Below are 72,089 nucleotides of genomic sequence, written 5' to 3' on the forward strand. Positions count from 1 at the left end.
AACATACAGTGTTATATTTAGTTGCAGGTGTACAATGTAGTGATTCAACAATTCTATACATTACTCAGTGCTCATCATGGCGAGTGTGCTCTTCATCCCCTTCACCTAGTTCACCCATCCCCCCACCCACCTCCCTTCTGGTGATCAGCAGTTTGTTCTCTATAGTTAAGAGTCTGTTTCTTGGTTTACCTCTTTTTTTCTTTGCTCATCTGTTTTGTTTCTTAAATTCCAGATATGAGTGAAATCAAATGGTATTTGTCTTTCTCTCACTGACTTATTTCCCTCAGAATGATCCTCTCTAGCTCCATCCATGCTGTTGCAAATGGCAAGATTGCATTCTTTTTTATGGCTTAATAATATCCATTGTATGTATATACCACCTCTTCTTTATCCATTCGTCTATCGATGGACACTTGGGCTGCTTCCATAATTTGGCTATTGTAAATAACGCTGCAATAAATGTAGGGTTGCATGTACCCCTTTGAACTAGTGTTTTTGTATTTTGGGGGTAAATATAAATTTACTGGATTGTAGGGTAATTCTATTTTTAACTTTTCGAGGAACCTCCATACTGTTTTCCAGAGTGGCTGCACCAGTTTGCATTCCCACCATGGGTGCATAAAGGTTCCTTTTTCTCTGCATCCTCGTCAACACTTGTTTCTTGTATTTTTGATTTTAGCCATTCTGACAGGTGTGAGGTGGTATCTCATTGTAGTTTTGATTTGCATTTATCTGATGATGAGTAATGTTGAGCATCTTTTCCTGTGTCTGTTGACCATCTGTATGTCTTTTGTAATTAATAATAAGCAATGGAAAATATGTATAACATTTAAACTTTTCATTTCTTGTTTAGAGTATGAAATTTTTGTAAACAATCTTGTGATTTTCTTCAAAATATCATTTTCTCCAAAATACTATTTTCTTCAAAATATCAATTTAAGAACAAAGTAAAATATTGAAAATTATAGTGATATAGAATATGTATAAAGAAAGAAAAATACAGGACATGATTTTGAAATTTATGCTATTATGTCAGTTTCTCTTTTATAACAGTATGTGTGCTGAATTTTACATTTTCTTTTTTTTTAATTTTATTTATTTATTTGTTTATTTGTTTATTTATTTATTTGACAGAGAGAGAGACAGCCAGTGAGAGAAGGAACACAAGCAGGGGGAGTGGGAGAGGAAGAAGCAGGCTCTCAGCAGAGGAGCCTCATGTGGGGCTCGATCCCAGAACACTGGGATCACGCCCTAAGCCGAAGGCAGACACTTAATGACTGAGCCACCCAGGCGCCCCTGAATTTTACATTTTCATTTTAGATCTTGTATGTTTAAGATGTCAAGTAAACAAATAAGGGTGAAATTCAGTGTCCGCTTTATTCCCATAAAGCACAATTCCCAGAAGTACAAGAATATGTTTTGGAGTATCTGTGCAAGTGATTTTAACAAGTAGCATCAAAAATGAACATGCCTGGGGCGCCTGAGTGGCGCAGTCGTTAAGCGTCTGCCTTTGGCTCAGGGCGCGATCCCGGTGTTCTGGGATCGAGCCCTGCGTCAGACTCCTCCACTGAAAGCCTGCTTCTTCCTCTTCCACTCCCCCTGCTTGCATTCCCTCTCTCCTTGCTGTCTCTCTGTCAATTAAATAAATAAAATCTTAAAATAAAAAAATGAACATGCCTTCAATAAACAGACACTGTGAATGAATCTGAGCCAGACATAGAAAGAAATACACAGCATGATCTCACTTATGTATGAAAGCTAAGTTGGCTCCATGCTCAGTGGGAGTCTGCTTGGGATTCTCTCTCTCCCCCTCATTCTGTTCCTCCCCATGCATGCTTTCTCTCTCTCAAATAAATAAATAAATAAATAAAGCCTTAAAAATTCTAAACATTAAATTCATAGAAGCAGAGAGTAGGACAGTGATTACCAGGGCAAGGTGGGTGGGGAAAATGGGGAGATGTTGGTCAAAGGGTAAAAAGTTGTAGTTATGTAGGATGAATAAATTCTAGAGATCTAAGGTACAGCATGGTGAGTAAACATCACGTTGGTACATCTTAAATATATACAATTTCTTAACCAATAACTATAAAATATGTATTTGGGGAATGGGATGAAGAATGACAGAGGCAGTACACGTGTTATGCAGAATCTTTTAGTCACACGGACGCATGCACATATACACAAATAACTGCTGGCTAGAACATTGAGGAAGTCACACTACTATGAATAAGTGTGTATATACACTATGTAAGAAGAACACATCTTCTATTGAATTTTAATCACCTACGTGCATTTCTGATACAATCAGCCACTCTTCAAAACAAATTTTTATAAGGCAATTTAAACTGTCTTTGGGGATAAACTATCTACACTGCACATCAAAGAAAAATAAAGAACAAATCATTTGCATATATATTTGATTGTTTCCCAGCTAGAGACAGGACATTTACAAAGGGGAACAGAAGTAGAAGCAGAAAGAAGCTCTGATAATCTTGAATCATCTTCATCTCTTTTTAGCATGTGAAGACTTTCTTTGATGAGTCGGTGGTGTGTGCATTTTAATTGTTTATATACTTGACCTATTATATCTACACATTCTTCCTCAGAATCAAATACCTACTTTACCAGAGATGTGGATAAATGTGATGGTAACATCCATACTAACTTGGTTCTGGTGTGACTTTTCTGCATAATTTATTCTGAATTAAATATTCTGATCATGACAGGATATATCTTAGTTTGGGGTTAATTTTCTAAGGTATCTACCTGACTGTTTCAATATGTAGATTTAGGTCTTCTTTTATTTATGCAATCATTGATTACAGTTTTACATATTTTTGTTTCATTACTTTGTTTTTCTTCTTCAGGTCATGCAATTATACTGATGTTGAATTATCTTTGCCTGCCTTCCATTTCACATCTTCTTTCTCTTTCTCTCTCCTTTATTTTGCTATCACAAAAGTATTGTAATGTATAATCTCTTAGTACATGTGAATGAGTTCTTCTATGACAATTGCTAGGGTAATTTTAAATTGAGCTATTACAATTTTAAAATTTAATACCTATTACTAAAAATGACTATTACAATCTATATTACACAAATCACAGAAAAGATTATGTCCCTTTACTCTGGATCACACTTGCTATCAAACTTCTCTTTTTCCCTGTGTTGAGAAGTATAACATGATACCTAATAACTGCATGAATTTGCATTATCTTAATTATCAGATATATTAGATAGTTTATGATATGTTTATTGGCTATCTTTATTTCTCTGTGAATTCTTGTTCATTTGTCCATTTTTCTTTTTTCTTATTGATTTGTGGGAGCTCTTTATATATTGTTGACATTAATCCTTTCTTTTACATATTATGTATATATGACATACTTTTTCACTTTTAAAATTTAATTGTCTTTTGTGTTATATAAGTTTTAAAAATGTGGTGTAGCTGCAATTATTACTTCCTAGTGGCTTTTTGCTTTATCACTAAGTGGTCCTCCTTTCGCTCCCCTAAATCACAAATACCTTTTCCTATACATTCTGCTAATATTTCATAGAATTTTTACATTTAGATATTTATCATATTAGCAATTTATGTTTGTAAATTTGTGAGAAGAAACAAACCTTTTTTAAAAAATTCAAGTTAAGAGCCAAAATTTTTATGGGGAGAATAGTTTTATATCCAAGGAACTCTTTTTCAATGGAAGACTGCTTTATTTATCAGATAATATAATATCAAAAGGAAAATATTTCCCATTTACCTGAAAATATTTTTTTATAGTCGTGAACTTATAAAATATATATAATATTCTGCATTTTATTTGAATACAATTGTAATACAAGTTTATATGTGATTTTGCCTGCTAAATTTATTACCTAGTCTTTGGCAGAATTTACAGGGTGTGAGTATACAGAAAATGAGAAACAAGAGTTCAACTACACTTAGCAGTGACACAATGGACAAGAATGGACATAATGACATATTATGTATGAACAAGGGAACATCTGGGGCCTTCTGCCTAAAGAACAGAAATCTTAGAAGATTAATAGCTATCTTCAAATACTTCAAATAATATCATATATGAAGAGAATAAACCAATGAATAAGAGCTAGAGAGAAATAACATTTAATTTAATGATATATGAAGCTATTTAATATGAAAACTGACAGAGAAGTGAGTATGTGGTCATGTGAGGAAGGTTGCTAAAGGAGGATGAGCAGTTATCTTTCAGGCGATACAGAAAAGGACTGGGATTGGACTGTCAGCTGAAGTTTGGACTCATCTTTTACTTCTAAGATACTATTTAATTTTGTGTCATATCACTTGGAATTTTCATAGCTTCATGAAAATCAAATGATGGGAATATGAACTGAGAATTTTCTAATGAAAATGTAAATTTTATTGGAAATGTAATGAAAAGTATAAAGTGAATAATTGGGAAACAATATGTTTTGTAATTTTTGTTGGTTGCCATAAACATACTTCCTATCACAGATAAGTGAAGGAAAGGAAAGTAGAAATGCAAAATCAAGAGGCTAATGGCAATGAGGAGAGGGGGGAAAAAGACTGATATATCTGGAGCCTACAATATTCTGGGAGCTCACAACTCATAAAACCTCTGTTTGCTGTTGACCTGTATGTTGGGTTTTCAGCACATTCCAAGACTTCTAAGTCACTTATTTCCATGCTGTTTTAATCACTTTGATTTTTGCTTGCAAAGACCCTTAAATTTCTCTCAGCACAAGTCAAATGCTTTAAACAAAGTATTATTAAGCAAAATGTGTCTTAGGCTGTATCATAGCAATTGTTTTTCTAAGTTATATGCAAACAGTATAGAGTTGTATATTTTTTCTAAGAGATTTGGATAAATGGAGGAGCTGGAATTTCCATCTGATAATGGAAGTGGAAGCCCTGAGAAAGTGTATTAATTCACTCGAAATAGTGTATTTCATATAATTTACTTCATGACCCTGGTATATGAATTTGCAGGATACATCATTATTTGGGGAATTAATAAAGTTTATGTGGGGCTGACTATGATCACATAAATTATTTGCATGTCCAACATGGGAAGGTAGGAGCAGAACTAGATAACTAGCATGACAGGGGGTGGAGCAAAGAAGAATAAAACCAAAACCCTCCCATGGTATTCAGGCGCAGCGAGGACCAGGGGATAGAGGGGCCTACGGAGGCACCTCGACAAATGCATATGGCTAATATTATCAATGGAATTTTCTCATGAAGAAACAGAAAAACAGGAAGGTCATTCACTTGCCAGGGACAGAAACGGCTCTCTTAATTTCCTTTATTATCTCTTCTCGTGTAATTCAGCCTGCCTGATGTAGGACACGGAAAACAGAAAGAAATATGCAGAAAGAAAACTGTGTTAAGTTCTTCATTAAGCTTCCCTAAAGGTTAAATAGTAACAGCTTGCATTTTGACATTTTGGCAAATGACTATACAGGAGTGCTCAAGAAAACTCCACTTAGCCTTGGTTAAATGGAAAGGTGATAAAACGTCACCACACATGTTTCCTGAATGGCATCTACTTGAAACATTCCTTCCTCTCTCCTTTCCTCCCTCGCTCCCTCCATTTCTCCTCCTTTCCATCCTATGCACCTTCTTTAGTTGTCATAATTTCCTCCCTGCTGATTTACTTCAATATAAAATATACCTAAAATAAACAAAAAATATAAAAATACTAAAATGTAAATTCCGGACTCTGAATCAAACTATGGGTGGGTCCCTTTTCCAGAAGAAAAAGTTGTGTCCCTTCCCCTTCCTTCCTACCCTCTGGTTATTAGGACATTAGGACTGAGTGAAGGGCAATGTGCTGAATGACAAAATAATCTCTAAGCATATCTTTTAACTAAATGCTCAGCATGGTACTCCTAGTACTGAATGCTTTAATTGGCTATTTTCTCCCGCTGGAGCCCAGAATAAAAATGGTAATCCAATTCTGCAGACACTGTTAGCACTGTTTGGCATTTTCCTAATAAAGCCACAATGCTCCTGGCCTTTCATCATAGCCTTCCAGTAGTTTCTCCAAACCATTCTACTCTAATTACTGTAGCCTGGAAGCATCACCTCCCACCCCCTGCAAGTTTTACTGAGCAATCAGCAATTTGCTGAGAGGAATGATGACCATGTCATATTTCTCAGACTTTCATGTAGTTGGGCTTCTTTTAAATCAATTCCGCTTTCTGTTCAGCCTTTGAAGGATGGTAGTGGGGCTGCTATTTTCAATTTTCAGAGAGCAATCGGTAGCAATAGGTAGAAATGCCTCCTATGAAGAATAAATTATCATGTCTGTTAACCTGTGGATCAGAGCGGGATGAGAAACCGGGTGAGGAAGTGTCATGCAAGATGAGATGTTGTCTCCCCGTTTGTAATATGATTTCATGAGCATGGCTTTGCCTTATTTCTGTTTTAGTCTTCATTTAAATGAAAAAGAATTGCCTCAGAAAATGGAAGTATCTGATCACTGAGAGTATTGGCTGCAAGTCAAGCCACTGTTTTCTACATATTAACCGCCCATCTTTTCCCCAACGAAAGGGGGGATAGGAGGGCTGCATTGTCTTGAGATTCCTTTTTGAACTCCAAAGGGCCATGTTCAGGAATCACAGTGAAATAGTTCTCTTCTTTTTGAGGAGAGATTTATTATTAACACTGTCCTCAATAAATAGGAGGCATGGAGAGTATAGAGAAGTTCGAGTCAGATAGGTACGAAGTGATTCATCAGAAGAGAATTCCAAACTGCATACCCAGACGAGGAGGAAGGAAAGCTATTCCCACAGAAAAGGGTGAGATACAGGGGGTGAGTTTACTTCAACACTGACAAAATGCCAGCAATTCATACCTGTGGGGAAATAGAACAAAAGTACCATCACGTGGAATCAATATTGCCCTGCAGAAACCCTGTTTGAAGAGAACATGAGGCTTTAGAATTTTACCACAGCAGGGTGCCTGGGTGGCACAGTTGGTTAAGGATCCCACTCTTGCTTTCAGCTCAGACCCTGATCTCAGGTCATGAGATCAAGCCCCACATTGGGCTCTGGGCTCAGCATGGAGTCTGCTTAAGATTCTCTTCCCCTCTCCCTGTGCATCCCCCCTCAAATAAATAAGTAAATCTTAAAAAAAAAAAAAAAAAGAATCTGATCTTCATTTTGGACACAACATCTTCATTTGTTCTTCAGAGGAATTCTTTGATGATACATTATTTGCATTTCATGCATTGAGTATTGGAAAGATTAAGACTTATCCCCCAAATCACAGAGCCAGAAGGGAAAGCAGTGAAATGTGCTGGGCTCTGAGCCCTTTGCTCTGTGTACTGTAGCACACCATCTCAAATGAAGAAGCACTTACATGTAGAGACAAAAAGATGTTTAAATATTGTTACATAAGTTCCTTAAGCAGAGATATATAATCTTTGTTAAGCTGTCTCATCATTCATTTAAAATATATTTATAGGGAGTGCTATGTGCCTGGGGATATAATAATAAAATGTAGATAAAATATAGCTTTAAAAAAACTCACAGTATAGAAGGAAAAATACAGAGTGAACAGATAATCATTATTGTGATGAACTTTCTGAGGGAATGTTCCTCAATGCTATGGAAGTGCATGGTGCCTCATCTAATTTATAGGTTTCTATAACATGGGAACATGAGGGTGAGATCACAGGGTCTGCTCATTTTCACAACTATATTTTTTTAAATTTTACTGAAAATATTAGCTAAAAAATTAGGTGGAAATTAGGAAGAAGGAGTTTAAACTATCACTCATTGCATTAGAAATTATCTGATACTGAAGCCTACCATAGAACCCATTGAAAAACCACACAAACTGCATTAAAATGCAATCAACAGGGTATAAGATCAATATAATCAATACCATTCAATATATAAAACAGAAACCACTTTGATGATTTATGGTAAAAGAAAAATGCTCTCATTTTTAATAGGAACAGACTGATTTAAAAAAAAAGATGATATGCTTAACAAGAAAAGCACAAGATTCATATGGAGAAATGTTTAACATCTCCCATTAAAAAGAAAAAAAGCAGAAACAAATGCAAATACAGATTATATTCTGATAGAAAGTCTTAAAATATAAAGATGCCAATTTTCTCTGAGTTAATGTATAGTTCTAACATGATTTAAATAAGAGAACAGCACTTTCTTTTCTTTTTTGCAAATAATCAAGGTGCTTCTAAAGCTCAGAGGGAAAAATAACAGAAATAGACAGGAAACTATGAAAATGAAGATCAGAGAGATGGGCTTAGTCATACCATTTATTAAAATGATTACAAAGTCTAAATAAATAAGACTTTATGGTCATGTCTCATGAACAGAGATGAAAACCAAAGGAACAAAATAGAAATGCCACAATTGGACCCAAGTGCATTTAGGAATCTGACCTATGAAGGGCAGCATATATAATCAGTGAAGAAAAAACAGTTAATTCAATAAATGGTCTTAGGACAACTGGACAGTCATCTAGACATAGTCAGATTCATACCTTCCATCCTTCACCAGAATCAATTTCTAAGGGATTAAAGATGCAAATGTATAAAACTAAAACCATAAAATAATGCATTATTCCTAAGCTTGGAGCAAGAACAGCATTTCTCATTTTGACTAAAAATTCAGGAGCCATTAAAATGGATACATTCAAGTAACTTTAAAAAGGACATCTTCATGCCTTTAAATAAACAAAAGAAAAGCAAAATACATTAAAAAATAACATAAGCAGGGGCGCCTGGGTGGCTCAGTCGTTAAGCGCCTGCCTTCGGCTCAGGGCATGATCCCAGAGTCCTGGGATCGAGCCCCACATCAGGCTCCTCTGCTGGGAGCCTGTTTCTTCCTCTCCCACTCCCCCTGCTTGTGTTCCCTCTCTCACTGGCTGTCTCTCTGGCAAATAAATAAATAAAATCTTTTAAAAAAATAACATAAGCAAAAAAAAAATAAACTGGTATATTTTGAATTCATATTACCTATGAACGGGTAATTTTTTGACAGATAATCTTGAAAGCTTTAAGAAAAAGATCAGACTCACAATAGAAAAAGAAGCAAAGAATATGAATAGAGAGTTCAGTTAAAAAAAAAAAAAGGAAATACAAATAGGTCTAAAAATTAATCCAGGTAATAGCAATTCCATCCTTCCACTTGCTCAGGCCAGAAAACTTGGAAGAGTAATTTACGCCTTTATTTCCCTTACACTGCATATCCAAAACTTCAGGAAGTCTTCTTTGCTATATCATCAAAATATACCCAGAAGCTGACAGCCCAGGTCTACCACTACCAGGCTGGGCCAAGCTGCCATCATGTCTATAGGATTCCTGCACTAGTCCTCTAACTGGCCTTTCTGTTTCCATCATTGCTCTGGATGGTCAATTCTAATAGCAATTAGAGGAATCCTTTTAAAATATGTGTCAGTTCAAATTCATGTCTTTCTTTTGCTCAAATTTCTCAACAGCTTTCCATTTCTTCCAGAATGAAAGCCAAAATCCTTTAACTTGTCTACAAAGCCCTGTGCACTGTGGCTTTTCATTATCTCTCTGACAACTTCACCCACTCTTCCCCTCTCCATTTCTGCTCCAGTAACACTGAACTCCTTCGTATTCCTCCACGATGCTACATATTCTCCCTGCTTGAGAACTTAGCTCTGGTTGTTTCTTCTACCTGGAACTCATTTTCCCCAGATATCTGATTAGGCCACCCCCTCTTCTTCTTCAAGTTTTTGCCCAGATGTAATTCTACCAATGAAATCTTATATTAACTCTCATTCCCCCTTCACCTTATTCTACTTATATTTCTTCATCATTATCACCATCCAATATACTATATGTTGTATAATCACATACCTATATGATTTTTTTCTGTTCAGTACACTTTTATATTCCCACTACTTAGAATAAGGCTGGCACTTAGTAAAGACTCAATAAAGAGCTGCTCAACGAATAAATGTAATTCTACTCCTAATCTTACAGAGAAAGGTAAATTAAAATTCCAATCAGATGCCACTTTCTCATAAGAAATTGGCAAAAATCAGAAGTTGGTAAGATGCTCTGGAAACATACTTTCATAAATTACTGGTGGGAGTATAAAATGGTACAAACCATATGGAGGGAAATTTGGTAATATCTCTAAAAATACACTGGTACATGTCCTTTGGCATAGCAAGTCTAATACCAGTTATGCAAAGAGGAAATGACATATGTTCATGTTATTCACTGTCATGTTGCTGTTAAAGAATAGAAAAGACTAAATATTAATTAATAAAGAACTGATTAAACAAATTATGATACATTAATACACTAGAATACTATATGGCTGGAAAAAATTATGAGTAGTTCTCTGTGCGTGAATTTGAAAAGCTTTCCAAAGCGTCTTGCTAAATTTTAAAGAAGGAAAGAGCAGTGGATGCAGTAATCTAGCATTTGTGTAGTAAGAGAAACTAAGCAAATATATATTTACATTTATTTGTATCCAACAACTGTGGAAAGATACAGGAGAGATTAACTAGTGTTTGTAGAATGGAAGTAGTAGGAAAAGTGGAGAACCAAGGTGAACAAAAGATATTTCTCTTTATATTTTGATCTTTTTAAGAAAGTTACTATGTTCAGTTAGCCAACATATAGTACATCATTAGTCTGATGTAGTGTTCAACGATTCATTAGTTGTGTATAACACCCAGTGCTCATCACAACACGTGCCCTCAATACCCATCACCTTTTTGGGGGTTTTGGACCATGTTAAAAGATGATATATTTAAAATACTGAATATATAAATGGTTTTAAAATTACTATAAGATAGTATAGACTATAAACCACAAAGGAGGAATAGATAAAAGGATTAACTCTTCAGTCACATTCTAGAGAGTAATATAAAACCATAGACGGGCTGGCTTATGAACAATGACGGGCTGGGAAGTCTAGGATCACAAGCACCAGTTTTCTTCAGAACTTAAAAATCTGTTAAACTTTTGAGAATAGATTGCAGAAAATCAATATGTAAATGGATGAACTCAGCCATATGGAAAAACACCCACCTAAGTAATTATTTCTTAGAAATAGGCGGTCCTAATCAAGAAATGAGGGTGTAGTTTCTATCAAAAGATGACTACATTAGCATGCTTAAAATTGTGACTAAGACAATGTTATTAATAAATTAAAAGGAAAAGGATAGCCACTGAAGGTAGATGGTTGATTAGAAACAGAAATGCCAGAGTCAGAAAGAGAAGCTGGTAGTTTATTCTTCAGTTTCTCATGGTGGAGGTCCTATGGACAATGCTCATTAGCTTGTGGTCTGCTTAGCATATGTACTGACTGTGGAGATGGATGCAAAAGACTATTAAAATCTGATGTCAAAAATCTATAGAAAGTATCCCACTTCACTGCCTTACTTTAATTAAAAACAACTTTCTAATTATTATCAGATGCAGCTTCTAGAAAGTGAATAAAAGGATAAGGCTCATTTGAACATTCTATTCTTTTTTTTTTTTTTTCCAGTGGAAATCAATACATGCACGTTTTGTTCTCTTGGTATTTTGATGAATATAAATCCATTTCCCTGTCTTAGATTATCTTAGGGATACTAACAAACGCTACAAAGCCCATGAAACTGAAGGCGAGGTGCAACACTGATGTCATATCACAAAAGTGCGGCCAGAAGGCACTGTCTGGATGATCAGCCAGTGACATTACTGATGTCGCCTTCTATTATTATGCCCCTCCTTCTCCAACAATAAAACCAAAGTTAATTTGCTAGAGGAACACAGGATTGGAAGAATGAGGTGACTGAATTAACGTCCAGTATGTCCCAGTTGTTTCTAATGTTATTAGGATGAAAATGTGAAAAGGTTTTTGTTCCCCAGAATAAGTAGCCATCAAGGTATAATCCAAAAAAGGGAACAGATTATCTCTTACACCATTTATATAGAACAATCATGAAATGCACTGTCAATTAATTACCAAGTAGGGCACCTTTCATAAAAAACTGAAAAAAAACTGAATTCCCTCCTTCTCAATTACTGTGCAAATAAAAATTGATAAGAGCCTCCATGTCTCTTTCTGTTAATGATCACTCATGCAAAGGGAGTATTCCATTAGGAAAAAAAACACTTCCCACACAGTATCACTTTTTTTTTTTTTTTCAAAGTATGGGTATAGTGACTAATAGCTTTGTCTTAAGTATGAAATTCTCACTGTTTGTTCTTGGGGAACACAAGCTAAGATATCAGGATTGGGTTCCAGTGCTATGGTGGGTAAGAAAAATGTTAGAGATCATCTAATCAGTCTCCTTTTGCAGAATCCAGGTTGAAGTCCAGTCCATGGACAGAGGTTGCTACCTTATGGAGGTAGAGAACTTATAAGAACATAGTTCTAGAAGTTCCCCATCCCTAATGATTGAAATGATTTTATGGCTTTTATTTTATTTCTATTAAACCATTTTCTTTCAAACATTCGCCTATGAGAATTTTTCTTTTTTGCCTCACATGATGAATTTTTAAGAGACTCAAGTATTTATTGAGTACTAGAGAATGAAGTAGAGTAAGAGCTCCAGGAGACCTCTGTTCCAAGTTCTGTCTGTCCCTTAAAGCTAATTGATCTTCTGGGCCATTGAGCTCTTCTTCCTCCCAAACTGTGACCTACTGACTATTGCATACATTTTGGTTTCTTTCTTTCTATCATTCTTATGCTACTTAATTACTCACTGTTGCAGACAAAAGATGCTACCTTACATATTATGTTGAGAATTAAATGAGGTAATAGTTACAAACATATAAGGAGGTGCTCCTTATTTTCTGTAAGCACTTCACAAATACTACCTCATATAGTACTCAAAATCAGCTTCTACATCTCTGTATTGTAGAGGAAAATATCAGCAATCACTTTTGACAGTTAGCAAGAGGCAAGCTCACATTTAGAGCTCATTTCTATTTTTTTGTTTGTTCGTTTGTTTTTTGGGGTTTTAAAAAAAATTTTTTGTTTAACTCCAAGACATATTTCTCCAAGAAGCAAACAAGATTGTTGACTGGCTCTCCTTTTTCCTATTGATTCTTTTCATATAACCCCTTTCCAGCCTTTCTGAGATGGGTGCTCTGGGGATGAGTTCCAGATTCCTTAGTAGCAGCCTCTGTCCATGGACTGGACTGCAACCTGGATTCTGCAAAAGGAGACTGATTAGATGATCTCTAACATTTTTCTTACCCACCATAGCACTGGAACCCAATCCTAATATCTTAGCTTGGGTTCCCCAAGAACAAACAGTGAGAATGATTACGATGTAGGAAGTTTATCAGGGAGTGTTTGTCTTAGTTTAGGCTGCTATAGTAGGATGCATAGACTGGGCGGCTTAGGAACAATAGACAGGCTGGGAAGTCCCAAGATCACAGTGCCAGCAGATTTGATGTTTGCAGAGAGCCCACTTCTTGGTTCATAGATAGTCATCCTTTCCCTGTGTTCTAACAGAGGGTAAGGACTCCAGATTGTTTTCTGGAGTCTCTTTTATAAGGGCACTAGTCCCATTCACGAAGGCTCTACCCTTGTGAACTAATCTCACCTCCCACAGGCCCCACCTCCTAATACCATCACACTGGGGATTAGGATTTCAACATATGAATTTGGGTGGGGACACAAACATTCAGTCCATAATGGTGTACTTGGTGACAAAAAGGAAATGAAGAAAGCAGGATTTATTTCAGAGGGAACCTCAACTATGATGCAGTAGCAAAAGCCTCAGCCCATTCCACAGTGAACCCTGGCCCTTGACTGGCCTTTCTGAGTTTTCCCAATGTGAGGAAAGAGGCTGGGTCCTTGTATCCCCACATCAGAGGCCATTAGATGTAGGCTACCTGGGAAGAGGTGTAAGTTTGACAAGATATATCCCTTTATCCTGAGGCAAAGCCTGGGGAGGAACTCAGCTGTAAGCCATCAACAGGAATCACATCCTAGTGGATAGGGAGAATGAAAGCCTCTGTTCCAAAGAGAGAATCTTGATGGCACCCAAGAGCATTCACTACATCTGATCTCTCTTCTACACTGGGTTCCTGCCTAGATTTTATCTGTGTCTCTGCCCAGAGTCATAGTCTAGCTGGATCCTTTATTTCTCTAATTGATTCAAGTCCAGCAGGTTGGTGATGTCTTTTTTGGAAGGAAGCCCACGAGGTCCATCCATAAGCTGGTCATATACATCGGGTTTTTCTGAATACTTCACCCAATTATGAATATATTAACAAGAGTTGATTAGCTATTCTGAAATTGACTGGAAGAGCTCATTCATGATACAATTTTAAAATAGTCAATGTTGAGCTCTCTGTCTCATGCCTTCACTGAGCTTTGGCCCAGTCCACATTTCTATAGATTTTGTGGATTTCAGCTTTGGTATGTTACTTGTAAACTGGTCTGTCACTTTCTGGGACTCACACATTCACTTTGCCATGGAGATCGAGAAGTATTAAAATCTCCAGAAGTTGTGATGATGGACATGTATAATTTGACATTTTTATCAATATTTGTTACTACTTACTCTAATATTTTGAAAGATTAAAAACAGCTTTTAAACACAGGCTACAAGAACACAAAGCTCTAAAAAAGTCATCTTGAATGATAGACCATAGGCTCTAAAACGCTGGCAAGATCACTATGCCCACGCAAGGCAGTAGAAGCTGACATAGGGGGTCAGGATTCAACTAGCAAGTATTTCTTTATTGGCCTTCTTTTCTAACTCACACTTAAGTTCTTTTTTGGCCATTTCTTTTCCTTGAAAAATCTCACTTCCGTCTTGTAAATATGAAATTTGGCAGAGTATTTCAAACAGGAACGTTGACATTTGAGAGAAAGGTTTAATTGGTGGGGTGCTATTATCGCTGATGGGAGAGTTGTAGAGGGAGAGGGGTTGGTTAAGAAGGATAAGATGATTCATGAACTGTAAATAGCTGTGAAGAATGTGACCATAAGGCTTAGTAGAAGGGCTGAGGCATTGTTTTTCAACATATTTTTGGCTTTAATAATTAGGTCTTGGGAGGAGAAAATTGCTGGGGAGGAAAGTCAGATGGTAGGGACTTAAGGACAAAGCCAGTGGAAAGAAAATGGCAAGAGCTGGCAGAGATCACTTAAGTGTGAACTCACTCTTCTAAGACTAAAAGAAAAAAAGACAAAGGCAAAGAACAGAGAGAAAAACGTGTTGAAGTAGGGGACAGTGACAATGGAAAACATAAGTGTTATGTGCAATAATATAAAAAAGGGAGAAGGTCAACTCAACTTTTGAGGTTGTGAGATGAATTAAAAATGAATGTGGGAGGGGTGCCTGGGTAGCTCAGTTGGTTGGGCATCCAGCGCTAAGTTTCGGCTCTGGTTGTGATCTTGGGGTTATGAGATTGAGCCCCACATCTGGCTCCATGCTCAGCATGGAGTCTGCTTGAGATTCTCTCCCTCTGCCCATCTCCCTGCTTTCTCTCTCTCTTTCTCTCTCTTTCAAAATGAATAAATACATCTTTTAAAAAATGAATGTGGGAATAAGAAGAGTGAATGGATTTTGTTTTTTCAAAATGGAAATGCAATCTTTTGCTATACAAAAATACCATGACAAAAAATTATATTTTGACTCAGTAAATCTCAATGAATTACAAGAAACCTAAGTCCTGTGGTTCTGAAGTATAAATGTGGTCATCTGAGAATTGAGTCTTTAGTTTGAATCTTAAGCACTGTGCCCCTGCTATCACTTTCTCCTTCCAATCCTTCCCCCAGTATATGTGAATTCCTGTAGCTTTCAGTAACATTTTTCCCTCCATGCTGGTACCTTTTCCAACAATAGGTGACCAGAATCTTATTCATGTTGATCAACAAATCCTACATCTCCTGGAATATAATTTAAAATACAGAGATATACTTATGGGGCTTCCTAATTTGCAGGATAAATGATGGGCAGCATTTGCAGTCCCCATACCTCATTCTCTTCATGTCAGTGTTATCTTTCCAGAACTCCTACAAATCTATGTAACACAGGTAAAAGTCAATCATTAATAACACACACTGAAAATCTGTTAAATATCTGATCTATCTGGATTTTTTTTTCAGAATAATCAGTGAATTATAAATCTACCTCTCCTTTTCCCTCTCAAAAAAGCAAGCCATTTGTTTCATTAACATTTAGAAAACAAATCCATTTTACCATTGTGTTAAAAAGCCAACTTTATTAAGCATTAAATGATCATATATATTTAGGTCTATTTTGGTAACTGATAATTTCTTCCAGTTATCATTTAGTATATTCTCTCTTCAATACCCAATTGTTTTAAGTACTATATTTTAACTTGACAAGACATTCTCTCCCTCATTATCCCTCTTTCCAGAATTTCTTTTTATTCTTCTTCTTTTTTTAAGGCTATTGATCATCTACTTAGAAAGCTATTTATATTTTTTAAAGATTTTATTTATGGGGCATCTGGGTGGCTCAGTTGGTTAAGTGTCTCCCTTCGGCTCAGGTCATGATCTCAGGGTCCTGGGATTGAGCCCCACATCAGGTTTCCTGGTCAGCAGGGAGTCTGCTTCTCCTCCCCAACTTGTGCTCTCTCTCTCTCTCAAATAAATAAAATCTTTAAAAAAATAAAGTAAAATAATAAACATTTAATTTATTTATTTGAGAGAGAGAGAGAACATGAGCAGGGAGGGGCATAGGGAGAAGCAGACTCCCCGCTGAGCAGAGAGCCCAACGTGGGGCTCAATCCCAGGACCCCGGGATCATGTCCTGAGCTGAAGGCAGATGCTCAACCTACTGAGCCATCCAGGCGTCCCTTCCCAGGCTCTTCTAACATATTTATGTTTCTAGGTGAACTTTAAAATTAGTTTGCAAATCAGCAAAAAACCATTTCCTGAAATAATATTTAACTGAGATATCATTAAAGTTATAGGTTTTTTTATGGATAATATGTTTATAATTTTTGCCTTCCTTAAATTAGTTTAAATGACCCCCAGTAAAGTTTTGTAGAGTTTTAATAAGTGTTACACATTTCTTGGGAAGATGTAGATTTCTATTTCTTATAATACTATTAATTACTTTATTATATTTTCTCATTGGCTATTATTATAATATTAAAAATCATGTACTCTGTAGATTCATTCAGTAATTGGCTAAATTATCAAATTATATTTTTTTCCTAATACTTTCTTATTTAATTCATTTGGAGTATTGTTAAAAAATATTCAGACAAAATTTGAAAGTTGTCCCTCCTCTTTTTTTAATAGGTAGATATTATAAATTTTGTCTTGTCTAACTGAATTAGTTCAGTAAGAAGGTGTATATAATCTTCATGTTCCTGAATTTAATAATAATGCTTCTAATGTTTACCACTGAAATCATATTATGTATTTTTCTGATCTCTCATTAAGGATTGTGATTTGATGAAATATTTGGGGGCTATATAGTGCGATATTTATTAAATTTTCCCACTTATAAGTTAATTAAATAATATTAGTACCTTCCTAAATTATAGATTTTCCTTAAATACTTGAAAAAAATACTACTTATAAATGACACAGATTTATTTAAATATCTACCAAAATAAATGTAGAAATTTTACAACCACATATATGCAAAATATTGACCTTCCTTAGCCAATACAAAAATTTGCTGTATTTGTGTTATGCTAATGAAAGTTTTGTTTCCACTGTGGTTGAGTAAACTACTAACAGACTGACTCTCCTATAGACAATAGCTATAAGCTCTGGGAAACACACACACACACACACACACACACACACACACCCCTTCTTGAAGTCTCTGAACAGTAAACAAAAGCAGAGAGATTCTGGATGATAGCCACAATTTAGAAGAAGAGACCAGAAGGTGTGAGTTTTCTATATTTTTAGCTTTTATTCTGAGTCCAGCTGCAGTCAGGATGCTACATACAGCATCTAAAACACTGGTACCCAGGATCTTTCTGACCTGATGGACCAGAAGTCAAGGATGAGGGTAACCACAGCCATTGGAAAGTAAAGAGGGAATCACAGAAATGGAATAAACAGCAAAGGGAGTCCTAAATTCTGTGTATACATTCTACCTAAGTCTCTGACAGCTCTGACCATGCATGTGGGGGGCAGGTAGCAAACAGCCATGCTAAAGGGGGAAAATGAGATTTGAATCACAATCCAAAAGATAAAGACTACAAATTCTAGTCCAATAAAACTACTGCACACTAAAACAAAAATATCAACACTCTGTAATAATATAAAGTAATCCTGAGTTTCCATGATACTACATTCACAGAGTTCAGGACACAAAAATAAAAATACACTTGACATAAATAAAACAGGAGAAGGCAATACATTTTCAAGAAAAAATATACTTAACAGAGGTCAACTCTGAGATGATCCAGATATTGGAATTAACAGAAAAAGACTTTAGACTTATTAGCAATTAAAAACACTCTGAATGTGGTAAAGGGTAACATGCTCATAGTAAATCTCACAAAGAACTAGAAACTATTAAAAAATAATTAAATACAAAATCAAGAACCAAAAAATACAATATCTGAAATTAAAAATTCACTGGATGGGCTTACCAGCAGAATAGAGATGGCAGTCAATAAATTCGATCAATAATATTTTCCAATCTTAAGAACATTTAAAGAAAAAAAAATTAATGTATAGAAACTTAAGGACTGTGGGATATCAAATGCTAAATATATTTGTAAATGGAGAGAGGTAAATGGAGGAGAAAAAGCATTTGAAAAAATAATGACTGAAAAATTTCACAATTACGTGAAACAAGAAAATCCTACCATTTGTGAAAGCATCTATGCATCCTGAGGACATTGTGCTAAGTGAAATAAGTCAGACACACAAAGATAAGAATGAGGTGACTGAGTTAACTCTCAGTATGACCCAGTTTTTTAAATGTTATTTCATTTACTTTAATACTGTATTTATAATATTGAAATTCTGTTGAAATTCCCTGCCTATTTGATCTTCATATCCTTGTTGCCCAGGGAGACCAAAGAAAGGCAACTGATGGTAATCCAGTATCTCTCCAGCATTGAAGAGACTTTGTCTCTAACTCATAACTCTCAACTATTAAAATTGACACCAAATAAATAAACTCTCATGAAAAAAACTGATGAGAAATGAGCACTGTCTAGTTACTCTATCCTCACACCTATTTTAATATTATCTCAACGGATAGATCATATTCTTTGGAATTTCTGCTCCCCTTTCCAAAGGTTGATAATTTGTTGAATCTTACTCAAAAGTAAAATCAAAGTTATTTCTTTATCATTTCCTCTGATATTCTCAGTCAGGATTTTCTACCTAGACATTGAACTGGTTTTCTTCAAATGAAAAGTTGTTTTTAAGACTTCATAATCAACAGCATCTTTTAACATGTTTAAGCACGAGCACGATTCTTTCTCCTTGCATGGTATGTATGCATCATATGAGAACTACTGCTTAAATATTATATGATTTCAAAACATGGTGACTGCCATCGACTGAACAAGTTTAATTAGAACATGATGTTGAAATGGCTGAAATATCAGTAGGCATTTGATTTAGTACCTCCATAAGGAGCAGCAAATGTAATCTGTCAAAATGGGCTCCCGTGTACACCAACAAACTGTACAGGCAGAAGTATCCAGTACTGCAAAAATGATAGAGCCTGACTGTAATAGAGATGTTCTGTTCAAAAGTTTTATGAAAGGGGGCGCCTGGGTGGCTCAGTCGTTAAGCATCTGCCTTTGGCTCAGGGCGTGATCCCGGTGTTCTGGGATCGAGCCCCACGTCAGGCTCCTCGGCTGGGAGCCTGCTTCTTCCTCTTCCACTCCCCCTGCTTGTGTTCCCTCTCTCGCTGGCTGTCTCTCTCTCTCTGTCAAATAAATAAATAAAATCTTAAAAAAAAAAAGTTTTATGAAGGAAGCTGGAGACCCTAGAGTTTATCCCGAAATCAACACTGAACCATTGAACGTGTCATGCAGAACAATAGGTCTTTGTGGAAGAACAAACAAAAGCAAAAGCAAACAAAAAGCAAATGGTTAATTTTTTAAAAACCCTAGTAAGAAAACTATATTTTCCTATCAAAGAAAATGTAACTACCTTATATATATGAAATTTTTACTTCAAATCAAATCTTTTCTATGGAAAGGGGGAAAATAAAACTTCAACAAGGCTATTTGATCACAGAAGTAGTACCATCTTTCATGGTCCCCAGTGATCTCTGGGAAAATGACATTAGTAAGAGCAATGAAAATTACCATAACTGCCATTTGTGCCAAAATAAAACCAGTTGCAAAACTTACTTCCACAGGAGGATCTACTGCTTGGTATTAGGTCACCTTGTATATTTGTCCTTTGAGAACCACAGCTGAAGTGATACTTTTGGAATCTGACTACACTTTACCACGCTCTTTAAACAGAATATAGTTCAATGTGGCAATGAGTTATGCAGTTTTGGGCCCATTCTTGGAAATATTAATATACAATCGGATAGGCAAACCTATCTATAATGCCGTTTTCCCCCTAAATATTTCTTCTTTTGAAGCAAAGATATTCAGGTAATAATTTTAAGAAATTACCAGGTAAGTTACATCATCAGGAGATTTTCCCAAATCTTAAACATTGCCCTCAGAGCTTGGTATCTCTTAACACTATTGTTTTCAAAACATGCTCTGAGATTCCTCAGTGATTTTAATAAAGTCCTTCACTGCTGACATTGAGGAGACTTGAGGACTTTGTGAGTGGGAGGGAAGGCCTCCAACTTTCACCTCCATATTTTTTGAGTAGAAAAGCTGGCAAACTTTACATTGGTCCTCCTCTACTTAAGATTTCTTTTGAAGAAACGGAACTTCTGCCTTAAAAAAGAAAAAAAAAATACTTTTTCTCCTTTATGAAGCTACTGGGTTTTTTTGTTGTTGTTGTTGGTGGTGGTGGTGTTTTTTTTTTTTTTTTGCACTGGAATCATTGACCTAGTGTGCTTTATTTAAATAACTCATTTAATTTCATGTATTCTCTGGGGAGTCAGTAAAAATGGAGTGAAATGTTTCTTTTATTATTGTTCTTTTCCGCAATATTATGAAATTCATCTTCTCCAGACCTGTCACTACTACTTACGCTAACATTCTTTTCAGAAAGAAAGGGCAGACAGGATAAAAGAGGTGTTTGGTCTGAAGAGAAGTTCATTGTGGCTGGCTGTAACTCCAATTTAATAAGACTGCTTTTGCTATTTGAATGAAGGACAGAGCCTTTACATCTAGAGCCCCTGTCCTAGTAATGTAAATGGCAATGTCTCCAAGAGGTAAAGATGATTCTCGAGTGACATTAGGTACAGTGTGTAGGATGTGAGTGGCAAAAACAAAAAAGAAAAAAAAGATGATCAGATTCAGAGAATGGATCCTTGAGGAACAAAATGTGAACTCAAGATCAGAGTCAATGAGAAGATGGAGTTTTATGAGCATTTAGCAAAAGGGGAAGTTGGCAGCTTGGTAAAAGATGGCTCCAATAAATGAGAGGCCTGCCACGTGGGGGTGGGGGAGGCAATATCTGAAGCTTCTTATTAAAGTGTTGCAGTTCCAATACAATTTGGGTTATATGCTTGGCAAGATATCCACGACTCTTAAAATTTAAAGAGAAGAACACTGAATGCCATCCAAAATATCAATTCAAAAAATTTTTTAAAAAAATTTACTTGATCTGTGAAGAAAAATTAGATATTCGGCATCTGTTCTTCTCTCAAGTAATAACTTTGAAGAAAACATAATTCTGTGATAAGCATAATGTGCCAGAGTGAAGCAGAGACTGTCCTTGGAAACTGAGTTTAGGCATCCAGAGAGGATCTTCAGCTTTATAAGGACATAAACCACACAAAATAGACTGTGCTTTCCTTTTCAGAATAGATCCAATCTTATCTGTTGATTTGAGAAGGTTCAGGATTCCCGTATCAGTTGACCCCTGCATGTCTGTACTGGTTTATGTGGACTGCGTGTGTGCATACATGCAAACAAACATACATGCATAAATGCATCATATTCTAAAACAATGACCTGGATCTTTTCAAAGATCAAACTGAAACCTAGATGCATTGCTGGTAATGTACACGTTACTGTATAGTTATTGCTGTGGAGTACACAGATACCTACTAGAACAGTTAGAACCAGTTTTGCATTCTTCCATTTCGAAGATTATCCTAGGTCAGCCTTCATATAATAATCTCTCCTAGAAAATCTGTCTCTTCTTCCACATACCTTCTCTACCCTACCTATTAGAATTTCCTGAATTTTCAGGATTTTCTGGAAACACATTCACACAAATACATACATTTCCCTGGAGGTCCTATAGTGAAAGCCATGGTGCTCGGCACAGGTTTGGCACATTGTCAAGGTTTTGACTGACAGCTGGCACTCCAAGCTAGCTGTGCTTCCCAGGCAGTGTTGCACAGAAGGGTTCGTGGCTATGGAACTGATACTATAAAATTATTTTTCCAAGTATGCCTGTAGTGCTGTACGATGATACATATTGCACTTGACTTGGCTAAATCATGCCTCTGAAAGTAGTTCTTCTGCAATATTTATTTATTTATTTTGTTTGTGTTATTGCTGGGGGTGGAGAGGGAATGAAGAGGGAGGGATATGTCTTGTAACAATATTCTAGGAAGCCATCATTTCTCTAAGGGTACAGCCCTTAGGCATATAATTTTTCCCCAAAGGATAGTTTAAAATGTAATGTTTTTATTTTATCTTTCTGTATCAAAAAGGTGCTCTGAACTAACAAAGAGAAAAATCTTGTCAAATGATGCCTAGATTGCATCTAATTCATCAAATTCTTTCATAACCCACTTTGGGGTAGGGAAATCACAAAGGCCTAAGTACTGGGAAAAAAATGGGTCTGTAGCTACAGGAAATAATAGTTTTTAATGATACCTTTTTTTTGGTATTGGTCTTTAAAGCATACAACATTTTCAATCATCTAGGAAACTTAAATATGTCAATAAAGTCTTTGGTTTCTCATGGAAATCATTTTGCTAATTTCTCATGGAAATCATTTTGCTAATATCTGTAGACCTACCAAAAGCCTCATTTGGAAGCACAAATGGCCTTTTTAATAAATCAGGGTCTAGGGAATATTATTATTTTCCTACATGTAACTTAGGGTCTTCCTTTTGGGGACTAAGAAATCAGTTTTTGCTTTTTAAGATGTTGTAGTTTCGATCTCTTTGTTAACTTTCTATATGATTATAGCCATGTAAGACATATTTATGTTTCTCATACGCATAGAACTTGTTCAGAAAGAATGAAGTAATTTGCCTGAGTCGTTTCAGGCAGGTTCATATTATCCATTCTCCTTAATGGCTTCACAGAATGTTAGTTACCTTTCCCTACATTGTCTCATAGTGTGAAACACAACATTGCCCACACCTATTTTAATCCTACAGGTATTCTTTTCCAAAATCAGTCATGATCTGGCATCAAATGAGGGAGGCTGACTTTTTTAAGGTACCAGTTGGGTAGCATGGAAAAGGCAGAGGAATAAAATGACTTGTCAAGTCGCAGCACAGGGTCCTGCGTGATCAAGTTATCTCATTCCCCGTGGGCTCCACATTAGCAGCACCCTGTCTGCCATGTTAGTAATTCATCACCAGTGCCTCCCATCTCCTAGGGCTGGATCAGTGTTGACTAAATATATAAATAAATGAATAAAAATCTATTAGGTATGTATGTATCCTTCAGAGAAAGTACTGTGAGCAGGTTAAAGGACATAAATACCACGATTCTTAAACTCAGCCATCCATTGGCATAGGGCACAGGGTGGGTAAAGGGCTGGCGTTCCTTGACATTGAGAATGAACACTTTAGGCTTAAGGGGAGAGATGATACTGTGTATAGTCTTACTACTACAAATCATCTCTTTCGTATTTTCAATACTTTGTCCTTTCCAACATCCTTCCAGTTGCCCAAGCTAAAAACCTTAGAATGAACTGTGATTCCTCTTTTTTTCCCCCTACGTACACTTGATTCATAAACAAATTCTACTGGATCCAATTTCAAAATATATCTAGCCTCTTAACACAAGATATTCTGTTGGCACCCTAATCTGAACAATCATTCTTTCTTTCCTAGATTATTGCAAGAGACTTCTGATTTAATGCTATTACCCTTGTTGTACTCCGGTCTGATCTCACCCAGCGACGAGTGATCCATTTAAGAGGTAAGTCAGATCATATCAATCCAATGTCTTCCTATTAGACTCAGAGTAAAAGCCCAGATCCTTCTACACAGACTGCAAGGTCTTCCACTATCTCCCTCACCTCCCCTTTGCTCACATTGCTCATGCTTGTGCACACTGATCCATCCACACTGGCCACCATTATGGTCTTCAAACACCCCAGGCATGCTCCTACTTTACAGGCTTTATTCCCTTTCCCTCTCCATACAGACAGCCCTTCACACAGACACCTGCTTAGCTTTCTCTTCCACCTCCTTCCACTCAAATCTCACTTTCTCTCTGGGGGTTATACTATCTACTCTATTCAATATTGCAAATGGCTTCCCTCACCCCCTCTTCCTCCACAATTCTGAATCTCTTTACCCTGCCTGCTCTCTAGTTTCTATAGTACTTATCATTCTCACGTATAATACATAATTCATACTTTAATGTTTATTGCTTCTTTTCTGACTCCCCCATAAGAAGGTTATCTCTTCTAGAGCAAGGATCTTTGTCTATTTTGCTCATTGGGTATCCTAACAATTCAGAATAATACTGGGCACCTAGTACACACTCAATGAATAGTTGTTGAATAAGTGAATGGCAGGGATTTATCTATCCCTATTCACCTCTACTACAGAAGAAACACCTAAGTGGCAAGGGACTTAGTACAGGATGAACATGACTGGTATTCTATCATTTTAGGCATACAAATCACCTTCAAATACACAGCGGCAAGTTAAGCAGCACATACTATGGAGAACTCGGTGCATGTTTTACATTTATCTAGATCGTGGGTATATACAAAAGAATCATAGATATAATTCTCTACCTTCAGCATAACCTCTTGGTTGTAACTGGTTAATGAACAAACCTAATTTACTTAATTAGAAAAATTACAACTCTTCATAAGGCTTTATGACATTGTTCACAAACTTGAGTATGCACTAAAATCACCCGGAGGGCATATTATAACAGTGAATGCTGAGTTCCATCTGTCAGAGTTTCTGATTCAGTAGGTCAAAATTGGACCAGAGAATCTCCATTTCCAACAGGTTCCCTGGTGATGCTAACACTGCTACACCACACTTCGAGAATCATTGCTCTATGATCATGGTTCATAACCCTGGCTGCACACTAAAGTCATCTGAATTTTTATTAATTAAAAAAATATGTATTGATGACTAGGCATTGAACCCATAGATGTATATTTAATTACCATGGGGTAAAGCCCCATCAATTTGATGATAATGTCCATCCACAGAAGCATCAATGTTCTAGAACTATCCAGAATTAAAGTTTTCATATTCAACCTATAGATCAAGGAAATAGTGTTCAAGGTCAACAGGCCCTTTGCAGTGAGCAGTGCATTATATCAGTCAATTGATCTTGTTTCCTTCTAGCGCGATTTTTAGGCTTTGAGAAAACATTCCTTCTACCATAATTTTTGGACTTTAATTTGAGAAAATAAACTAGGGCATTATCTTCTTTTCAGTTCCCATCACTATTCTAACTTATAATAGACAAGACAGGAAAGGAAAATGCAAATTTACAAATCCAGGTATACTCCCTTCGGGATTCAGTGACCTTTGGAACAAATGATGGTTTTGTTCTTTCCTTTTTATTAATGATTTCAATTAATAACTCCAGGAAGACCAGCATCTCCCTCTTGATTTTCTACACCCTTAGCCCATAATTTTAGTTTTTAATGTTCCTCACAAGGACAAGGATTGGAGAGCCTACTGTGACCACTTCCCAGATGCTATAGTTCCACTGCAACCCAAAGACTGTCAATGTTGAGAACTGATGGAACCCTGCCCCCCACATTTGCATTCAGTGGCTCACAGATAACTTTACCAGCCCAGGTACCAGTAGATAGTACTAAAGGATGGCATGCTACTCTGTGCTCTGAAGATTGCAGTTCTTCTGGATTACACCGACATGGTCAAACATTTTACTGAAATGGACCCGCTCTGTCAATGTGGTTGGGTCAGTAGGGCTTCCACACCTAAATAGCATGCTCTGCTAGAATGAGCTCTCATTCAAGAACATATAGGGCTTGCTGTCACCTTTCAGGAAACAGTTTAGTTTGAGGTTCTTTTCCTGCAGGAAATATCCATCTGGAACATTTCAATCTATGACAGAAGCTCTAATAAGGTGGATCCTAAAAGAGGAAGAAATCTGGATTCCTTTTTCTCAGGATGCTCATTGGCTTCACACATATTTTTTACCTACACTCTAGCTATCACCTCTGTATACAAAGGAAATTTCAGAATAAAGCTATGGGTAGCCCCCAAAGTTGCTGTCATGTTCCTTTTCATGGGGCAATGAGCCCTACTAAAATATGCTCCATTGGCATTACTAAGTGTGGTCATTCAAATCATTATTTTCCTAGTAATAAAAATCTACTCTAGGTTGATAAAATATCTATACCATATAGTCATAAAAGGGCTGGCATTTTTTAAAAAATATTCTTCTTTAAAGGGAATTTACTTTTTGAGCTAGAACTTTCTTCTCCAAACATCCCAAGGAAAGAGACTATGTTTTATTCATTTGATTTTTACATTCGCCCTCCTAGTCTAGCATACCATGTGGAAAGCACTGATTGAATGTTAAATTGAATTAAATTCCTCCCATTCATTCTATTTCTACTTACACAAAATATGTCTCTCTGGTGTTTCTATCTTTCTCATTGGAGATACATAAAATAAATATAATAACTCTTGAACACGAAAATTATTCAAATGTTTGATGACAGCTATTTTGTTCCTACCCTTTTGGTGTTCTTTATTTCAAACTAAACATCTTTAACTCCTTTAACTGTTTTCATATGTTAGAGAACCAACAATCCTTACTGCCTCACTACTTGGTCTTAGATCAGAGATTCTTAAGCTAAAGTCCATGAACACATAGGAAATTCATATATGAGTTTCAGGAATGCTGTAAACCTTCTGAAATTGTATATAAAATTCTGTGTATATGTGTTTTTTTTTTCTGGAGAGATATCTATAGCTTCTTTGAGAGTCCTAAGGAGATAATATCTGTGATCTCCCGAAGATTAAGAATCACTGATGGAAAAGTTATCCAGTTTGTCATTGTTGACCTTGAATTGTGGTTCCCAAACTTGCATATAATGCTGCAGTACAACCAGAGAGAGCACAGAGGAGTTGGTATTTCTCTTGTCAAGACAATATTTTTCTATCAGTGCAACTCAAGCTTCCGGCACTTCTTCTAATTGTCATTTGATACTCTTAGTTAATGTAAAATTTATTTGTAAATAAAACTACTAACTCTTGCCGGCATACACGTGGACACACACACACACATTTGGACACAGAAAACTACACATAATCATTTTCAAGTTGGTTTTCACAGCTACTTTTATATATCATTTAGTGTAAAATACATATTCTACATTTATATCTGTCAAAATTCATCATGCTGACTTGGCTTTTCATACTTACAGACATTTGCTTGAATCTTATTTCTTACATTAATTAACCTTTCTGGTTTTTAATCATTTATAAATTTGATAACCATGTCTTCTCTCTCATCTTCCAAGTTGTTGATAAAACTGTTAACAGCCCTGTACCAGTCCATAAAAGACATCTTTTCCCATTGCTATGAATCCATTAAGATTCATACTCTTTGGGAGTTTTTCAGTGGATTATATTGCTGTGCCAATAAATACCTTCCTGGTATTTTAGAAGAAATACCATGAAAGATTTTGGTAATGCCTAAATAAAGTTAAGGGCTTTCTCTATCAACAACATGTAATTTGCTAATCCTGTCACCATAGAAAATAAGGCTGGTTTGGACAAAACCTTACTAAACACAGTATAATCAGTTGACATCAGTTACTGCCTTTTCCTTTTCAAATTTTTGCTTGGTAATTCTAGAACAAGTATATCTTAATTTTTATTTAACTAGAATTTTAAATTAGTGTACTTTTAATAAATTTTATGAAGATTAAGACTTTAGGAATGGGGTTTAGAAACAGAATCTTACAAAGCCCATTATTTACACACAAGATTAATTATGAAAAAATACAAAAAACTGTTACCTTTGAGTTTCTAAAAGTCATTGTCCTTTTTCAAAACTGTTCCCAGTCATGATTTTGAACTAAGAAACACCGTATAGTATATCTTACGTAATAACATTTGGCAAGAGATTAATGGAAACATTTTTGTTAAATAAGTATAATTTATAGAATATTGTATTTAAAATTTTATTTTATAGTAAATAAGATTTTTGGTTTGGCATATGTAATTCTTCACATGTGTGGGGTATAGATTAATAAGCCAGGATAGCAAATAGATTCAAATTGCTGCCAAAGAACTTTATATAGAACATCTTTCTTGCCCACCTAGTCACATTTTAGCTTCCATACAGGGAGAAAGAAAATATAGAAGAAAGACAGCATCCACCAATATACTGACAGGGTTGGAAGACCACGCAAATATTTTGTAAAGAAAAGTCATACTCGGCCCCTTGGTTTTGCTTTCCCAGAAAACGGAAATATATATATATTTTTTCCTTCTGAAATATATGTTTCCAAGAAAGTACTTCCCGGAATTAAACAAAAATCTAATGAAGCCATATTTTCATATACCACATGATGCACGTGTGTGTGTTTGGCGATGCCTATCTCCCCCAAATGACACAGAACTACTATATGTGAATATATCAATCATGCTCATATCAAAATGAAACCTCTGCCTGGAAAAGTACATACTATCTTCCTAAAAATAATGACCTAAGAAGCACATTCCTTCTAATGTTTAAAATCTTATGGGAATATGCTCAACCTTCAAGCTTCTTGTTCAGTGAAATTTGTGCTGTAATAGGGGAAGTGGGGAATTGGAAAGATAATTTGTGTGTGTGTGCGTGAGAGAAGACACTAGTGTATTCCTATCATAAAAGCTGGGAAAGGAATTTTGTGTATTTGTGACTGGGTAAAGAAAGAGGTCCTATATTGGTGCTCAAAAAAAAAAAAAGGAAGAATTCTTATTTTAATGATGAAACGATACAGATTAACTATAGTACAGTAGTTACAGAAACTACTAGCAATTTTCCTTCATTATTGCAAGGTTTCAGAATATATGCAAAGTGCCCAATGCATATTAACTTTTAGGTCAGCATGATCATGCAATTTTCTCCATGGTAAGTATAATCTTGGGATATAATAATATGGGATTTCCATTTCCCACAATCAGGCTCATGGAAACTAGAATCTTTGTGGGATGCCCAATTATTTCACTGCTAGAAGGTCAAGAAGGACACTGATGCTTCCAAAATATATAAACAACCAAGAATTATTAAATTCTATGTTGGTGAACATAGAATTTCATAGAAATTATGATTGCTTCTGAAGTTTGTCCCATTTATTCAGAATGCTGAACAATGTATTAATAAGCTATGGATTCTAAACCATCTTCTCCCATTTACAGTATTTAGTCTGAAAATATTCCAGCATAAGTGAAATAAACTTTCTGATAGGGTATTGGAAACAGTTCCAAATATGATATTTTGAATTAAGTAGAATTAATAGTATTTAAAATAAGTAAATATTTGTATTTTTATTGACTAAATTGCATAGACAGATTTGCTTAAGTTTTCTTTTTCTGGATCTTCATTTATTAATCTTTTAAACAAAAAAAAATCATAAGGATTCATCTTCTTTATTAATCTTTAAAACGGAAATTTTTACCTCAGAGAAGATTTTATTTATTTATTCATTCATTCATTCATTCATTCAGGGGAAGAAAGAGATGGAGAGAGAGGGCAGGGGGAGGGGCAGAAGGAAAGGGTGAGAGAGAATCTTAAGCAGGCTCCCTGGCCAGTGTGGAGCCCAACGTGGGGCTCAATCTCACAACCCTGAGATCATGATCTGAGTGGAAACCAAGAGTCAGACACTTAACCCAGTGAGCCACCCAGGTGCCCCCTCTCAGAGCAGATTTTAAAAATATATAAACATTCCACCTGTCTTAACAGAGCTACTCCCTGAGTTATCAGCATCTTCTGATTAGAAATCTATATATTTGTGGGGCGCCTGGGTAGCACAGTCGTTAAGTGTCTGCCTTTGGCTCAGGGCGTGATCCCAGCATTCTGGGATCGAGCCCCGCATTGGGCTTCCTCCGCTGTGAGCCTGCTTCTTCCTCTCCCACTCCCCCTGCTTGTGTTCCCTCTCTCGCTGGCTGTGTCTCTCTGTCAAATAAATAAATAAATAAAATCTTAAAAAAAAAAATCTATATATTTGAGCAAAGGTAGGGATAGTTACACAGTGAAAGCTACTGGTGATGTTTCCCCCCCTACTTTTAACACAAAGTTTTAAAGTTTGAGGGGTCTCAGGATTTAAGTGGAGTTGAGCAAATCTCTCATTCTGAATGAAATTAAATGACCATTGGCTTTTTAAATTTTTTAATTCTTTTATTTCCCAGTCATCATGCCAACACTAGTAAAGAGCTCTCTCTCAAATCATGTCTCTGGTAACTTTCAAAATCAAAGAAGACAGTGAAATAGATTAAATATCTCTAAAGTCATTTGTCTTCAAATATTACAAATAAAGATTTTAAAAAGTCCATCTATGCTACTGAATTTTAATTGCAGCTTTTATGAGAACATCTCTCCCACTCTTCCTTATTGAAAATGGACCATTTTGACTTTGGCAGTTAAATTAGTTTTCTTTTCTTTTCATTTTTTTGACTTCACCTTAAAATTGTTTCCATGGAAAAATGCCTTCCATCTTCCAAATAGCCAACTTAGGAACAAATCTATGCCTCACAACCTGGTTTTTAAGTGGGTAACTTATTATATTAAAAATGTCTATCTTTTAGTGACATGCTGGTGTCATTATTTATAGTAATAATAAGTTCTAACTGCCACTTTTCAATGCTAGGTTTAATTACAGATCTTAGAAGGCACCATAGAGATAATTTATTCTAATAGTTACAAGCACTTAAAAATATATTTCTAGGTCCATTATCTCTTAAAAAAAAAAAGTCCACTAAACCCAGTCTAGAAATACATAATAGCGGTGTTTACTGTTGAATGGGAGTGAGGATGGGGGTGAGGGACAGGTTGAGAGATGTTTGCCTATTCACTTTCCATTCTGATCCCTAGGGTCCTCTGAGGTATATCTGTGGAAGCTTTGACTGAACGTGTCAGATCTAGTCTATCCACTTCATTTAAAGATATAAAATAGATTCAGAAAGGGGAAATAACTCGCAGAAGTCAACACCCAGTCAGTGGAAATAAAGATTTCAGTCTGATCTAACGAATTACTTAACTATCTTGCTTTGAATAGTGTTGGCTTATACAAGTGTGGCTAGCTATATCTAATACGTGAGCCCTTTTTCACTATTCTCGCTCGGCAAAACTGGTAAAAATTGGTATTAAGTGGATTTCAATGTATAAAAATACCTGGCCACACAAAAGGTATCATTGAATATTTCCACTTTAAGTCCTAATAGCTTTGATTAGCTTTCCCATGAAAATAATCGGCTCTTCACTAAACCCATCGTAAGGATTCACTTGGGAAAAACTTCTCTTCTAAAAACAAAGGAATCCTAGGGCACCTGGACGGTCGTGATACCTGGGTTGTGAGATCAAGCCCCATATTGGGCTCCACACTCAGCGGGAGTCTGCTTGAGCTTCTCTCTCCCTCTGCCCCTCCTGCTCCTGCTCTCTCTCACTCTCAAATAAATAAATAAATAAATAAATCTTAAAAACAAGGGAATGCTATCTTTGTGTTGACTGTGAAACAGAACTGTTCTGAAATTTCAAGGCCTACTGTCCAGTTGGTTGTTGGATGGGAACAAAAGGAAAACGAGGACAGGGAGAGGTTCTAATTGCTATGAAATTTTGTTCCAGTACAATTTTGGGCTTTCTCTAATAGGTATTCTTATTTTGTTGTTGTTTTTCCTGTTTTTCAAAGTGGAGTGAATCCTAGCTGCCTGCTTGCTTACATTGGTGTTTTGAGCCATGATTTTCAGGTTTATCGAAATGGAGAGCATGAGAAAATCCTCAGGAAATGCCTTTCTGCCGGTTTAGCATTAGCTGTAACAAATGGACTCACAGAATCTTCTCAGTCTTCAGTTTTCTCATTATGTACCCTGGTTGCTAAGGAAAACATACTTGTTTTTAACATTACCAACAGGGAAATTATCAGAAATATCTTTTAAAAATGCAGTTTTTCAAGGAAAAAATACACTGATGCCACCAGTTCTTCAAAAATTATGCCATACATATCAGTAATCCCCATTTGTGAACTTCTTATAGTCTATACATTAGATAATGGCAGTTTATAAACAGAAATGAGTTTTAATAGTTTCTGAATGAAGTCATAGTCATTTATCAGGCCAAGTCAATAACCCCTATTTAGTTTATGATATCTCTAAAATATTATATATTTACAATGAACAACCAGAGGGAATATTATGACTTCAAACGAATAATGCTTCCATACAGAATTTTAATGACATACTACTTTTGATAGAAGTAATATTAGCAGATAGAAAATTACAACAAATTTATCAACATTTTCAAAGTGATCTTTTTAGGTATTTCTTAAATTGGAATAACTTTAAAATTCCTTTTAAAGAAAAATGACTTTGAGTTATTTTTATAATAATATTTAAACTGTATAGGTATAAATAATGTGTATAGGACATAAAGCTCTTATACATCTCACGCATCTTTAAAAAAACCCTACAAAACCAAAAAGTAAAATTCAAACATTAAAAGTGATTTTTTTTTCTCACACTATATAAATATGGCAAGCACTTTTGAGTTGAGATGTTAACAACATACCTACTTTGTGGAGATTTAATGATACATTTTTCCCTTTTCTGAATGTCTGCAAATCTTTGGTTGGTTGACACAAATTAATATTCATTTAATGGGAAAGAATAATTTATATGTAAAATCTACACTGCTTCTTTTCTGATCCACAGCAACAATGATTAGAATACCATAGCACTTCTATGTAGTACCAAAGAATCATAGGCATACCTCAGAGATACTGTAGATTTAGTTCCAGACCACTGCAATAAAGCAAATGTCGCAATAAAGCAAGTCAAAGGAATTTTTGATGGTTTCCCAGTGTATACAAAAGTTATGTACCCTATTACCATAGTATATTAAGTGAGCAATAGCATTATGTCTAAAAAACACTGTACATACCTTAATTTAAAAAACTTCATTGCTATAAAATGCTAACCATCATCTGAGCTTTCAGTGAGTCATAGTCACTGATCACGGGTCACTATAACAGATACAATAATACTTAAAAAGTTTTAAATACTACGAGAATCACCAAACACGGAGACAGGAAGTGAGCAAATGCTGTTGGAAAAATGGTACCAATAGACTTGCTCCAGGCAGGGTTGCCACAAACCCTCGATTTATAAGAAATGCAGGGTCTGGGAAGTGCAATGAAGCGAAGCACAATAAAATGAGGTATGCCAGCATACCCACAAATGAACACTGTTTGAATAGCACCTATCGGTTCATAGCAAAGAAGTTGTCATCTGTGAAAAATGCTTAAATTAGTCTTTTTAAGTTTTGTGATTGAGAATACAGAATGGAAACATTATTGTAGAAAGCTTGTAAAACCAAATAATACATTTTGGCTCCTCTCGGGTTTGACATGCTCTAGTCTACTCTTGCTGAAATCTTGAATCTCCACGGTTTTTTAATAACTGTATTGCGATAAAATTTATATCCAACAAACTGTGCCCATTTAAAGAGTACATTTCCATGAGTTTTAAGAGATGTATCCACCTGAGAAACCACCATCACAAGATACAAAAAGTTGTTTCCATTAACTCCAGAAGTGTCCTTACGCCCCTCCTGCAGTCCATCNGTCTGCTTTCTATCACTATGGATCAGTTTGCATTTTAGAGTTTTATTTAGGTGGAACTATTCAATATGCACTATTTTGTGTCTGGCTTCTTTCACTAAGAATAATGACTTTGAGTTTCATCTATGTTGTGTGCGTGATCAGTTTTGGGTTTTTTTAGATTTTATGTATTTATTTATTTAAGAGAGAGAGCGAGAGCAGGAGAGAGTAGGAGCAGGAAGGTGGGGAGAGGGAGAAGCAGACTCCCTGAAAAGCAGGGAGCCTGACAGGGGGCTGGATCCCAGGACCCTGGGTTCATGAATTGAGCCAAAGTCAGACACTCAACCGACTGAGCCACCAAGGCGCCCGAGTTTGTTCCTTTCTCTTTGCTGTGGAGCTTGAATCTGTGATTTTATTCTGCTGTATATCTAATAACACTAGAGCTTAAGAATCTCTACGTTTGATGGGTGGTTCCTTGGCAGATGACCTAAAGACACATGGTTCTGAAGCGGTGAAAAAGGACCAACAACGGTTTCATCTGTTCCATAGGTAGCGGGAGCAGTGAGCGGACCCCAGAGAGCCCAGAGCAGCCCAATAGTCCTACTATGGGGCGGCCAGGGGCAGTTACCATCATACCCCAGGAAGAGGCGCCCCTACTGCAGCCGGCCCCGGTCACCTTCCCCGCAACCCTGAGCACCGAGGACAAGACCCACCAGCCGCCACAGCCCTTGCCATAAGCACTGCAGACACCAAGCCCAGCACCCATGGGCAGCAGTGCAGGGAGTGGCAGCCAGGTGGCCTCACATCACTGGCGCCTGCCTGGGGTGACAAGAAGGTCATCACAAGGAAGGTTTTGAGAAGAGTCAAATGGTTCAGTGTAAGAAATGGATGCGGTTTCATCAACAGGAATGACATCAAGGAAGTGTATTTGTACACCAGACGGCCATAAAAAAGAAGAGGCCCAGGATGTTCTTTGGCAGTGTAGGAGATGGGGAGATGGTGGAGTTTGATGCTGTTGAAGGAGAAGAGGGTGTGGAGGCAGCTTCTGTGACAGGCCCTGGTGGAGCTCCAGTGCAGGGCAGTAAATATGCAGCCCACCATAACCATTACAAATGCTCTCCACATTACAGGGGTCCTCCACGCAACTGCCAGCACAACTACTAGAAGAGTGAGAGCAGGGAAAAGGAGGAGGGCGGGGAAAATGCTCCAGAAGCCCATGTCCCACAGCGCCGCCCTCCGGCAGGTGAGGATTCCCACCTCACTATAGGCAGAGGCCCTACAGACTCGGATCGCAGTCCTCCAATCCTCCTGTGCAGGGAGAGGTGATGGCAGGAGCTGGCAATGGGGGTGCAGGGGAACAAGGTAGACCAGTGAGACAATATGCATCGGTGTTCAGATCACAATTCCAAAGGGGCCCTCCTAGCCAACGACAGCCTAGGGAGGTCGGCAATGACGAAGATAAAGAAAATCAAGATGAGACCCAAGGTCTGTAAGGTCAGTAGCCACTTCAATGCGTAGGTACAGCTGCAACTTCAATTACCTGCACAGATGCCCGGAAAACCCTAAAGTACAAGAGAGCTAGGAGACAAAAGCAGCAAGCAGATCCACCAGCTGAGAATTCATCAGCTACCAGGCTGAGCAGGGTGGGGCTGAGTAAATGCTGTTTTACCATCTCTACCATCATCTGGTTTAGTCATCCAACGCGAAGAAATGCATATGAAATTCCAGCAACAAGAAATGAATAAAAGATTGGAGATGAAGACCGTAAGTGCTTGCTTTTTGCCCATTGACCAGATAAGTAGAACTATCTGCATTACCATGGGGTTTTTATTATTTTTACCTAAAGATATCTCTTTTCGGTAATGACAAATATGTTTTTTTCAATACACCTTCAGAAGGTTTTTAACTGTTTCATATCTAGTCGAGATTTTTTAAGATCCACATTTTTCATTTGTAATGAGAGTTTACAACTTGATATTTAAAAAAAAAGTCAACAAACAGCAAGCACCTATTAATAAAGTTCTTAAATTGTCAAACAGAAAAAAAGGATCAATAACTGCTGCGTTAAGAGACAGAGGTCTACAGAAACCTCTCATTTTAATCTTGCTAAGTCATCAGATATTATGGGAGATTATTCCCATCTCAATTCCGTCTTTAAGAAAGCACGTTTCTTTTGTTACTGTAGATGTCTTTCTTACTAAGAATTCAGACTAAGATCAGAACAGTGAAGTTTTCTTTTCAGTTGAGTTATAAAAAATAAAGTCTCTCCAGAAATATTTTTCTTTTTTATTATTGATCAGTTAAGGTTTCTAATCACTTAGTGAAATTACTCTCAGATGAAGACACACACGTCTATTTCAAACTGGAGGTTAAAGCCTTAATCTCATCATATATGTAGTCCTTATAGTGGTGCTTCCGCAGCCCATTTAGCGTTCCTCCACTTGGGACTAGTCATGGAAAAATTGTAACACCTTAGGTTCCATGAAATAAGTGAAGATGTGAGTGCTGGTATGCACAGAGTGGTCAAACAACCACATTTGCTTTTCAAAAAATATTGGTTGAGTTCTAATTTTCAGCTCAGTTTAAATCTATTTTCTCTCCTAATTTTTGCAAAAAGGTGAATGTAAAATCATCATATTTTATTTTATTTACCAGGTATGGAACTATAAACATGAAATTATCCAATGAACAATTTCCACTAATTCATGGTTTTTAAAAATTTTCATAGATAAAATAACTTTCCAAAATAATCCCTCCTTCTGTTTCTTACTGTATCAAATAGGAAAATGGAAGTCACACTAATTTAATTTAATCCCAGAATTCTTAATTTGGCAAGAAAAACAGACAAGTTAATAAAGATCTAAAACCTTCATCTTGAGTGGAAGTCATCTCTAAATTTCCCACAAATAAAAATGGCTTTTTTGGTGGACAATTTTAAAGAGGCATTGATTTTCTTTTCTTTCCTTTTTTTTTTTTTTGCAAAACACAGAACTCTAAAACCTGAGGGTGATGAATGGATAAATCAGAAAGCCCCGGGGCAAAACAGGAATGCATAGTTCTGACTGAGTGTTCATATGAAACTTCCTACTTTTAATTCTATATCTGAGTCTATCTGAGGGATCCATCTCCATGACAGGTTGATACCACTTTATTATGACAGTTGACACTTGATAGTACTCAGGGGCAGAGAAATGGAGAAGTTGACCAAACACCATGACAAATCTCTCCTTCCAAAATTTAGGAATTATATATTCTCTTGATCTCAGACCCCCTAGGCAGCAAAAATCCATGATGAAATGTTTTGAATGAAAAATTCTACTTCTGTAATTAGAAGGCAACAAGGCAATAAACATGAAGCCCTACCTTTTACAATTAGAATTGGTTCTAACTGCTCTGCATATTAGGGTGCAAAAGTCTTTATGAAATTGGCTTTCAATTCTCTACATGTAGTTCATCCCCTGGTACTCAAATTCTAGCCCTCAGAATATAGGGTTCTTTTTTAAATAATAGAATGTATGTGCCAATTTCTGCCTATGAGAAATAGCCCTTTCTGCTCATTTAATTGTGCTTAAAATGGAAAATATAAGACAGAAGATACAAGCCCTCAATATTATTTGTGACGAAATCCTCTCATTTAAATGTATTTAAAACCAGATTCTAAATGTTTCTACTCTTAATATAGGAACTGTGTGGCACAAGGAATCAGAGTAGAAAGTCAAGAGTTAACATTTTTAATCCTAGCCTTCCTTGACTGAAGGTGGTACATAAATTGACCAGAGGAAAATTGGGACAGTCCCAGGTCTAGCAACGTCTTTTGCTTTATATTCTATTTTCAAAAGCTGCAGACATAGTTTGGCTCCTATTCTTCTTAACCTTTAGCTACTTCTAACCTTTAAAGAGGTACCTTGACTTTAGGCTGGTATATGTAATGTTTGAAGTGTTCACTATAAATCCAAGTTTCCTTTTCTTGCTCTCAAGGAATCTTCTGTGTTTCCACAGTAACAAACCTTAACAATCTCTGGGGCGGGGTGGGGGGGTGCTCTAACATATCTTTCTGCATTTCAAACATTGAGTTGGGTGAGGTGATAGAGTATAATCATTAAGCATGTGAACTCTGCAGCCAAAATACATAAATCTAAATTCCAACTCCACAGACAGTTACTTACTCTGTCAATGCCCTAATCTTTTCATCTGTAAAATGTAGGTGATATAAGTGTCTAGCATACGGAGTTTAAGCGAGGTGATACCTAGGTATTCCTCACATATTATGTTCAATACATACTAGTTATTATTATTATTATTATTATTATTACAAAACATTTTACATTTGCTTCATTTTAAATCTTCCAGAGAATCTATGATTTTAGGTTTTATCACCCTGATCACTTATAAAACATTCACTTATTACAAATATGGCTATCCCCAGAGTTCTCGACTTTTCGAGATATGGTTGGAAACAACTTAAGAAGTATTAGAAAGCCTCTTCTAATACTTGAAGAGACTTCAGTTTTCTGTAAAGCACCATATGCTATAATTATTTTTGTGACCTGAATGTGACAATTCTGTTAAAAATAGTACAAGTTATGTTAAAAATATCTTTTTATTTCTGTGAGCTGGAGTCTTAGGAAAGCGTGCTCTCATTTCAAATAATTACTTCATATTGGTCACTCTGAATTCCCCTTAGGAACATAAAATGAAGACTTTTTTGAAAAAATGCACTGTGTACTGATCGTAATGAAACATTTTTTTTTCCATTGAGAAACAAAGTTCCCCATTTCAGGCAATAATTCTTTATCATTACGTAGAAAGCGGTGCTCTAGAGGAGAACTAAAAGATAATGCATTGCATCATTTACAAAAAAAATCAGAAGAGGAAGGCACAGCCACTTCAAGTCATCAGTATTCCTTTCCATACACTATGGTCATGAAGTCTTGTATTTTAGTTTTCCATCTATTACTTTAAGCACATAAAAGCTGCCCTTTCTTATCAAATTCATACTGATGGAAAGAGAAGTCATGTCAGAAGCTTAAAGATAAAACACAGCATTTTAAAGGAAGAGACAATGTTATTTTGGCTGGACTTATATTTTTTTGATGTGAATTAAAAATTGAAATCATCCAACATTTGGTATTTAGAGAGAGGGCAGTTAGTATAGAATAATGAGAATCAGTCACTGTATATATATATTTGTCTAACTACGTAATTTTCCAAACCAATATTTCAGACTTAGTAACTTTCAGCTGAATATTTAAAGTCAATTTGGTTGGTTTTCCTCTTGGTTGTAAAATATTTCATAATAGACCTATATAGTTTCTGATAAAATATCAACCTATTATATCATAAGTATTTAGTCAGCATCTGACGGATGATAAACAATTTATCAGGCTTCAAGAAATTAAAAAATGTGTGAAACACACAATTCCCTCTCAGAGAGCTCAATCTTTTTGCATCTGAACTTTTATTACAAAACAAGAAACTTTAAGATTCTTTATCGAGGTTAATTTTATAGTTGCAGTCCTGTTTCCTAATTACACACCTGCTATAATTTGTTTCACCTGTCTGACCCCTGTCAGAGGCATCATTGTGTGGTCATCTTGGGAGCAGACTGTTCTTTGGTCTGCCCAGACATGCTCAAAAATTGATCAATGTAGCATTTTATATTTCTCTTGATGACTTCAACATTTTTATATCTACTTGGTTATATTCACCACCAAGCCTTCATTCCCTTTATTTTCCAGAAATATTTTATGAAAGAAATCAGTAAATAAGATATATATTACAAAAATATGACACAATTAAAACTGTGTTTGGTTAAGGATAAACTAATTAACCCAGCAACCGAGGCTATGCTAATGGTTGGACTAGTGACATAGCACATGTGGAATGATCAGACAAGACATTTTGCAAATAGTTATTTGAATATTTCTATATTCTATACTTATGCTATATAAATAATATAATGAATAATAGATTATATATTATAAATAGTCTCAGAGATAATTTATGCTCTTTTATAGAATCACAGGTTATTCAAACTCACACCTTCCATTCGGATGATTTAAAAAAAAAAAGAAAGAAAAAGAAGAAAATAATCCAGTTGAATGGAAATAAAAAAGATTCAGGAAAACTCACATTTGACATTCAAAGAATCTTATTAATTTGCTAAGGCCTAATATTTCAACAAAAGTATTACACAACAACTATTCTGTGGTAAATATGGTCAAAAAGCTAAAACTAAATGTAGTTTCAGTGGAAAATTCTGAAAATTAATTAGGATAATTCTATACTATGTTTCCAGATTTTTGTCTTTTTCTCTGTCATAATTTTCAGTATTCATCCTATATAAGTACCTGCAGTTTAAACGTTATATCATTCTTAAGTTATGTTTAATAGAGTAATTCAAAGAAATACAAACAAAAATTAAGCTTTAATAATTCACTTACCTGTCTTCACATGAGTTTCAGAAGACTGAAGAAAACATCTCTATTTCCATTTCTCCATGGATAGGAAATCCAACTAGAAAGGAAGACATTCAGGAAATGTTGATATTCTTAAGACAGTGGTCTTCCTTCTGTATTTACTTTCAAATTCTGCTCAAAAAGAAATTAACTAGTTTCTCCCAAAAGCCAGTCATCCCATATCCTCTCCCTAAGGCTGATTCTCTTTTGTTTTCAACAATTTTAATTATTTCTCCCCTTTCTTATATAAAAGAAAATATACATGGAAAGATTAATACCTATGTAACAGACCTTTCTGTATAAGTATATATAAGTATAGCCAAGAATCTGACTAAATAAAATATTTTCCTGAAATTTTTTCTTGCACGGTATTATTTTAATATGTAGTACTTTGGCTCTTTATACCAAAAGAGATTAAAAAAAATTCTCAATATGTTAAAACCTACCTAAATTCATTATTTCTGGGATGATCATTATTTGAATGCTCATCTTTATTTTTCTAGTCATTTAAAGAAAAAAAAAAAAAACCAAAATTTTTTTCCCAAAAGAAAATAATCCATATACTCTGACATCTCAGAACAAGAGATAATAACTTCCTTTTGCATTTCTGTTGTTCTCCAATCATGGAAGAAATTATGAATCTCAAGTAAAATAGCAATGATAATAATTAATCAATTTGAGTGATCTTAGAAGACTATCAATTCTTTAGGATGACTTATGAGTAGGCTTTTATAGGAATTCACTATTGGTTTTCTACTGATTGGTTTATGATTGGAGAAGACATACACCTAGGATCTAAAATTTAGAAGATCAAAATATAAAATGTTGAGTGTAGATGAATTTATCAATCTTGTGATCAACTGGTAAACTTTTCCTTCTTATTACCATGGATGTTTAATTTATAAATATCCAAATATCCAAAGCACTTTTTAATTACAATATTTTTATAAATGGAAAAATAACTATATTTTCCAGGAATCATTTCAGAGAAACAAAAGTGAAATTTCACTTTTAATATAATATAAAATATTATATTAATATAAAGAACATAGTATTAATATAAAGAACAGAAATTCCACTGTTATACAGGCAAATTTCCTATATTAACCTGAAAAAGTTTACAAATAAATTGTGTAAAATATGCTCACTCTTACTTTTATGCTTTCACTGTTTTCCTTATATTCTCTTTTCAATTAATAGTATTCTTTTAAAAAGTGGCTATAATAGGGGGGCCTGGGTGGCTCAGTCAGTTAAGCTCTGATTTCAGTGCAGGTCATGATCTCAGGGTCCTAGGATGGAGCCTGGCACTGGTTCTGCACTCATCAGGGAGTCTGCTTCTCCCTCTCTCTCTCTTTGCCCTCCCCCCCCCCACTTGTGCTCTCTCTCTCAAATAAATAAATAAAATCTTTAAAAAAATAAAATAAAAACAAAAAGTGGCTATAATAATAAAATATGTGTATGTGGCTGTTCTCTGCCTCAAATAGCTTCCTTTAAAATTGTCTGAATAATGGTTCAGTGAATTTGTGAAATCACATTGTCTTGCTGTCTAATAAATTATAGAAATATAAATAATAATACTTGTCCATCAAAAATCAATATTTAGATGTTAAAGTTCCCACCATTTCTTACAAATTTGATTTTCTTTCCAAGCTTCAGTAATTCTGAATGTATCTTATTTTAGATGGTGGTGAAATGTGTCAGTTTCCTAAGGTAACAGTGGATCTCCAGAAGATAATGAACATTACCAAATATCAAAACACTCAGTGGTTCAAAAAAAAAATCATTAATTATAACTCTGCTTTTCCCAAAAAACCATAAGATATATAAAAACGAAATGATTTAAAAATTCTTGGTGATATACTGGGGCAGCTAAGTAGGTCAGTTACGTGGCCAACTCCTGGACTCAACTCAGGTCATGATCTCAGGGTCGTGAGATCAAGCCCCACATCGGGCTCTGTGCTCAGTACCGAATCTGCTTAAGAGTCTCTCTCATCCCCCCTCAGTCCCTCCCCTGGCTCAAGCACTCGCTCTCTCAAATAAATAAATAAATAGATAAATAGATAAATAGATAAATAAATAAATAAATAAATAAATAAATAAATAAATAAAATCTTTAAAAAAAAAAGATGCTTGGTGATATAATCCTCTCTGGTTTTGGTCTTCACTCTAAGGATGAACTTTTGTTCTATTGTTTGAATAGCATCTCAGAGTTGACCCCATGACAAAGGACAGAGTTATAACTGGAATACCAGGTCTCGTTTAACTGAATTATTTTCTTCTGTACTCTCGATTTTTCCACTGTAATGCAAATGTCAGGTGTTTTGTTGGTTGTTTGCCCCCAAAACTCAGTGGCTTTAGAGTTGGGAGAGTAATTACAGCCACAACAGTGCATTATAACAGGATTTGAGATTACTCAATTTTACTGAGAAATAAACCAATCATTGGAGATCCTGCTGGCTCATTTAGATGACCTTACTTGAAAACTAAAATAAAGCCCTTTAGTAATGGACATGTGGTTGTGGATGTGTTCCTAAGAACATGTTTTTAGGGGGACTACTATTCCAGAATGAAGTTGGCTCTTCTCATTTTTTATGAGCAGTAAAATGCTTTTCCTAAAGTTGAGCAAAATTTTGAAGAGGTGATTTGTATAAAAACAAAGTATGTCTGAAGTCTCAAGTGTCATAAAGTGATGTCAACCAAGAAATTACATTTCCCATTTTATTTTCCTAATAATAGCTATATTTATAGAGAAGTTAGTATGCTCCAGTTACAAAATAGAAAGAGAACATGAGAAAATTAATGATATCATTCACAAAATCTGAAAACAAGTCAGAAAAGAAGGATTCATTAAAATAATGCCTGTATTTATCAACCCTTCTATTAAGCTGATATATATTAAATGTTTAAAATCAATTTTTTAAAGGCACTGGCTTGAAAGTAAAAGGACCTGAAAGTTCTCCAATTAATCTAAGAACCATGACATTTTTCACAAAGGACAATTAAATCTATGGGTTTCAATATCGTTTTTAAGGACAATAGGGATATAATATGAGCCTCAATAGAAGTAGTCAAAGAGAACTTCCACATGTACCTCTAAGATCACATCTACCAACATACCTATATCTCTGTTACTATGGACAAAATATTCATATTCCAATACATTATATTTAACCCTCTCTTGTCTACTCAGTTTCCCCTCCCTCTGCTTCATTATCAATTTTTTATCTTTGCTGTATCATTTTGATTAGTATAAAAACCTGATACAATATATGCCATATTAAATTTTATATTTGTGTACACATTCTGCTCCAGTTAATGCCCCATTTCTTTGCATCCTTATGCAATACAACTCACTGAAAATACCATCTCTACTTGTTATCCTTCATTTACTGTTTTAGCCAGTATAATGAGACCTTCTCCCATACTACTCCAACAAACAGCTATTGTCAAGGTCAACAGTGACCAACACATTGCTAAATCCAATGGCTTACTTCTCAAGACAGTCGATCATTTATTCCATCATGAACTCTCTCCTCACTTGATTTTCAAGACATAAATTTCTCTCAATTCTCCTCCTATCTCCATTATTTCTACTTTCTTTCCCAATAACCTATAAATATCGGGAAGCCCCAGGATTTAGGTCTCAGACTTCTCCTTTACCTGCATTCACTCTATAGCAGACCCCATTCACTCTCATTGTAAGTATTATTTATATGCTTAGGATTCCCCATTTCATATCTCTGAGCTGACTATTGCTCTGAATTCTAGACTTTCATGTACAACAAATGAGTCAACATCGGTAGTTTGATATCTAATATTCATTTCAAACTTAACATGAATAAAACTAATCTTTTGATTCCTTACCTCTCCCAACAACTCTTCCTCATCCACCCTCATTTGGAGTATTCTGTTTCCTCTATTTCTTTCATACACCATATCCAATCTATCAGCAAATTCTATTGGCTTGAGTTTCAAAAAAGATCTGGAACTTCACCCTCAGAATTTCTACAGCTACAAGCAAATTCCAAGCCATCACTGTCTCTTATCTGGATTACTGCAATAATATATAACTGGTATCCCTGTTTTTGTCCTTGCTCCCTACTCTGCTTCTGTAAATAAAATCATGTCACTCATATAAAAATCCTCTAATGAATTCCCTTCTCAGGGTAAATACCAAAATCCAAACAATGTCTTATGACTCTACATGTTCTGGCCTCCCCCAGTTACCTTCCTGATAACTCATCCACTCTCCCTCTCCCCTGTCCTAAACTCTACTCTGTCATACACACCAAGTATTCTTGGAGGGCTGAAATACTCTAAGCACATTTTTGGCTTAGTTGTTTGCAATAGGTCTTTCCTTTGCCTGAAATTCTGGTCTTTGGATAAGCCTGCAGTTCAGTTCTTCACACCTTTCAGGTCTCCACTCAAATGCTCTATTTGCAGTATACCCCTCACACACACACAAACCCCAAACTTCCTATTCTCTTGACCCATTTTATTGTATTTGTCAGAGTTTTACTATTTCCTTACCTGTTTGTTTACTGAATGTCTCCTCTTGCAAAAATAAAAGGTCACTGAGGGCAAGGACTGCCTTCACTGCTGTATGTAACCCAGAACCTCTAAGAGTTTCTGACATGCAGAAGGCATTCTGTAAATCTCTTGAATGGCTGGGGAGAAACCTCCATGTTTTCTTTCCACCTTAAAACTTAACCCATGATATGTTTCCTAATACATATACCATTAGCTTTGAATTCCCTACAAAATTGTCCACCTACATTCTTCTAATTTCTCACTTTGGGACTGACAACTGTTCATTATAGGGAAGATTTTATATCTAATCACTAAAAAGAAATTTTAGAATTCAGTCTTAAAAGAAAATAAAGGTACAGAAATATCTGATGGAAATACAAATGTTTTTTAATTCTAAATTAAATATTTTAAGTTTAAATGAAATCAAACTACTTCTAAATTAAAATAACTGCAGAGTAAGTCAAACTTATAGAAATAGAAATAGAAAGGAGCATGGTTGTTGCCAGGGGCTTGTGGATGGAAATGGGAAGATAATGGTCAAAGGGTAGAATCTTTAGTTACAAGGTGAACAAATTCTGATGATCTAATTTATAGCACAGTGAATATTGTTAATAATACTCTATTGCATATTTTAAATATGCTAAGAGTAGATCTTAATCCTTCTCACTAAAAAATATTATGTGAGGTGATGGTAATGGGCATGGTAATTAACTTGATTGTGGTAATCATTTCACAGTGTGGGTATATATCAAATTCATCAATCTGTATACTTTAAAATATATATAAATTTTGTCAATTATACCTCAACAAATCTGGGGAAAAAATAACTGAAGTATAATGTATTTCAACTGAACAATTTTTAGAATGATCCTATGTTACAGAATGTTTTCTTTCTAGAACAAGCTAAAGAAATGCACAAATCTAGACCATAATTTTGATTTGATTACCATCTAGTCAAAACTTTCGATGGTTCCCACTGAGTGTAACATCAAGTCCAAGTTTCTTACATTGGTGTCTAACATATTCTTTAACCTGGAAAGTTAATTTTAGGCTACCTTTAGGTCAACTCCACTTCTACCTCATAATCTAAGCTCCTGCCACAGCCCCATTACCCACACACATTATGGTAGTTCACATCTCATTGCTGCTCTGCTCATCTGATACTGTCAGGTATAGTTAAGATAAACTTACTTGGAATCATACAAATAAGTTTGTATAATGTTAAGTTTTTCTGAATTCCCAAGTAAAGCTCACAGAAGTCTCTCAACCAAGATACTACAAATAGTTTTGGATCTAAAACTTATCAACTGTGATCTTAGCTAAGGAATGTCACTTAAGGATAGTTTGCTCACCTGTAAAATGAATATCTACTTTATCGTTCTGTTACTATTTTTAAAAATAGAAGATGCCTAATAAAATGCCTGAAACAAGAAGACAAAAAGGGCTGCATACTATTTACTTCCTTCTCCCAGCCATTCAACCCTATTGTCTATACCAAAGCTCTATCTCTATCATACAACTTCTCATTTATCTGTTTTGATTAGTTTAATCCTCATTCTTGAAGTTATTTTTTACTACATTACACATACACTCTCCTTGGGTACTAATCTACTATTTATAAGTTTTATTTATTTATTTTTTTAAAGTAGGCTCCATGCCCACCATGGAGCCCAAAATGGGGCTTGAAACTCACAACCCTGAGATCAAGATCTGAGCTGAGATCAAGAGTTGGATGCTCAACCGACTGAGCCACCCAGGCGCCCGTTTTTAAGTTTTGAACATGTGATTTGAAGTTTCAAAACTATTATAAGGCATTGTAAAGAATAAGATAGATCCCTATGAGCCTGGTCTATCAAAAGGTGCATTTATTGTGAAATCTTTTAAATATATGAGTTTGATATAACCAGTGATATAAATCATTGTTTAATTTTCTGGTTAACATTACTAAAAATGATTTTGGGGTGTCATGATGGAATGGTAATAACTTTAGTGCAGTCAGTTTCTGATATTATTCACAGAAACATTAAATAGCTTGCATAAGATTATTTTCTTTAAACAGTATATTTTAAAATAGCAGAACCCTACTTCAGAATTACTGCACCTTTTCTTTAAATCAAAGATGCTTCAACTTTTTCATTAGCTGATCTAGATAAATAATTTATAAGTCAAGTTAAAGTCAGAGCTCTATGTTGAAGTTAGATTTTCTCTGAAGAAGTAAAAAACAACAATTTGGAGAAGGTTAACTCTGATTAGGTAAAAAGATTTCTTCCAAGTGATGCTATTTCTGTCACATTATCCAAAACTGCACATTTTCTTCTGGCTTTATAGATTCTGTTTTTTAGTCCCTGTTGGGGCGTTTTGTCCATTAAGTACTTTTCCTTCAAGGTACTGAGGAGTGTTCCTTTTAAACACAATATAGCAAATAATTTGTTATCAAATGTCCTGGCTATTTCCTATTTTTTTTAAGTACTAGATTTTTTTTTATATCAATTGAATTTGCAATCACAACTATTCATTCAGGAGAAAAGGAACCTGCAGATTGAAAAATAGACCAATTTAAAGGAAAGTTCATTTTGACATTTAAACCTCAAGTAAGAATTAAACTTTGTCAATAGTATCAAATAAGAAATAAAAATTTTTGTTTTCAGGGGAAAAAAAGTAATGTTGGTAGGCTATAATTAATTTTAAATGAGATAAAATTTGTACTCTTTTTCATTTTATCTTTATTTTCTATAATATTATTTTAAATATATATTCTTGCAACTTGTCTGAATGTTACATTGCCAAGACAAACTAAGTTGTGTCTCAAGTTTGGAAGAAATATTATTTTGAGTACACTGAATATTCTGAAGAATTTTTATCCATTTTACTGTTTTAACATATAAATGTTCTGCCAAAATTCTTTTCTACAAGTTTCAATTTTCTTGAGAAATTCCCATACATATTCCCAAATCTATTGTATAATAAAAAAAAAAGCCTTTGGGAAAACTTAGAAAAATGCTAAAATGATTAATAAAACTAATAAGTCATCAGCATCAGTACTAGGTCTATAAGTATACTTCTAAGGTTAAAATACCTTTAGATGGCTAGATATAAACACAGCTAAAGATACAGATACAGATATATCTACTATCTATATATTTACCTATTATCTATGTATCTACCATCTTCTACAATGATTGCAGACATCTTTATAAGAAAGAGCAACATTTTTAAAAATTAAATTTAATAGGACAGGAAATGGCACACCATCTTGATCTGAACAAATCAGCTTAGTCATAAAAAGACCTGTTAATATTAGGTATATAAACACTTGCCTCAACCAAGAAATCTTTCAGTAAGGAACATGCTTAAAACTGTATTCCACTTTCATTAAATACCATTTTAGAAAAATAATGTTATCTTCCTTCTTGAGAGATGCTGAGGAAGTCTTTTCTGAGGGACAGAACTAAGGGAAATGTATTTCCTTCCGACAGTTCTGCCTCTGACTTTCTTATTGCTCATTTCTTTATTACCAGGATATACGTAGTAAAATACTCTCCCTGTCTTAAAACTGAGAATATACTGAGACTATATCCATAGGAGGAACTTCTAAAGTAAGACTGGGGAAGCCAAGGGGGTGTCTGACAGATCCATCCCAAGGCTCCTGAGGGGGCTTTGTACTCTGTAACTCTATTTCATATTACATCTCCTCTGCCAGGCCTCTCCACTTTCTGACAGTAGTTCATAGTAACTAAAGAGCCTGTTAAGGTTTTAAATTCAGAGCCAAGTTCTCTAGAAACAATGAATATAATCATTCTACAATAGATAGAAATAGATAAATATTTTTCTTGAATTTTCCCACCAAATATTATAATGTGGCTGTTTAATTTCATATATGCTTCAAACTGACCTTCTAAAACAAAAAAAAAAAACAAAAAAACCCCCACCACTGTGGATAGTTTCCACTGCATCCCACTGGGCTAGAATTGGAGAATCAATCAAAATAGTATACCTTCGACTTTCTAAAACCTTCTAGAAACTGTATATCCCAATAAAATTCCAGTCATATCTTTTCCATAAGACTTTGTCCCATGGAAAGGATTTCACAGCAGGACTCAGAATTTATCCAATATTCTTTTTAACACAGGTTAATTTTTCTTTTCTTTATCTATTGAGGGTATTATTTATTATTGGATGAAAATCTTAATTGTAAAATCTTTTTTTATCAAAGGGATTCCAATATGATTTAAATTAATTGATTTTATTATTGATTCCTTTCTGTAATTAAGAAAGGTAATAGTTTATGCCATTGTCTATGCTAGTCAATTTAAAAGAAATATGCTCTCTTACTAGATTGTTATCCACTGAAAGAAATCCGTGTTTGTAAAGAAAAATATAGCCAGTGAAATAAGAAAGGCTAGCCTGAAAGCCCCAATCTTCTATATATTTAAAGAATATATTATTGGGAACATAAATGGGAAATAAAAGAGTACAAAAACATATGATAGTGGTTTATATAAACCCTAAACTTGTGATTTACATATAGTCATTGACAGAACAGAATGAAATTTGAAAAAATTATATAAATTGATAGATTTAGACAATCTGACTATATTATTATCTATTGCTGAGTAACAAATACTCTGAAACTGAGTAGCTTAAAGCAAAAAACCGTTTATTTTCTCAGTCTCTGTGGATCATGAATTACAGCATTTATCTGGATGCCTCTGGCTCAGAGTGTCTCAATAATGCTGAATTCAAGGTGTTAGCCAGGGCTGCAGTCATCACAAGGCTTCACTGTGAGCCCTTGATCTATCTGTCCTGGACTTCACCCAGTCTGTTGACAGACCACAGGTCCTTACTGGCTATTGGCTAGAAACATCAGTTCCTTGCCATGTGATTCTCTCTGTAGGGCAGCTCACAACATGTCAGCTAGTTTCTCAAAGAACAAGTAAGCTGGAACGTGAGAGACAGAAGCCCAAAGGGGGGTGGTGGGAACAGTAATTGTAACCTAATTAGAAAGGTGACTTCCCATTACTGTTGTCCATTGTTTGTTAGAAGCCAGCCATTAGGTAAAGCCCACACTCAACAGAAGGCATCAATACCAAAAGGCAGAGATCACTGGAGACCATCTTGGAGCTACCTACCACACAGTCTATATGAAAATAAAGGTGTTATTATGAAGCAAATTAAGTGTTAACAGAGGCTTAATTATCTCAAATTTAAAGTTGCTATAAACATTGCTTGGTTGTATTAGGTAATATGAGCACTTCAACAGTGATATATTTAGCTACTTCCTTCTCATTATCCAAGAAAGAAAATCTGATGCATGAATTGGGAAAAGTACTGTCAGCTGCTGATTGATAAAATTAGGCAATTAGAATAAAAGCTAAAAATGAAAGAATGACTATATTTGACGTCCTCAAAATCTGGTGCCAATCCACCCCTTTTAGAGAGAAGATAGCAAGGAGGCCTGATTTCTTTGATCCTAATCCCCTGTATTTGTTATGTTATTTACCTATTATCTTGAAGGGACTGAAACTAATGTATATTTATCCTCTTTGTGTATTAGATCCAGTTAGGGGCACTGGATGTTCTTGTAAAATATTTTTGAGTCGTGCCTAGTGATTAATAACTTAACGTAGCTTCAAAAAAATAAGGGTGTGAGTATTATCAAACACATACTCTACAATTTAAAATCTCTTTAAACTGAAGAGAACCCTCCCCCATACACACACACCCCACACACATGCTGAAAGTAGAAGACACTAATAGCTGAGATGATCTCAACATAACCTACTTCCCCAAGCAAGTAATGAAAAACAATAGAGGAAATAGAGGAACTACCTATATGTTTTTATTATCATCAAGCTAAAGAAATGAAAGAAAGTATCATTATTGATACCTTTGTTCACATGGGGAAGGAAGATGTAGATACCTGATGAATGGAAAGGAGACCATCTCAGTCACTTATGTTTGAAAATTTAATAAAGATGTCCTCTGAATGACCACAGAAATATTGCACTCAAGAAATGAACACTAGAATCTGAAATTTAAAAATTCATTTCATGGGATGCCTGGGTGGCTCAGTCAGTTAAGCATCTGCCTTTGGCTCAAGTAATGATCCCAGGACTGACTGGGATTGAGTCCCACATTTGGGTCCTTGGGGAGCCTGCATCTCCCTCTGCCTCTGCCTCTGACTGCCTCTCCCCCCTACTCCTCCCTGCTCTTACTCTCTCTCTCCATCTGTCCCTTTCTCTCTGACAAATAAATATTTTTTAAAAAATACATAAATAAATAAAAATTCATTCCACATTTATAAACCTTCTCTTTGGTTTTGGTTATGTTAAATTCAATTATTGAAATGAGGGCTGCTATGATATTTCTCGAATTCCAGAACCCAAAGTAGCCACATTAGAAGGGAGCTCAGTTTTCAATATGCCTCTGGTCTCTACGGCAAATCAATACAATTATTCTTTTAATATTATAAAACGGCTACTGCTTTAATAGGGAAATCAGAGCACAGGCAATTTCTTAAGAAAGTAGTGGTTGGTCATGGTTAGAATAATCAGGGGTAAGGGGCGCCTGGGTAGCGCAGTCGTTAAAGCATCTGCCTTCGACTCAGGGCGTGATCCCGGCGTTCCGGGATCGAGTCCCACATCAGGCTCCTCCGCTGGGAGCCTGCTTCTTCCTCTCCCACTCCCCTGCTGTGTTCCCTCTCTCGCTGGCTGTCTCTCTGTCACATAAATAAATAAAATCTTTAAAAAAAAAAAAAAAAGAATAATCAGGGGTAAAAAAAATCATCAGGGGTTCTGGAAAAGAAAATGAAGGCATATGGCACATCTCTGATCCACAGGAAATGCGGATAACATTACAGAAGTTAAGATAGGCACCTGAGTGCTTGGGTGGAAATGAGGAAGTCACTATGGAAGACGAGAGAGAGAGTGTATAGAAGGCAGAAGGGTCACTGTGTTTTTAGAGAGGAATAAAAAAAAAAATGTGCACTTCTTTAATGTGGAATGAGGAAGCACAGCTTTGCTCCGTCAACCAGGAAACTGGTGTAAAAGACAGTGATGTACACAGTAAATGCAATGGACACATTTCTGAGGGCTTCTGGGCACACAGAGTTGCTTTGTGTGATCTGGGGGAACTTCTGTGAAGGGCAGCAGAATTTTCAACCACCAATATCCTTTCTGGTATGAGGATTATTTTCAGCTAATTATTTTTTAAGAAACACCAGACAGAAGAAGGGCTCTGTTACTCCTTTGTAAGAGACATTTACATTTGTAAGGGAAACCTCCATATACAGGGGCCTCTCCCTCTCTGTACCAAGAAAAAGATGGCACTAAATCTCTAGAAACTCTTATCAATGGAGAATGCAGGACTTAAATCTACATAACAACCATATCCTTGGTAACTGTGCTTTTCCTGGTAACCTCCCATAACCAACCCACTCCCAACACCTCTCTTTTGTCTTCAGGGGGAGATAGCACTTAAGGTGACAATGTGGGCCATTTCGGGGAGTGACAACAGTATTCCTGGATATTTCCCAAACAAGAGTATACATCTTATTAAATTTCCGTTTATTCTCTCCTGTTAATTTGTCTTTTATTGTGGGTGGGGGAGGTCTCAGCTAAGAACTTAGAAGGGTAGGGGCAGAATTCTTTTTCTTGCCACACACCTGAATGTGGGGAGGCTTAGAAAAAAGTATATTTTCCAAAAGGGGAGAATTTCACAAAAGTCAAATGAGAATAACTGCTAAACTTTATTAAGAACTTAATATATCCATGTTTAATGTGTTATATCATAGAACCCAGGGAAGTAGACTGTTATTTTGCACATTTTACAGTTAAAGAAAAAGACATAGAGAGAGCTTAAATAATTTGCCTAAAGCAAAAAAATAAAGGAAAGGGCCAAGATGTGAGTGTAGGCTGTTAGGCTTCAGAGTGGATATACTGCACTTTAGAAGCAGTGCCCCCTTCCTTCTCTGATAGGATTAAATGGTTAAACTGTACTCTAAAATTTGGGTTTCTCGGAATTCATGCCATTTCAGGATACAGGCAAAAACATTCCCAATCTATTAATGCTAAAGTGATGTATGAACATACCGAGGGTAAAGGAAGCTACTTCAATTGCTATTCAAAGCATATTAATAGTTCAGAATTCGAAATTGTATCTTGCCCATTAAAACCATGGAAATCAGCCAAGGGTACAAATTAGAGCTTGTTTTGTTTTGTTTCCTGCTTGTTAAACATTTAGCAGCACATCACAGACAGAAGTCCTTTAGGTCTATATATATTTTATACATATAGCCAGATGAACTGCGGAGACCCCGGGCCCTGAGGCCTCAACCTGTCCTGTCCCAAAGATGTCACCAAACGCTCTTGGTCTCCTCATGAGAAAGAATTCAAGAATAGACACAACACAGCAGATGAGCAACACAAGCAGGAAAGTTTATTAAAACGAAAAGACACTCAATGAGATGTGAGAGCAGGCAAGGTCAAGAAGGAGATAGAGCTGTGTCCCAGGGGGTCATGTTTCTATGGACAGTTGTAAACAAGGGGGAAGAATACTCATATTTAAGGTGGGGATTTCTTGGAAGCAGGGTTTCACACTTTTTCTTCCTTATTTGGTCAGGGGTTTCTAGCCAACTTTGTCAGCCATCTTGGGACTATCTGGTTTGATCCAGCTTCTTGTGGCTTTGTTTTAGAGTGCTGGCAGGACAGACCTCTGACTTCCCGTAGCTGGCCATGACTTCCTCTTTGCTGGTTTCCAGGCATCCTGTTAGAACCTAACTAACTGCCTCCATATATGTGTGTATATATCTTTATTTTTTTAAAGATTTTATTTATTTATTTGTCAGAGGAGAGAAAGAGCACAAGCAGGGATAGCAGCAGGCAAAGGGAGAGGGAGAAGGAGGCTCCCTGTTGAGCAAGGAGCCCGATGCGGGATGTGATCCCAGGATCCTGGGATCATGACCTGAGCTGAAGGCAGATGCTTAACTGACAGCCACCCAGGTGTCCCTATATCTTTATTATTATTTTTTTTAATAGACTTTGTTTTGTAGAGGACTTTGGGAGTCAAGTATGGAAATCTCCCATATACCCCCTGACCCCACACATGCATTGCCTCACTCATTATCAACATCTTCCGTCAGAATGGTATATTTGTTACAATTGATAAACCTATATTAACACATAATTATCACCTGAAGTCCAGAGTTTACAATTAGGGTTCATTCTTGGCTTGGTATATTTTATTGGTGTGCATGGATGTACAATAACACGTATCCACCATTACAGTATCATACAGAACAGTTTCACTATCAAAGAAATTATCTGTGCTTCATCTCTTCCCTTCCCTTTTTTTTTTTTAAAGATTTATTTATTTATTTGATAGAGATAGAGACAGCCAGCAAGAGAGGGAACACAAGCAGGGGGAGTGGGAGAGGAAGCAGCAGGCTCATAGAGGAGGAGCCTGATGTGGGGCTCGATCCCATAACGCTGGGATCACGCCCTGAGCCGAAGGCAGACGCCTAACCGCTGTGCCACCCAGGCACCCCCCCTTCCCTAACTTTTGACAAACATTGATCTTTTCACTCTCTTCACAGCTTTGCCCTTTCCAGGATGTCATATAATTGAGTCAAACAGTATGTAGCCTTTTGGGACTGACTTCTTTCACTTAGTAATAAGCATTTAAGTTTCCTCCATGTCTTTACATAGCTTGATAGCATATTTCTTTTTAGTGCTGAATAATATTCCTTTGTCCAGATATACCACAGTTTATTCATTCACCTACTGAAGGATATCTTGGTCGCTTCCAAGTTTTGGCAATTATGAATAAAGCTGCTACAAACATTTGGGTGGACATAAGTTTTCAGCTCCTTTGGGTAAATACCAAGGAGTACAACTGCTGGATCATATGGTAAGAGTATGTTTAGTTTTGTAAGAAACTGCCAAACTGTCTTCCAACGTGGCTATACTATTTTGCATTCCCAACAGCAATGAATGAGAGTTCCTGTGGCTCCACATCTTTGCCAGCATTCGGTGTTGTCAGTGTTTTGGATTTTGTTCATTCTAATTGGTGTATAGTGGTATCTCATCATTGGTTTAGTTTGCATTTCCTTGATGACTTAAGATGTGAAGCATCTTTTCATGTGCGTATTTGCCATCTGTATATCCTTTCTGGTGGGGTATCTGTTGAGGTTTTTGGCCTATTTTTTAGTCAAGCTGTTTATATTCTTGCTGTTTAATTTTAAGAATTCTTTCTGAATTTTAGATAACAGTCCTTTATCACATGTATTTGTTGCAAATATTTTCTTTCATAAAAATTTTCTTCTTAAGGAAAAATTGCACCTAAGGTTCTGCACTGATTTCAAAATAACTGTTTTAAAAGTAAAAACAACAAAAGAACTGGGAGGCATTGTTTAAAACAGCTTGTGGGGAGCAAGTCCAAAGATCATTATTATGTAAGGGCCTCCTTTCAATGGGAGAGAGAAGAGGAATGTTGGGGAAAAACAGAGCATTTAGGTTTTACATATCCATTTGATTAGATGCTGCTTAGGGAAATGGAAGGTCTTTGAATTCATACTGCCTCTAAATCTATTTCTCTTCAGTTGAAATCCTTTAATTTTAAATGTAATTGCCCAAAGTTAAGCTGCACTTGTAAAACATATGACTTGGAGAAAGATTAAATTTTATATTTGTGTAATCAGTTCCAGCATGCCATCAGAGGAGGGTAGGAATTAAGACTCTGAAGAATAATCATTTCAGAACAGTACCAATAACTATATAAAATAATCAACAGCAGATATTGCCCACATTACAGCTTCAAGTAAAATTATTTTTTTAATTTTATAACGTGCTTCTTTTTAAGCCTCCAGGTGCATGTACCTAATTTAACATTCTTGCATATGTAGCTTTTTTCCACATGAAATTATTCTGATTCAATAGTATACGACTTTTTTCTAGGGGGGACATCCTCAGACTGCATGAAGTATAAACCACATTCTAATCACATAAGCATATGAAACTCTTCTGGATGCTGGAAACTTCACAGACTATAAAAAGGGCTACATTCAGTAATGTATTATAGAGGAGGAAAAGTAATTTTCCCTTCACCCTTCTGACTTCTTAGCTGAGACCCCTGTAATAAAAGACATTAACAAGAGAAAAACAAACAGAAGTTTATGAACATGTATACCTCATGTATACATGGGAGATACCCAGGGAAAAAGGAGTCAGTCCCTGAGGTGGCTTGGAATTCAGGTTTAAATACCATGATAGGGAAAAGGGCAGAGGGTATAGGACGCCTAGGGCAAACAATGGTTAGGAAAGATGAATGGGCCCTTACATGAACAGAGGAGAGAAATAATGGTTTGTGACAAAGTTTGTCTGGGTGTGATATTGACTTCCAGTCTCCCCTCCTGTGACGAGTCAATCTTCCGTGGTTGACAAAAATCCCAGGGAGGTCTAGGTCAGTTGAATTACTTTTGAAGGATATGTCTTCAGGCAGATAGGGGAGTAATTCAGAGAAAGATTCTCCCTGCATTTGCTATCTTTCAAGGGCTTCCAGCTCAAAATAATCAATATACCAAAGTGGCATATTTTGGGGTGGCACATCTTGAATTCCTACAGTCATATTTTGGGTTGGCATATTCTGCTACTTTCCAATATCGTTAGTTTTACTTTTCACCTCAAATCAACTGTTTAACCCCTGCTGTTTGCTTTTTGTTACAGGAAGACCTGTAGCTGTGCTTATGCAAGTGTTTCAAGTGGAGGGGAGAAAAACCTGCTTTAGTTATACAGATAATAACTTTTTTAAACCTGAAGAGATTAAGGGGAAAAAAATTCACTTTTCCATATCATATTATTATTAATTCAGACTCTGAGGGAGCCTGGTCTCAGTCAGTTAAACGGCTGCCTTTGGCTCAGGTCATGATCTCTGGGGGTCCTAGGATGGGAACCCCACACTGGGCTCCCCCCCATTGGGAGTCTGCTTCTCCCTCTCCACTTTCCCTTGCTCCTGCTCAATCTCTCTCAAACAGATAAAATATTTTTTAAAATCCTCTATAAAAAAAAATTCAGACGTTCAACACTAAGGCTTGAGATTTTCAACTGTGTTTTCCTGTCTAACACATACTGTCAACAGGTATTGAGTAAAAAACAAGGAGGCACATATATTTTTTGGTGGAGAGGAAGACTTTCTCGCTCCCTTCAAGGTCTCTCTAGCTGGGTGAAAAGCAAATTGACATGGAAAAGATTAACAGGAGAAAACCAAATTCAGTTTTATATGGACAAGGAATTCATACAGACATGAAATTTCAAAGATGGGCAAAATGGGATATATATGTCTGAACTAAGGAGAAGGGGGTAGGGTGCCCTGGACTTCAAAGGGAAAGAATATAAATCATAGAGCAATAAAAGGAGCAGATGTTTGGTAATTAGATGTTTACCCTGCCATACAGATGGGTCACTCAGATAAAATTTATCTCTGGCAATAATGCTTACTCTGGGAAAGATCCCAATATAGATTCTTCTATGTAGTTAAGGGGGGGCAAAAGTTTCTCTTGAGCCCAGGGTCTTAATTGCCTTCCCCTTAAAATAGACTGAATGCTGAAGTGGCACATTTTAAGGGGACTTGTTTCAAACCCTTTCACCTGGAAATGGCCAAAGCAAATGAATAAACTAAATGCCAAGGAAAATTTAAAAAATATTTTTTTTCTTAAAGTCTTAAAAAAAAAAACCCATAGGTTTTATAGTTTAACGTAACACTTTCTCCTTTTTTAATTTTTTTGTCTGAGTCACTTTTGGATAGAAGACCATTTTAAAGTTCTGTAGAGTAAAAACCTACTTAAAAACATTTTGCATTGGAATCTGTCCCTAGAAAATAGTCTGAATACAATTACTCATATATTGCACTTTAAGAGAGAACACAAAACTTTCCTTCAGAAGTAAAGTTGTTTTCCTGGTTATAGTCCATAATGTGTAAATTTAGCATATCTATATCCCAGCTACCCCCTCCAAACTCCCTCCTTTTCCCTCCATCCCTACCCACCCACTCATACACACTGGATCAAAAACACACATCCACTCACTGAAGTCTCCAATTCTACAGTTAGTCTTTTAAAGCTTGTAACTTGGCAGAGGTAATCCAATTAATAACAGAGCTCAGTGTGAATGGATTACAGATTTTTCTCTTTACAAGAGGCATTGATCAGGGATGATGACAAGCACTAAGCTACCACACAAAGATTAATGGTTCAGAAAGAGGAATTGGATGCTGACAAAGATAAACCCTTCACATCTCAGTTTTGAGTAAGATCAGGGGTGACTTCAAGCCATGTCTTTTATAGATCCCAATTTGTTCTGGAATTAGTTTTTTGAAGAGCAATCCATATTTGGAGTATTTGCTATGTGCCAGCCTTGTTCTTTTATGTTTTGATCAAATTTTCATAAGTCTTTAAGATATAGGTGATATACTAACTATACAAATGAGCAAAATGAAAGTTCCAAAAGGTTCAATAACTTATGTTCAGTTATACTTCTAGAAAGTCATACTAGTAAGAATCAAAATAGGTCTATCTGTCTCAAAAAGCTTTACTTTTTTATGCCACCTGGCATTCCCCTAACAGCGTAGGTATGAATTACATTAATTGAGGAACAAAAGACAAATTTCACTATCACTTCTGATACATTCTAGCAATGAGCTTAAAAAGCACCCTACGGAATAGATTTATGAGGCCTCAGCAGAATTCTGCTGAATTTGTCTGTCTGGATTTCCTATGGTCAAAATAGACTTGAAGCTTTATTAGTACCTTCCTTTGGTTTAAGCATTCGTTCCTTCTCCCAGCCAGTAGTATCATATGAATGTGGTCTCCAGTTCATTGGGCATAAAGCCAGCACACTGTGGATCACTCCCTCTCCATGCTGAGACAATCACTGGCACCACAGAACTTATGACTACAATTACCTCTTATCCTGAAAAATCAACTACATGATTCATGATTTATGTATAGATCAGGTGGGGCGCAGTAATAAATGAATAATTACCAAAGATTCATCGGATTATTCATATACACATGACTCTTCAAATCCAAGTAGCATTAATCACATCATAAATAAATTGAATCATGTAAGTGTTAAAAGCTTTAAAAAGTACTTTCATATACATGTTATCTATAAATGTCTTTTACTGGAATCGATTTAGCCATTTTCATTCCATTTTATGAATTTCCAAGTTACATAATATGTAGGTTTTTAAGAGCTGTGATAGGATGGTGTTCCCATTACTGCCACAAGTTCTTCTCATTAATGATCTGTTAGAAATTCTACTTGGCCTTTACAAAATCTGAGCATTATAAAAGAAAAAAAATATGGTAAACCACAGGTGAGCAGAATGCAATTTAACAGTGTGTGTTCAGCTTTTGTGTTCTTTGTAAGCCAGAATTGATTTCAGTAATTATCCCAATTTTCTAGGAGCCCTGGCCTCTGGGCTATTTCTGCTTCCACAACAGGCTTTTCTTTAGGTGTTCTTGGAACTCCAGCTATAAAATGTCACTGATCTGCCCCCTACTTCAGAGTGATGTTGCCTGGATACAGAAGTTTCTGTCCAAAAGCGTCATATGCTCTTTAGGACATTCTTTTTATAAATAAAAACAAAAGCCTAGATTCCACTTCGCCTTTGGAAAAAAAAATCAGAAAAATGCTTATTCTTGAGGGTGAGCATCATTCAGATACAATTTTCAATCCATTACTTGATCAAATGCATTTAAAAATAAATTTAAAACATGGAAATTTTAATGCTACATCTCAGTTAAGTCCTTTGCTGGGGAATCACCTACTTTCAAATTCACTGTTTCATTCACTACCTTCTCCACAAAAACCCTCTACCTTCCCTCATCCAACAGGCACAGCCCCTTCCTCCATGTACTACTGTCTCCTATTTCCCATAAAGCCTTCAGGTCTGCTGCTGACAAGGCCTTAGTACTTGGCATTGCATTCGCTTGGGCTACTTGCAGACTGTGTTTGATTGCTTCCTTTTGTTCTCTTGTGAGGGTTATCCAGTCTTCAATATTACACTCTAAATTCCTTTAGGACAAAAGTTAAGTATTTTAAAATATAGGTCTTATTATTATGTAGGTATAGCAAGGCCAACAGATCAGGAGACAATTGCCATTAATAAGGTAGTTTGTTATAGTCATAGATTCTAAAAGAAGACCACACCATGGGATGCTACACAGGAAGAACCAGGATCAGTTAGGAGGCAGAGAGAGCAGAGGAAAATATGGGCAAGAGCATTTATTTTGGTTTTCATGGGAAGGAATGGGCAAGCCAGCATAAATAAGCCTAGGACTGGCTAGTTTGAATAATTTCACTGGGTGCTGGGCCACAGAGGCTCTCTCCAGTTGTCTGGTACTTGGCCTGGTGGGTGATTAGAGCAGGGGAATAGTGACCCAGGATGTAAGAGTGTAAAGGAGATGTTAGGGCTATGTGGCTCTGCATTGGTTGGTATGCCCAAAAAAGGAGTGGATGAGTGGTTTGCTAGGAATTAGCTAATGCTGGGAGAAGCAGTCTCTCCAGGGTCAACATCCAAATATAAAAGCCATGGGTAATACACTAAGGTTTCTACATTTCAACTCCTTATAATACAATGCAAAACAATAAATAGACTGAAATACAGGTGCAATAACAAAATCAACTGCCTGTAAGAGAATTACACTCTGCAGGTTGTTTTTTTTTTTAGCTCATCTGCGATAGTTAGCATGGGTTAGCTTGATAATACATATTTATAAAATTAACAAAACCACTACTACCTGTTAGCTATGTCTATTGTCAATGCCCTCCAGCCAAAGACCACCAGAAACACCTGTGTAGTTAAATGAAATGGCCTAATTTCTCATGGCAGTAAGAGAGAATGCATCATGGGGAACTGTGGTATGTCTTGGTGAGAGGGTATTAGAAAAGATTTGGACTTGGGTTAGTTGGGTGATTCTGGAGAAAGTCCAAAGCAATGGGAATTTGGTCTGGATTGAAGGCTTTCTGACAGGGCAATTCTGTACTTGGGCATCTCAATGAATCTTATCTGTAAGGAGGGCAGACTAGAGAAAGGTACGAGGCAAACAGGTAAAGAAGCTGCAGTTACTCATGTTAACTCAGAGAGGGAGTATTTGGTATGGTTCTCTGTGGCCCGGAAATGTTCATGTTTTGTCTTGATTCCTCACGGTCATGGAGTCACCTTGTCTTGATGTAGATGTTCTGTGAAATTGGTTATGCTCAGCATAACCAATACTTAACTGTGAGTGTCAGGCCAGCTCCTTGATGTAAGAAGCTGCTCTGCTCTTTCATATATATATATGTATGTATATGTCAACTTTCATTATTCGTGAATATTTACATAGTTACTGTGAACACTGAGTGAACACATACATCAAAGTATCACTCCTAGGGGAAATAGAGGGTTAGGTTCCTGTGAGCCACTAATCACATTTTCGTCAACCAATCATTACATAACCTTGTTTTATGGTCTTTCTGCTTAAAGACACCTTATTTTAGTAAATACTGTTGATCCATTAACATTGAACTTCCAGCCAACTCATGCCTGAACAAAGCTTATCTAACACATGCATTTTCTCCATAAGGCACATCACAGTCTTCTTGCATTTAGGAACATTAGACAGTACTGCGTCACCACTTAGGGGCCATTTTAAAGAGCAACACCAACAAAAAGCACAAAAATGGCAAAAATGTGGGACTACATAGACCATACCTTTTACAGTATGGGAGCTGAAATAAGAAGGCAAACATAGATTTGCTTTAACTCAGATGGGCAGGTGCACGTCAGAGGATTCAAAATATTTTGCTGTCTTGCACATGTCCAGGCGTGACCATAAAGATGCCCAGGAGTACTGGCTTTGGGATTACAGATACATTTCAATGAGGAGGCAAATTTACAAATACAGAATGTACATGTAGTGAGGATCAACTGTATACATTCTCCCTAATCCTCTGGAGAATTCTTCAAGGTAGTATTGCACTAAAAAAAAATAAATCTGAGGGGCGCCTGGGTGGCACAGCGGTTGAGCGTCTGCCTTCGGCTCAGGGCGTGATCCTGGCGTTATGGGATCGAGCCCCACATCAGGCTCTTCTGCTATGAGCCTGCTTCTTCCTCTCCCACTCCCCCTGCTTGTGTTCCCTCTCTCCCTGGCTGTCTCTATCTCTGTCAAATAAATAAATAAAATCTTAAAAAAATAAATAAATAAATCTGAGGCAAAATGAGGTATGTCACTTGCTTGTGGTCACAGGGTTAGTTTCTGGCGGTGTAAGAATTTGAACTCGGGTCTGTTTGATTTAAAATCCTGTTCCATCACTTCATACTGTTCCTACTTGGAATGAGAATGTATTCTCTTTAAACATTAAGGCCTTTTCTTAAATTTAAGGAGGACATTGTAGGCAACATTTCCAATATATCAGCATATTAGTAAAATCAAGTAATTTGGTAGTAAGCATAATGTTCCTTTCTTAATTATTAAGTAAATAGGAGTTATTGCAATTCACTCAGTACATAATACAATGCCTGCATGTGTCAGGCAATGTTCTGTAATTAAAGGCGACTGTAATTAAGGGAGTGGCTAAGTTATTCCCTTTCAGAAGCTGCAGGAGGCCACCATTACTTATTTATTGAAGAGTTTATTGTTTGAATCTGGAAGCAAGGCTACAGTCATGGATACTGCATGTTAGTTTTCCACCCGAAATGGGGTGAATTCTGATACAAATATGAATCACAAAACCATAGCTGTCTCTGTTATTTGCCTACCAAATGTTGAGAAACTGGAAGTCCAGACATTTGGCTACATTCTGATAATGTATATGATCCTGAAAAACAGATGGTTAAAGACACCCCCCTTCCCCGCCTCTGTGTTCCACAAAAGAGCTTACTGCCAATAACCACCACCTTTCCCCACATGATTTATATAAGACTTGGGATGCCCCCTTGTTCACCTATGACAAGGCCAGACAAAGACCCTCCAAATTCCTTTTTTTGCTTTATAGAAGATTCACTGAACTATTTGTCCCCACTAATCCATCTGAACAAAACGGTTGTGAACTTAACCAAACATCAGTGAAGCTTTCTTCCTGCACACAGGACCCTGAACTTGGAGCTCGATTCAGCTTTAGGCAGCATCAGAATGAGAAACAGCCCATCCTTAACCAGCCTTCCCCCAAATCACTGACCATAAAGACATTTCCCGATCAACTGCCTGAAACATTTGTAGCCTCGTTTACTCCTTCTGATAGAAGAAAAACCCTTTCCTACCCTATCTTTGAGATGCTTACAGTTCCCAGGGCCAGAGCTCTCTCCATATTGCAGTGGTCCCCCTCACTATCGCAGTAATCTTTTTGAATAACGTTTCTCCTTTAAGTCTGGATTTGTTTTTCATTTGACATTTTTTATGTCATAAAACTCTGGTGAAAATCTAAAGTTAAAAACAAAAAAGACTGTAGTCTTTGCAATATTCTATTTTCTAGGTATAGACCTGTGTAACCATGACAAATGACATTTTCTTGAAGTTCTCTTCAGTCACCCTAGTAAATCTGCAGTTAAGAACTAATTGTACTGTCTTAAGAAGCCACATCTCTTTCATCAATTTACTGAAATATTTTATGTAAATCTAAGTAGGTTTTAGCCTTGGATTATATACTTGAATTTATGACTTATTATAAGTCATCTCAAAGAAGTAGAAATATTGTTTCAGTTTCTAAACCTCTTTAAAAGAATAAACACAGGACACCAAACAAACTGATAAAAATCTTTGGGTGAAAAACTTAAAGTGAAGGTTTTCTGTGTGAATGCTAACATAAATTACATCTGACATAAAATTAGTCTTTATGTATGATCCCATTCTAAGTTATTAAATTGACCTGCATATTGGGTTGCAAGTAGCCTATGTATGGTACAAATTACACCTTTGTTTGCTCATGAAAAAGCAATAAACAAGATAGCTTTCATCTTTGTTAGAAGGGAGAATGATAGTATTTATGGAGAGTTCAAAGTTGCAGGCACTGTGTTGACTACTTTCACATACATAACTTTATTTAATGCTCTTAATCTTATGAGGTAGTAATATTATGCCCCAAATTACTAGAACACTGAGACAAAGACCTTGAAACCAGACTTTCCAAGTAGAAACTAGCAGAGACAAACTATGGACCCAAAAGACATCTGCTATTATATCTAGAACTTTTGCCAAAGATTTATCTCTCTACCAACTTAAATGAAAACAGACTTAGAGTTCTCCACACAGTGCCTTATGACTAGAATAGCTAACACTTTACTCACTCAAAAACGGATTTTAAGGCAGGAATTCTGCAAATAAGAGGGAGTGATGGTCAACAATTAAAACTGGTTTTTTTGTTCACTTAAAGAAATGAGTGTGGTGAGCACAGATACTCTGTAAATGAAAGCTACCTCATATTAAAGTAAGGGAAAAAAGGATGGCTCTCCAAATCAAAAAGAAATTATTACTAGGACCTTCTTCCTTGTCATTTATTTGGTTCAAGGTTCCAGCGTTTGCATGATGTACACTCTGGCTCAAGAGAGGAGTAGGGTCTTTATGAATTATAAGGAAAATTTTATCTGTTTGATTATCATGAAGTGTGTCATTTATTTCAAATAAATTTTTACCTATGATAAAGCTAATTGCGAAAATTTTTTACAAAAATTTTCTTTTATAAAATAGTCATAAAATAAGGATGCTAATGTAAATCCTGAAAGAGTATAAAAAATTCTCAGGTGAATTTTGATGAAGCTGTAAGACACCTGATGCTCAAACATAGATTTGCCTTTGTTAAAATGTATTAGCTGTAAGTACTTGACATCTTCTCTCTCTCCAATGTCCTCAAATTATGACTTCCTTCCTCACTGCCAAACTTGTTCTCTGGTAAGGACTTAGTCTGTGGCAGAAAATCTTATTACTTAAAGAAGTTATCTTATTAAGAAATTATAAATAGTAAATGCAGAATACTTGCCAATAGGGGGAAATTTTAAAACATGTTTCATTGAGGTGGGGGAAGGATTAATGATTTATAAATTAGTTTTTTGGGAATATTAAATTCAAATAGAAAGGTTAGTGAGATACGGTCAGTTCGAATCTTTTCTAAGCTTCAGAAATGATGGTCCTTTTTCAGGAAGACTGTGTCAGGAACTATACTACGAATTAGCTACTAGAAAATAGTGAATTATTGAAATAAAAAATGTATAAATTACTTGCAAAATTACACTTTGGCATGCTGCTTTAAATAAAATATCAAGAGTACCATGTCCTCTCATGATTTTTATAATCAATGTATATCCCAATACTTGACTTTTTCAAATCATTATTTTTTTAATTTTATTTATTTATTTGACAGAGAGAGACAGCCAGTGAGAGAGGGAACACAAGCAAGGGGAGTGGGAGAGGAAGAAGCAGGCTTCCAGTGGAGGAGCCTGATGTGGGGCTCGATCCCAGAACGCCAGGATCACGCCCTGAGCCGAAGGCAGACACATAACGACTGAGCCACCCAGGTGCCCCTTCAAATCAATATTGACTCAAGCACATTCAAGGTCAGTGTTAAATTTAAAAATTCTCTATTCCATAATGCTATGAAGTGTTATTTCCCCTCACTTATCTGTCCTTTTAATATCTGTACTCAAACCAATTCCCAAAAAGGCAAACCAAGCTCAAAGATTAAAAGCTTTAACAGGCACAAAACTATGTTTCTTCATCTCTATATTGACACTTTTGTACCCTTAGTTAACCATTCTATGGAGAATAATTCTTGCCTTCTCTATGACACCAATAACTCCTATTACCTAAATTAAGGTTGTTCTCGTTTTGTTTTGTGTATTCCAATTTCACTTGTTTCTTAGTTAGTTGTCCTGATATTTTTTCTGCAACAAGATTATTTCAGTAACAAAATAAAATAACCAAATTCCTGTGGATGATTTTTTCTCTAACAAGGTTGTTTTGGATTTCAACAATTCAAATTCATTAAATTTTCTACTTTCCTGAATAATTGAGTAGAAGCTATACTGGTTAATCAGGTATTTGGAATAACAAATAAGAATATAAAGTGCCTTAAATCATAATTTTATTTCTTATTCACTTACTTTAGGACAATTCAGGTCTTTCTGGTCTTTATTCCATTATGTTAATCAACATAGAATTAAGGGCACCCAAGACAAGGAAGGCAGGCTAGTAAGACAACCGCTGTGCTCTTCCACACTCTAGTATGTTTTTGTGTCTCAGGAACGGGGTACATTCCTGTTCAAACCTTTTGTCCATTGTTTAAATTAGGTTGGCTTTTTTGAAATAATTTTATAGTGTTTTTAATATTTTTTTTTTAAAGATTTTTTATTTATTTATTCGACAGAGATAGAGACAGCCAGCGAGAGAGAGGGAACACAAGCAGGGGGAGTGGGAGAGGAAGAAGCAGGCTCATAGCAGAAGAGCCTGATGTGGGGCTCGATCCCAGATCGCCGGGATCACGCCCTGAGCCGAAGGCAGACGCTTAACCGCTGTGCCACCCAGGCGCCCCAATAGTGTTTTTAATATTTTCATTTCATTTTTTTGTTAGAATCAGGTATTGCAAATATGATCTAGATTACCTTGAATTGTTTTAATGGTTTTAGTTGATAACACTCTTTTACTTTTTTACATTTAGGTCTATATTCTATCTGGAATTGATTTTTGTGTGTAGAATTGAGATAAGGAATAAAAAAATATTTATTTTTTGCTTCACCAATGAACCATCATTATAAAAACAAAAACAAAAATACCGAAAGAAATCTTTCTCCACTTCATTCCAGTGGCATTGTTGTCATAAATCAGATGATCATGTATTTCTGGACCCCCTATCCAGTTTCTTTGGCCTATTAGCTATTCCTGTGCCAATAGCACACTGTTATTAATTACAGTGGTATTACAATGTCTTTATGTATTTTAGTAAAACTCCTTCAAATTGTTCTTATTCTTCAGCCTTATGTCGGCCAGTTCTGAACTTTCATATTTTCATATATGTTTTGGAATCAGTTTGTTCAATTCCACAAAATTATTACTAGGATTGAATTAAATTGAAACTGGAGAAGAATTTGGGTAAAACTGAATCTTTATAATATTTAGTTTTCCAATCCATTAACAAAATATAATCTTTCAGTTATTTAGCTCCTTTATAATTTATCTTAATAACGTTGTGTACTTTCCAAGTACAAATGGTCTGCGACTTTATGATGGTTTGACCTATTATTTTTTGACTCTATGACGTGTGAAAGTGATATGCATTCAGTGGAAACTGTACTTCAAATTCTGAATTTTGTTATTTTCTTGGGCTAGTGATATGTGGTATGATACTTTCTTGTCATGTTGGGCAGAGGCTACCAATCAGCCATACGATCACATGGGCAAACAAACAATACTCTTACAACCATTCTGTACCCATACAACCGTTTTGTTTTTCACTTTCCATACAGTGTTCAATAAATTACATGAAATATTCAATAGTATAAAATAAGCTTTGTGTTAGATGATTTTGTCCAACTGCAGGCTAATGTAAGTGTTCTGAACATGTTTAAAGCAGGCTAGTCTAAGATATGATGTTCGTTAGATTAGTTGTATTAAATGAATTTTCAACTTACGATGCTTTCAACTTAAGAGAAGTTTATTGGGACACAGCCCCACTGGAAGTCAAAGAAGATCTAAAGTGTCTGAACATCTCACACTTAATTTATTCCTTGGCATTTAATATTTCACATACTCATATAAATAGTGCCACTTTACATTTTACTTTCTGTTATCAGTTGGCTTGTATGGAATTATTGGCATTCTATGGAATATCAAAACTATTTTTGTATATATATTCATGTGTATGTATGTATCTATCTGAATATCAGGATTGATGTTACAAATTACCCATTAATCGTAAACATTTATTCATGAATTTTTGGGTGTGTGTGTATATACATATATATAATCATGTTATTTATGACAACAGTTTTATTTTTTTTTTTTCTTTTAAGATTTTATTTATTTATTCGACAGAGATAGAGACAGCCAGCGAGAGAGGGAACACAAGCAGGGGGAGTGGGAGAGGAAGAAGCAGGCTCATAGCAGAAGAGCCTGATGTGGGGCTCGATCCCATAACGCCGGGATCACGCCCTGAGCCGAAGGCAAGCGCTTAACCGCTGTGCCACCCAGGCGCCCCCAACAGTTTTATTTCTTATTTTTTATTTCTTCTGTGGTTTTCTTGTCGTTGTTTTGCTTTCTTTTTGCCCTTGTGAAGGACCTCCATATAAATGTTGAATCAAAATGTTGACAGCGAGCATATTTCCTTATTTCCATTGGAAATAATGACTAATGAAAGCCACCCTTAAGTACAGTGTTTACTCTAGGAATTTCTAGGTATGAATAATTGAATTAGAAAGTTCACCTCTAATTTTTAGCTTTAACTTTTCACTTAAAATGATGCTTATTTATTAATTTCTCTAGTCATGTGTTTTACATATGTCAATCGAAAATCAAGTTTATTACTTCTGTTCAACTCTCCTATTTTCTTGCTACTTATTCTATCTGTTACTGAGAGAGGTTTGTTAATATTTTCTACTATGGCTGTACAACTGTTAATTTCTTACAGTTCTTTACTTTTTCCTTTGCATATTTTCAATCTACATTATTGGATTCATACAGATTTAAAATAGCAATATCTTCCCATTGAAAATGTCCTTTAATACATCTAATAGTGCTTCATGTTTTAAAGATACTTTGTTTGATACATAGTATTTATTTTCGTTAGTATTTTCATAATTTTTCTAATCCTTTTCGTTTTAGCTGCTCTGGATTACATTTCTTTTGTAAGTAGCATATACTTTTTAATCTAGTTGAACACACTTTGTTGTCTAATTAGCTATTTAGTCCTAATGTAAGCTTTATTTTTTAACATATACTGACTGATACAGTTTGGTTTTTCTCCACCGTCTCATTAGCTTTCTAGTTTGTTTCAGTTATATGTTGTTTGAAATAAATAATACATTAATTTTTTTCCATTTGCTACTCTTCTAGCTCATCAGATATAAATCCTTATATTTTTATTATACTATTTACCCCAGAATATGTCTCCTTGCCTTATTAGAGTCTAATATAAATTGGTATGTTTACCACTTTCCAGTGTTAGAACCTTAGAACACTTTAATCTTTTCCTCCTTTACCTCTTTCTGCTATTGCTACCATTCATTTTAATTCTACATTTATTTTACCCCATAGATATTATTGTTTTATAAAGTGAATATTTAGTTAGATTTACATAGATATTTATCCCTTATATTGCTTTTTAGTACTTCCTACCTTTCAATTCTTCTCCATGGGATTATCTCCCTACAGTCTAAAGAACGTTTTTTAGTGTTTTCATTAGTGCAGGTGTGCTGGCAATGAATTTGTTAAGCTTTTGTTTCTGCTGGAAATGTCTTTTTTTCCTTTTTAAAGATAAATTTATAATTTTGGAGTAATTTTAGATATAAAAAAATGGTTGAAAGATAATATAGACAGTTCCCATATACCCTTCTACCCTCACTCAGTTTCTATAATGTTATTATCTTATATTACACCAAGCTATGTTCACCAAAAGTAACAACTCAAAATTAGTACATGCTATTAACTAATCTCCAGATTTTATTTGAATTTTTCATTTTATAACTATGTCAACAAAGGAAAAAAACTAAAAAAAAAATAATTATTCCCTCAAAAATTAGAAAAAGAAGAAACATGGGGCAAAGAACAGATGAGTAAACAGAAAACAATTAGTGAGTTGGTAGACCTAAACTGAACCATATCAATAACACACTAAATGTAAATGTAAAGGCCTATACACTGCATCACATTGGTTGTATACATATTAAAGACACAGAATCAAGGCATAGCTGAGATATATTCCATATACTCTACTGTAGAAAGCTAGTCACTCAAAATTCATGATCTTCGAATGTTTCATTTTTAAGTTACTTTTATTAAGTTCCTAACTCGTAGAGTTAAGAATATCAAAGGTGATGTTTAGAAGGTTCCTAATGCTAAGCCTGACCTATAGGAGGCCCTTCTGCTAATAGCAGTTATCATCTTAAGTTTAAAAATTTTTCCATTTTAGAAAATCACACAAATTATTACTTTTAATCACCACTCTAGACTGTGACCCTCAACCATCTGAAAAGTTCATTAAGGAAATCTGAACAACCCAATATATTTAGCACTATAAATATTCTATTTCATTAAATCCTGGCAGTATTATGAGGCAAAACTTATGATTTATATCTACACATGAAGAGAATGAAGATAAGTGCTGTCCAATACTTTGTGTGAGGGTAGAGAGTTACTAAGTACAAAGACAAAATTCAAATCCTCCTGTCTGATTATAAAGCCTATGTTCTTTATACTACTACTTGACAACATGAAATTCATAATTAGTATCAGAGGAAATACAGTAGGTAAAAAAGTAAAAGGAGACAATTATAATAAGTTTTAGTCTTCTGATTGAAGGTCTTAGTCGTTTTTTCTCCAATTTCTGAAGATAAATTAGAAATAATAGTCTTTCATTCTGCCTCCAATAGAGTGATCTTTCATCTTATTTTTATGTCAACTTTTTATTCTCTTACTGAAAAGGTACTGAGAAATGTAGAGTACAGTAAGGAATATAGACCAATTTTAACTCACCCATTTGTACTTTTTTTTTTTTTAAGATTTTATTTATTTATTTTTCAGAGAGAGAGAGAGAGAGAGAGAGAGAGTGCGTACAAGGAGGAGGAGCGGCAGGCAGAGGGAGAAGCAGGCTCCCCGCTGAGCAAAGAGCCCAATGCAGGATTCGATCCCAGGACCCTGGGATCATGACCTGAGCCACCCAGGCACACCCATTTGTACTTTTCAGACAAAATAAAACTAGACCAGAATTCACTCATTTTAATACTACAAGGAACAGGGAGTTGTGGGAGTGGGAAATACACACACAAACACATTTAAAAGGGGCACCTTGGTGTCTCAGTCAGTTAAGCTTCCCACTCTTGACTTGGGCTCAGGTCATGGTCTCAGGGTCATTAGTTGGAGCCCGTATTGGGCTCCACTCTGGGTGTGGAGCCTGCTTGGGATTTTCTCTCTCTCTCCCTCTCCCTTTGCCCCTCCCGACGCACCTACCCCCCCTCCACTTGTGCTTTCTCTCACTCTCTCTCTTAAAAAAAAAATCACTCAGCTTTCACAGAATAAAATGCCTCTGGAAATAAAACTTCATTAAAAATTTAAAATGATCACATGTAATGTCTGCTCATAAATAAGGCATTTCTAGTCTGAAAAATCACACATTAGTTTATTCCCAAATGTAGGTCTGCAATCTTTTATGGAGGATATATTTCCTACCCATAGTTGATACCATCTTTAGCAGGTAGAATGCTAAGATTGCTTTTTCTTTTTTCAAACCAGTAATCAAACTTTAAATATTGTATGTTACTGTAACTTTGTTCGTGTATTAGAAGAAACAGCTGCTAAAAACCTCCTCATGAAATATGAAGGAAGCTGCTGTGATGTGCCAGTTAGTACTTAACATGCATATATATTGCTTTTTCTTAGGCCAAAAATGTAAGTCAGATGTTACTCTCCAGAAAAATACAATATATTGTTGGTGAAAATGGGTAATGAATATTTGGAGTGTATCTATCATTAAGAAATACTACAATGTTTTCCAAGAATTTTTTTCATATCCCTATGTAAATACAAGTGTTATGCTCTAGACTATGCTATTCAACTTAGTTCAATTAAGCCAATATTTATGGAAATCTTATTTTGGAAAAGGCATCCTGACAGTCTAAGGAAATATGATGTTGCTTATCAATATTTAACTATTTGTGTAATTGCTAAAGTGCCACCAGTATGTCTCCTCATATCAGAAGTGATACAGCTGTAACCAAGCAAAGAAATATCTCAGGAAAATATTTATTTACAAATATTGGTTTTGCATAAAAATATAAAACATAACAATTCGATTATATTAATGAAGAAATATTACTGTTAAGGTTTATCCTCA

General features: G+C 35.7%; 1 pseudogene; it reads left to right on the top strand.

Moving 5' to 3' along the window:
- Positions 1–6,693: 6,693 nt before the first annotated feature.
- LOC103671888 lies at positions 6,694–35,690 on the top strand (annotated as a pseudogene).
- The last annotated feature ends 36,399 nt before the right edge of the window (positions 35,691–72,089 follow it).

Source organism: Ursus maritimus, unplaced genomic scaffold, assembly GCF_017311325.1.
Source record: "Ursus maritimus isolate PB19 unplaced genomic scaffold, ASM1731132v1 scaffold_6, whole genome shotgun sequence".
NCBI lineage: Eukaryota > Metazoa > Chordata > Mammalia > Carnivora > Ursidae > Ursus > Ursus maritimus.